The 72,089-nt window shown below is 37.6% G+C and overlaps 4 protein-coding genes across 4 annotated transcripts in view; 2 read left to right on the top strand and 2 right to left on the bottom strand.

Moving 5' to 3' along the window:
* LOC125231197 (trypsin-1) overlaps window positions 1-9,527 on the top strand; it is a 10,227-nt gene extending 700 nt beyond the window's left edge. Inside the window, exons 2-6 of the mRNA XM_048136570.1 lie at window positions 116-293; window positions 1,560-1,676; window positions 5,523-5,689; window positions 8,487-8,638; window positions 9,321-9,527. Of these exons, the coding sequence (XP_047992527.1) occupies window positions 116-293; window positions 1,560-1,676; window positions 5,523-5,689; window positions 8,487-8,638; window positions 9,321-9,527 (821 nt within the window). The remainder of the gene's footprint in view (window positions 1-115; window positions 294-1,559; window positions 1,677-5,522; window positions 5,690-8,486; window positions 8,639-9,320) is intronic.
* A 206-nt stretch (window positions 9,528-9,733) lies between these two features.
* On the bottom strand, window positions 9,734-31,010 carry LOC125231196 (SET domain-containing protein SmydA-8). The gene is made up of 5 exons (XM_048136569.1): window positions 30,975-31,010; window positions 27,835-28,019; window positions 11,438-11,563; window positions 10,985-11,107; window positions 9,734-10,836 (listed from the first exon to the last, which is right to left on the bottom strand). The coding sequence occupies exons 1-5, from the start codon at window positions 31,008-31,010 to the stop codon at window positions 9,744-9,746; spliced, it is 1,563 nt and encodes a 520-aa protein (XP_047992526.1). The 3' UTR covers window positions 9,734-9,743.
* A 2,705-nt stretch (window positions 31,011-33,715) lies between these two features.
* Window positions 33,716-41,524, top strand: LOC125231094 (SET domain-containing protein SmydA-8). Its single transcript, XM_048136439.1, has 4 exons — window positions 33,716-33,739; window positions 38,347-39,743; window positions 40,059-40,243; window positions 41,253-41,524. Exons 2-4 carry the CDS (start codon window positions 38,444-38,446, stop codon window positions 41,412-41,414), a joined length of 1,647 nt encoding a protein of 548 aa, XP_047992396.1. The 5' UTR covers window positions 33,716-33,739; window positions 38,347-38,443; the 3' UTR covers window positions 41,415-41,524.
* Window positions 41,525-41,638: 114 nt separating this feature from the next.
* On the bottom strand, window positions 41,639-46,898 carry LOC125231096 (red-sensitive opsin). The gene is made up of 7 exons (XM_048136440.1): window positions 46,709-46,898; window positions 44,997-45,300; window positions 44,561-44,739; window positions 44,121-44,243; window positions 43,263-43,451; window positions 42,627-42,800; window positions 41,639-42,256 (listed from the first exon to the last, which is right to left on the bottom strand). The coding sequence occupies exons 1-7, from the start codon at window positions 46,808-46,810 to the stop codon at window positions 42,044-42,046; spliced, it is 1,284 nt and encodes a 427-aa protein (XP_047992397.1). The 5' UTR covers window positions 46,811-46,898; the 3' UTR covers window positions 41,639-42,043.
* Between the last annotated feature and the right edge of the window lie 25,191 nt (window positions 46,899-72,089).

Genomic DNA, 72,089 nt, shown 5'->3' with positions numbered 1-72,089 from the left:
AGGTGTCATTCGTTTCTAAGACATCGCAGTAATGTACAAAAACCTTTACCGATAACCTCCTTCTCTAATCTAATCCAAAACAAATTACTTTTTTATGTGATCCTAATTTCCGCAGTGGCCGACGTGGAGTGTGGGGTCGATACGGCACGTCGTGGCCGTATCGTTGGGGGCACAGATAGTTTGCCAGCGGAGTTCCCGTGGGCAGCCAGTCTTTGGCGACAGGGGGCGCACCAGTGTGGCGCCACTGTGCTTAATGACCAATGGTTGTTGACTGCTGGACACTGCGTTTGCAGGTAAACATAATTATGATACCTAAGACTAACAAATGTTATGAGTATGGGGACAATTTTTTCCCCCGTGGTCGTAAAATTTGGGGCACGAATAGCTTGTCAGCGGAGTTTCCGTGGGCAGCCAGTCTTTGACGATAGGGGTGCATCAGTGTGGCGCCACTGTGTTTATTTACCAATGGTTGTTCACCGCTGGACACTGCGTTTTCAGGTAAATATTTATGATAAGAGTAACAACGCTTATGAGTGTGAGAACTATGTATTAGGCCCCCGTGGCCGTATCGTTGCGGGCACGGATAGTTTGCCAGCGGAGTTCCCGTGGGCCGCCAGTCTTTGGCGACAGGGGGCGCATCAGTGCGGCGCTACTGTGCTGAGTGACCGATGGTTGTGGACTGCTGGTCACTGCGTTTGCAGGTAAATATATGATAAGATTAACAAAGCCCACGATTGTAAGGACTATTTGGCCCCCGTGGTCGTATCGTTGGGAGCACGAATAACTTGCCAACGGAGTTCCCGTGGGCAGCCAGTCTTTGGCGCCAGGGGCGCTACTGTGCTTAATGACCAATGGTTGTTGACTGCTGGACATTGCGTCTGCAGATATAATTTGATAAGATTAACAAAGCCTAGGATTGTGAGGATTATTTGGCCCCCGTGGTCGTATAGTTTGGGGCACAGATAGTTTGCCAGCGGAGTTCCCGTGGGCCGCCAGTCTTTGGCGACAGGGGGCGCACCGGTGTGGCGTTACTGTGCTTAGCAAACGATGGTTGTTAACTGCTGAACATTGTATATGCAGGTAAATATAATAAATATGATAAGAGTAACAAAGTGTGGGGACTATTTTTGCCCCCGTGGCCGCATAGTTGGGGGCACAGATAATTTGCCAACGGAATTCCCGTGGGCAGCCAGTCTTTGGCGTCAGGGGGCGCATCAGTGCCAGTCTTTGGCCAGTAGGTAAATAAGAAAGCCTCGGATCACCATGTTTGTTGAATTTCCGTGGGCAGCCAGTTTGTACAGGCAAAGAGCACTGCTGGTATTTGAAAAACGTCCATAATCTAGTATAACCGAAAACAATGTTTTCTAAAAAATGCTTTTCCGAAAATGTTATTGATTTCAATATTTAAACGTTATTTCCAACGAAAATAACAAACATTTAAAGGAATATAATTATATTTTATACTGATTTGGCAAACATATTTTAAAGAGATTTGAAAGGGAATATCAGATTTTTTTGCCTTTTTTTAAGAAGGTAAAAGGTGTTTGCCTTAATTTCAGTGTATTCCACGAGTTCTACAAATCCAAACAGCTGACAGTGGTGGTCGGGTACACCGATATATCCAGCAGCGAAGACAACATGCCTCTATCCAGGATACTACCACACCCTGAATACAGGTAAGTATTGACACTTCTTTTATACACGGTGGAACATGAGAAAACCGAAAGATTTTACTACGCATTTCTGAGGGCAAAATAAAGATAAAATGGTATATGACATCAAGCAAATTCTATCTAACATTTTTTTTTGTATTTAAATCGGTTCATCCGTTCGGGTTCTACGATGCCACAGACAGACAGACAGCAAGACACGTCAAACTTATAACACCCCGTCGTTTTTGCGTCGGGGGTTAAAAATGATTTTGTTTTAAACGCCAATTAAATAGGCTCTATATTATTTAATTGTCGTTACGTTCGCCTTAAAGTATTTTTTTAAATAGGTACCTAAAAGTACAAAGTGTAGGTATTCGTAAATTTCCCTAATTCTCACTAGTTTCCAAACCAATGACTATTCAATAAACTCTATTTAATTAAACTCAAACACCAAATTAATTCCAGCTTTGTACCATCAGCATTATTAGTAACTTTTGATTTAGGTTCGAACTTGCCTAAGAAATTAATTGAGAACTGTACAATCGAATGATTAATTGTAGATTTAGTATAACGATTGGTAATTTGATTAATCGATAGTTTTTGTCGATATTGAGTGTTTACCTAAGGTGTTTGATTGAAAATAATTATGATCATTGAACAAATGAATACGAATTGTAGTAGGAAATACATACATTCATACATACATACAATCACGCCTGTGTCCCATGAAGGGGTAGGCAGAGCACATGAAACTACTCAAGTTTCAGTACCACTCTTGGCAAATAAGGGGTTGACTGAAAACGAAACTGTGACACTGCAGTGACAGGTTGCCAGCCTCTCGCCTACGCCACAATTTAACCCAATAGGAAATACTTGTTTTACCAAAAAGCGTGTTTTCCGTTACCAAAAAGCGACTGGCACCCTTTTCATGCAGCTTCTAAAAACTCGGCGAGAACTTACGAGCCAGGGCACAAATTAATAAATAGTTACTAGCTAGGGTTTAGTTCAGACCCGCAACGAATTGAAAGTGACGGTACCAGAAATTTCATAACTCCCTAGGGAGAACGATTTTTCTGTAACTCCCGCTCCGCCTGCATGGTGCACATTTACTATGGGAGAGTGATGAAAAATAAATAAAATATTGCAAATGTCCACAAAGCTTGTAACATAAACTCAACCGAACGATTCCGCCGCGTTCTTTTAGACAAAGTTTTAATGGATTGATCTTTCACCGGGTCTGTATTGGTTCCCGTAATTTTTTTAGTCCGATTTTTACAATCCATAACGTTGTTAGTCTTAATTTTTAATAGTCATATTATCATTTAGTCATAAAGTTGATTGTCAGAAATTGGAGGTCAGATTTTTGCAAGTCATCATTATTGTTAGTCATAAACATTGTTTGGCATAATAATCAAATTGCATTTTGTATTATGGACATAATGTTGAAAGCAATAAACATGTTTGTCATAATTGTCGTAAAGTATATTTTCGCAAGTAATAATGAGTACTGTCCACATTAACTTTAATCATAACATTCAATGGGATCTATATTATTTTTCATTATAAGGAACACAAGGTAACTAACGAACCTACCCGAGAAATGAAAATTTTCTCGTTGGGCTCACTGATTTTCCCGCCATTTCGTCTTTTACATGTTATGTGTTTAATTTTTTCATGTCGCTTTTAAGAATATTAGGCCCCGCCAGCGATTCGACGGAGCCCCGCTATGCGGGGCTCCTATTTCTGCTCTGAATGACACAAGGTAACTAACGAACCTACCCGAGAAATGAAAATTTTCTCGTTGGGCTCACTGATTTTCCCGCCATTTCGTCTTTTACATGTTATGTGTTTTATTTTTTCATGTTGCTTTTAAAAGTATTAGGCCCCGCCAGCGATTCGACGGAGCCTCGCTATGCGAGGCTCCTATTTTTGCTCTGAATGACACAAGGTAACTTAGGTAACTAGCGAACCTAGTTGAGAAATGAGGATTAAAATACTCAATGAGCTCACTGATTTTCCCGCCATTTCTTCCTTTGCATGCTGATTTTTGTAGTATTCGGCTTCGTCAACGAGTAGAAGGGGGGCAGGGGTCCTATTTCCGTTCTAATGGACGCGAGGTAAATGCGGACTACCAATAACGTCATAAGGTATAATGTATCGATTGTCCACATTTTCGTTAGTCATAATTTGGTTTTTCTCAAAAACGCGTAACTTTTCAGGATTGCCATAAAACAAACCTAACCTAACCTATCTATAGGTGACCCTAATGAAACCGTTTCAGAATTATGACTAATGATAATCTGGCTAACAAAGGGATCCGTTTTAAATGTTATATTCATCAACTTTCTTGATTCTAAGATTATAGTATTCTATAATTTGGGTTGTTAACGTTAGAACTATTAAACGTTATTCGTAACAAAGATTATGACTTATGAGGTTTATGCCTTAAAACTGTATGCAGAACAATCAGTAGGGCTTCAAAAAATATGCCTAGTAATATTTCTGGATAATTATTGTTATGCCTTTCAATTTTATACTCATCAACTTTATGACTTTTAAGGTTATGGCATCCAATATTATGGGTTGTTAATGTTAGTACCATTAAGCATTATTCGTAACAAAAATTATGACTAGTGATGTTTATGACCACAAAATATATGAATAACAACTTATGACTAACGAAATTCTGACCAAAAAGTTTTAAAGACCACCACAAAGGAAAGCTTTGCAAGTAAGACAATCGTTCGGGAAATGTTTTTTTTTTAGTCATTCAATACAATCTTTCTCCGTTGACTTTGTTGACAATTTGTTTCATTTTTAATTTCCTAGTAGTGTCTTATTTAATCATCATTAGGTGAATGCATTCAATTTGTTACAATATGAAACTATAATCTTTAATAAGTGAAAAACGTATTTGTTATATTACTCAAAACAATTTTTTTTGACGAAATTTGCTTGACGTCGTATAACAATTTATCTTTATTTTGCTCTCAGAAATGCGTAGTTAGAATCTTTCAGTTTCCTCATGTTACAACATATTATTATACACGGTGAAATTTAATCGATAATCAGTAACCAATTTTTCTTATTCAGTAATCGATGGCGATTACATTTATGTGGCACTTTAAGACGACTTTTAGACTGTGGCACGAATTTAAGTTATTTTATGATACCTAATTTAAAAAAAAAAAAATTATTTGAAGTGTGTAAGTTAAATGAGTTCAAAACCTCTTTCGCAAGTAAGTCATAGCAATACAATGTAAACATTAATGGCTGAAAACTGACAATTTGTCATTGTCGACTTCATAAATCACACACGTCTGGTCTGTCAAATTCCCCGCCATCGCGTAGTACGAGTAAATGTAGGATGTCCAACTGTTATGTATCCAGAGGCTATTACCTAATTTTAATGATATCATTAACTGTTATTAATTAGATAGTGAAGTAAAGTTGATGAGACCTCGCGTATTGAATTCCAATTATGTTAATAATTAATATTTTTCGACTCCTGATTACCGATTAAATTTCACCGTGTATAGTTAATTTATTTATTTATTTATTTAATCTTTATTGTACACAAAGAAAGAAAAACTTATAGTACAAAAGGCGGACTTAATGCCAGACAGCATTCTCTACCAGTCAACCTTTAGGCAAAGCAGAGATATTGTTATAAACATAAGAAACCGATCTAGCACAAGTCATCCTTTATCTGTTTTAGAGCAGACTAAGATCTCCCGAACATTGGCCAGCCAGCCAACTCTGTATATTGCTAGACGCAAAATTGGCGCAAATTTAGACGTTTTCCTTATCACTGACTGCACGTCGATGCTCAAAAGAGTCTAAAACTCACCCTTAATACAATCATTTCAGGTGCAACGCCAAATCCAACGACGTGGCACTGCTCAAAACAATCCAACAGCTTCAATGGTCCAGTGACTTACGGCCAGCCTGCCTTCCGCAGCCCGAAGCTCAGGACTTTAGTGGTGCTGTGGCTACAGTTGCTGGTTGGGGATTCACTAATGAAGATAGAGGGAAAGGTAATAATATAAACACAGTAGTCCAGAGAAACAAAGGTCGTCGTCAGTCTTCCATAACCACTGGACTTGTTACTAATGCTTTGGTTGACTGAAGATAGAGAACAGTTGAATAATCAAGCAGCTTCAATGGTCCAATAACTTACGGCCAGTCATCAGCCTTCCGCAGCCAGAAGCTCAGGACTGCAGCGGTGCTGTTGCTACAGTTGCTGGTCGGGAATTCACCAATGAAGATAGAGGGATAGGTAAATACTGAGATAGATACTATGCTCCTGCAAAATTTAGACCTGTGGATCTTAGGACCTTAGTAGCTACAGGTACTAAAGGTACTGATGAAGAAGAGGGTAAGGTAAACAATCCAACAGCTTCAATGGTCAAGTGACTCACGGCCTGCCTGCCTTCCGCAGCCTTCGGGTAGCCTTCGGCTCAGGACTTTAGTGGTGCTGTTGCTACAGTTGCTGGTTGGGGATTCACTAATGAAGATAGAGGAAAGGTAAATACTGCGATAGATACTATGCCCCTGCAAAATGAAAACCTGTCGATCTCAGGACCTTAGGTGTATCAGCAACTCAATAGTCCAGTGACTTTCTGTCCGACCCTGCCTGCCACAACATAACTTTGAGTATGTGGTAAAGAACACCATTCCCTACAACTATTCCAAAATTCACTTATACGTGAGTTATTTGCCCTGATCATAGTTAAAAGTGTTCGTTAGGCGAGCTACTAGCAGTAATAGTTCGAAGAAGTAGCGACGTAGTCAACAATAATATATGTATGTAATAGTTATTTGTTATACAAGGGGGCAAAGTTGTATTTTAACGCCGAGTGTGGAATTGAAAAACGAGCAAGTGAAAGGATTCTATAGTTGAACCACGAGCGAAGCGAGTGGTTCGAGTATACAATCCTGAACTTGCGAGTTTTTTAACACACGAGAAGTAAAATACATTTGCACCCGAGTGTAATACAAAACTTTTCCCCTCACTATAGCGAGGAAACTACAACGCAAAAAATGCGTTTATCACTGCTTCCAGTAGTTCCACAGGTGGTAAATCATCTTTATTACTAGTTACCTACTTTTATCAATTGTAAAGCAGTTAATTTGACTTTATTCAAGGTCAAATTACTTTACCCACTAGTGGATAAAATGCGTTTTTACCCGCTGGTATTAAAGGACAAAACACGTGTTTCCGAGCTAGTGAGGGGAAACACTTTGCTGTACAGACAAGTTAAGAAATAACAAAACAGTATTTAAATACAATACAATAAATATAATAAAATCTAAAACCGAAACTGTCTATAAAATCTGCCGCAGCCCAATAGCATTTGACCCTACTCATAGTGTTGTGTTCCTGCCGGTTAGTAAGGCTGCCAGAGCTCAATGAGGGTGCGGTGTGCTGGTGACGGAAGGACCTATGGAACTAATTTGTTCCGTCTATTGTCCTTTGAGTCGTCGGCAACCCGAACCCTCCTTGGAACTTGTACACTCCTTTTGCGGTGTACTTAACACAGCAAAAGGGAGTGTACAAGTTTCTAATGGTTTGGCAACGCGTACGTGACACTCTTTGAGTTACAGGCGTCCATAGGTAACGGTGACCGCTTTCCATCAGGCGGACCGTATGCTTGTTTGCCACCGATGTAGTATTAAAAAAACTTTTTCTATATATTTATAGTCAAGTACTAATAGTAAAAAATATTTAGTTTTGAAATCTAAATCAAAATGCCTAATTGGAAGTTCGAATCGGTCACTCTTGAGAACTATTACTACTTATTTTCTCAGAAAATATCCCAATAGAAATAATCCCTAAACCTATTTACCGTATGGCAGATTAGGCATATAAAATAAAATCCAATAAAACATTTGAAATGTCGAAAGGATTTGTTGAAATGATATCAAGGGTTGGATTTAGGTATTTACCTGATTCATGCATGATTTAATACAAATATTGGATAGAATTAATGATCTGCAAGTTGCGGAAACTTTCCAAAAAAATCTTAAATTCTTGAAAAATTCACGAAACTTTCACGAAAAATAAAGGGAATTTAAATTTATGAAATGGAAAGTTTCCATCCATACAATTGTCCATACAAACTATGGAAAGTTTCCGAAATTTTCCTATGTGAAAATTTCAGAATTTTGGAAACTTTCCGTTGGCATATCAGTAGATAGAATTATCGAAGTATGAAGACTAGGTGTCGTATTCGAACAATATTTTTAATATGTGTGTAATCTTACGATGATTCGCTTAATATTAGGGTTCCGTAGTCAAATAGGAACCCTTATAGTTTCACCATGTCTGTCAATGCGGCCGTCCATCCGTCCGCGGATAATCTCAGTGACCGTTAGTACGCTCTTGTCCGGTTTTTTATATTATACTAGCTTTTTCCCGCGGCTTCGTTCGCGTTGACGCTATCAAATTCGCGAAAACAATCACAAAAAATATTTTTTCTAAGGTAGGTAAATTTTATGATTTACCTACTCAGAACCACGAGCGCTTTCGATCTAGGATAGAAAACAAGAGACAAAAAAAGGTGCCAAAATTTTCATTTTTTTTGCATATTTTCCACCGCTGTACAAAGTCTTTGAAAAGTGGTAACGAAATGGAAAAATTAAATTTAGGACGCTTTTTTTACCTAGTAGAATCGAAAGGGCTCGTGATTTTAAGTAGGAAAAATATTTACCTATTTAAGAAAAAAGTTTTGGAATCTTTTTTCGCGAAAATGCACATACATATGTCTCACTAAGGTGGTGTATATCTTCTCTTTTAACATCATTACCTAAACTATTTTTCGGTCTTTTCAGGCTCTCGACCAAACATCCTCCAAAAGACCGACGTCGTAGTGGTTACAAATGAGGAATGTAACCAGTGGTACCAAAGCCAAGGGAAGAAAGTCAACGTCATCGCGAGTCAGATGTGCGCGGGCTATGAAGATGGAGGCAGGGACTCTTGCTGGGTAAATATTTACATGGACGAGACAGATAATAAATTATCATTAATAACATAACCACAAAATTAAAATTTTGAAAAACCCCCGCCCGCGACGTAGTGGACCGATTTTCATGAAACATGGCTAAGAACACTCCCGACTAACTCAGCTTTCAGACAAAAAAAAACTAAATCTAAATCGGTTCATATGTTCAGGAGCTACAATACCACAGACAGACACACACACACACAGACAGACAGACAAACAGACAGACACGTCAAACTTATAACACCCCGTCGTTTTTGCGTCGGATGATCATTAATAAATGAAATATAACTAATCCATTAAAGATGACTTACATAGTTTGAGTCGAAGCAGAGACCTCCGTTATTTCTTTTTCTATGACAGGAGATCGTATCACGGGATGCTCTATAGAAACCGAAAGCCTCAACCGGACTCGAACCGTCACACTTATAACTTACTACCTATATTCCCCAATCCTGAGGGCCTGCACCTAAAAGTGGGTCGTATTGAATATTAACAGATTCTACCAGTTTCCTCATTTGTGTGAATATCTTGATTACTTTTCTCAACTGAAACAGTAATTTGTCAAGTCGAAACTATCAGTAGAAAGTCGAAGATATTAAAACATGAAGTGTATTTTGTCTGTTTAAGTACCAGCCTCATTAATTTCTATTATCTTCTACAGGCCGACAGCGGCGGCCCTCTAATGGTCAAAGATCAAACCCACGCCATGGTTATCGGCGTCGTCTCCACCGGCAGCGGCTGCGCACGCGCAAAAATGCCCGGAATCTACACTAGAGTGTCGAGGTACACTGACTGGATAGTCAGCAGCATCGATAGTGATAAGGGAAGGAGTGGGTTTAGCTGGTTTAGGAACTTGGGCAGGAAGTAGCAAAAATTGTTGTAGAATGTTGAAACGATGCAAAAGGATACTTGTAAAAATAAAAGTACTTTATGTAGGCATAGAAATATTATTTAAGAATCTAGATAATGATTACAAACCGTAGATATAAGAAAATGTGAACAAAGAAACAACTGTGATATTTAACTGTAAGCTAACAATAAATTATAAAAATAAAACCATCGAGCAAATACCAATAAACAAAAATCAAACGTTGACCTTGTTTTTCTTACAATACTTATCAAAGTCCCTTTTACTCTCAGTTATAACTCCAAACAACTTCTTACCAGCTATTTCTTCCATGTCATCTTTCAATGAGTCTAAAGCTGCGTTAACAGCTGTTTTAGCGTCTAAGATTAGCGGTTTCAAATCATCTAGAGGTTTTCCTTCACCATTAGATTTTCTTACTATCATAACTAACGCCGAATGTAACTCATGTTGCAGGACAGCCATATACAGACTCAGTCTAGCGTTGCCTGGATCTAGTTTTGTAGTAATGTCAATAAGATCTTTGCACATTTTGATTTTCCTATTCAAAATTTCATCTGATGTATAACCCTGTTGTCGACCATACAGTTGTAATAAGGAGTGTTTTATGGAATACAAATGATAGTGATTCGGATGCAAAAACATTGACAGCCTGCAAAGCAAGTCTTCCAGCATCTGTATCGTTCCTCCCATCATTTCTACTGCCTCTATTTCTTCAGCCATCTGTGCTATTAGCATATGTACTTGTGCTCCATTCACTTTCACTGAACACTTATTACAAGCCCAATCAGTTTCATCATCTAACGGGTCTTCAGGCAAATGTATTCCGTCACAGACACTCTCTCCATCTCCTAGACATTTCATAGCACTGATGTAGGTTCCAAGTTCCGTGGGGTCAGCACATCTTTCACAACGACAGGCAAAATATTTAGTATCTTTCAAATGCTGCCTCCTTGCTTGCGTTCCCCACAAAGCGTGGCTGTACATTGTTGTTATATGATTTCCTTTCAATACTGGAACCACAACTTTGACTGTGATTTTAAAGAAATCATTCCTGTCTTTTGTCGCGTGACTGAAGGTGTGTTTTGTGTTTGGTATGCAACTATGTTCCATGATACAAGTGTTAGTGTATAGTGCAAGTAGCTCAGTGCCCTCCATAAGGCGAATTTCAAGTGCATTAGTGTCAATAATTCCACAGAATACGTGGAGGTGCTCTGCTGACATCTCTGGAAGATGTTTCTGCTTCGTCTCTGCATCAAGCTTGTTGATGAAGTTGTTCATGAGGTATTCTACGATGAACTCGTTGGCTTCACTGAAAAAAAAAAGAGATTTATAAGTATTTCAATACTAGCAATTGGATCCAACAAAAGTACTGGTTGAACAATAATGTCCCACAGAGAAAAACTTATCACAAGTAAGTATGAGTATTCATATTCCTTTTAATTTCATTAGTAACTTACTCATAAGCTTCCGTGCCCGGAGAACGGCATTCCATATGTGACTGCATTTCTGAGAGCTTCTTCCACAGTTCAGGTGCAGTCGACTGCAGTAGCGCGCAACGCAGAGGCAGAAGAGCATCATGCCTGGAAAATATTCTATTTAGACTGGTTTAGATAACCCTAAAAATAATGAACATGATTTCAAGAACGTTGAAATTTACGCAAAATAAGATTAGAGCGACTGCAAGAGACCAAATATGTCTGCAGATATTCATAAGAATAACCATGACAGCACATATTATATTGGTCGGCAAGTTCGTTCACTGCCGGCCAGGCATCGTAAATCTACCAATTTTGAGAATTGTCGCATTAAAGGCATGTGTATGTCCGAATTCAGCCGTAGATAGTTCATTAAGGTTAATAACAGTCTTATCAGCTTTCTCCTTATCTAATTAAATTTTCGAAAAGGCTTACCTATAATAGTCAGGCATATTCTCCAGCACACATTCGGGCCGCGCGCTCAGTATGACGCACTCTGCTCCGTGATGTCTCGGGTCCGTCAGTCCTGGACAGTTCCCACTGCAAACTGGCCAGCCGCATCTAAAAAATAAACAAAAAATATTGAACTTTGACGTCTAAAGTCGTTTTAAGTTTTTTTGGCACGAGCCACAAGAAAGGAAGACATAAGATGTCCTGGCAGGCAACTATGATCGCGCGATAAAAAATTAAACATCAGGCCGCGCGACCATGATTGCCCTGCTGACCAGATCAAAGCGTCTGAAATTTTTTAAGCATCATGTGTGATACCTGGCATTGAAAACAAATTGTCACCCTTAATATTTATAATGTTTTAATTGAGGTTACAATGAACAGCTTGTATTATGGGACCATTGTTAACATCGCGAAAGAAGATTTGGTTACATGTTCAATAGAAATTAGCGGCATCACGTCAGTCGTCGTGATTTCAGTATTGGTATGTCTGGAGCTGCAGTGTATTGTTTATGCAAAATTAATTATACAATGCATCACTTATAATGGATCACATCAGATATTAAATCACACTGCATCTAGTTTAATAATAAACAGAAAGCATTGGTGACAGTTCCATTCAGACGTTATTAGAGACGGTCGACAACACTCGTTATGCAGATACTGTTAATCACTATAATTATCTTTGTAAATTATAATCAATATGTGGAGTGTGCCTCAGTTTTCGATTTACTGCGTAAGAACATGAGTGGGATGAAACATTTTCTTCATGCGATGTATAGAACTATACGAGGACATCTAAACTCTTTTTTTCGTATAACGGTAGTCAGTGATTTAATATCTAATGACACGAAAAGTCAGTGTACAAAAAAGAACCATCTCACATCGATTGTAACCACATTGAAACCTGCAGTGCAACGTGAATCTACGAGTTCAACTAGAGGAAATGTTGAAGACACCACTCCCAAAATGGCGCAAATTTCGACAATGCCACAACCCGATGTTTTTGAAGACTTTGAAGAGTAATAAGAACTTATCTATTTTAAGTAGTATGATAATAATGATGATAACAAGGTGATAAAAATTAAGGTCGTACAGGTTTTATAATGTGGTCAACTGGTTATATCTCTTCTGTAAATATGACAAAATTTGTGGAAAAAATGCATCGTTCGGTTCGGCTAAAAAACACAACGTTTACAACTATACGAGCACATCTAACAAACACTTTTTCGTGTAAAGGTAGTTAGTGGTTTAATATCTAACGACACGAAGCATGTACAAAAAATAACCATCCCACATCGATTGTACCCGCTGTCCAATGTGAATCTACGAGTTCAACTAGAGGAAATATTGAAGACATCGCTCCCAAAATGGCGCGAATCTCGACAATGCCACAACCCGATGTTTTTGAAGATTTTGAAGAGTAATAATTACTTATCCATTTTTGTATGATAATAATTATGATAATGATGATCTGGTCATGCAGATTTTATAGTATGGTCAATTGGTTAAATATCTCTCCTCTGGATATTATAAAACGTATGAAAAATTTTCAGGCTTCATTCTTACAGACGGATTTTATTTTGTTTTTGAGAGTTTAATAAGAAAAACGGGATACATATCAGTCGTCAAAGTTTATAATACTGACCATAGAAGTAATGTTTTTACTAAATGTATTTGACTCAACAGTGTAAATTCTTTGATCTCCATTATTATTAACCTACCCCTCTACTCGTAGCACAACTTGCCTTGTCGCGCGCGAGTCCTTACTTGAAGTCACGCTTGATGTATGGACTCGCGCGCGACAAGGCAAGTTGTGCTTAATGGTCTGAACTTATTTGAAAAACAAAAGAAATCTAGAAACAAAAAACAGTAAACAATCAGAAAATGAAGTTTATTATGTAAAATTGCTAAATCCAATTATTGGAACTTCTCTTTCAAATCCGACTTGAAAGATTTTAAATATAAATGTTTTATGTATTGGAATTCTTGGAAACAATAAGTGAACAAGGATTACTGTGAGTTTTCGTAGTAAGTAGGCTAATAGTTATGGAGTGCTTTTCAAGCTTATAGGCACTTGACTGTGGAATATTAGTAAATACACGGTGTTTCCGGTATCACTCAAAACCTCAGACACCCCAACTGATTTTTATTTTTTTAAACTCATCTAGAGTATTCATCTTTTAATCTGATCGTTACTTTTTTTTTAATTGAATTTTTAATTTTCTGTACAGCTCTACTTGACTTTTAGCTCTACACTTAATAAAATAATTGCTAACTACCATCATAAACCATAAGACTATTTATTTGTGTACGTTACTGCAACGACATAAGGTTTACCAATAGACAGCTAAGATGTCACTGTAAAACACTTTAAATCTTTGTCACAGTAAACTTCAAATTGGACAGGTAATCGCAGTAAGCAAATGAACTCAATATTCAAAATGACAAGGTTGTAATTAGGTACGAGTTCAATTTGTTATGACTTATGATAAACATTAAGATTAAACTGACAAACAACGTCAAACTAGTAGCGGAAAAAATAATCGTCCAAGTAACCGGCCAGTATTAATACCCCTAAATACTGAAAAAAGGCAAACAACCTCTAGCAGTGCGATATACACAATGTTGTATTACGAGTACAATAGAATGGGCACGTAAAAAATAACTAATAATACTAATTTAAATAAAAATATTACCCCCATCAAGATATAGCTCAATCGATTCTACTCTCGATTCTGAACAAACTGTTTTCAGGTTTTTAGTGTTAAGTGAAACACGGTGTATATTTGCAAAAAATTATTTCATATTTTGGTTTGATTGACTTTATGTAGTAAGTAGCATTTGTTTTAGCCTTTTAGATATTTAAGTGAATATTGTATACAAACCATTTATCGAAATATCCGTATTCTAGCACTATTCTATTAAAAGTTTAGGATCATAATACTAGTATGATAGTTATAATTTGATTGTAACACATGGATTTAGCCAGTATTTGATGTTATACGTTTTGAATACAAATTTTGTTTACAGTGACAATGCAAGAGTGCAACGCATAAATAAAACGCAGAATAAACGTTTGTAATAGGTAACTACACAGATACTTGCTTATGACAGTTATGAATTGTACTACGTTCTGTCACACATACAAATAAAAACACACGCACGCACGCACGCACGCACGCACGCACGCACGCACGCACGCACGCACGCACGCACGCACGCACGCACTTATACACACACTAACACGCACCCACATTTTTTTTAGTTTCCTACTTTACTACTAGGGTCCGACTGAAAATCCGCGGTGCAACCCGTAGTTTACTGTAACATTATGTAACGTTATTTTTATATACCACGTCGGTGGCAAACAGGCATACGGCCGCCTGATGGAAAGCGGTCACCGTAACCTATGGACGTCAGTAACTCATGTCCCTTTTAACATGACGCTGTTTGGATTGTTAACTTTTTGATATATTTTTTTATTAGTTTTTAAGATTGTATGTTTCAAATCTAAATGTAAATGTGATGTTAAATAAAAAATAACTGTTTATACCTATCTATGTTTACTTTTTTCGCATATTCTCTCGTGTTGATCCCGCTGTTAAAAACTCGACTCAGAGTTTTGCGGGGGTATACTATAGCTATAACCATTTGCCATTGTATTTTAATAACAATGAAAATAGCATTAATATCGAATAAAATGAAATTCATTGTATGGAGAAAATGGACAGCGCCCCCAGACGACTGCGTACTAGAACCAAAAATTTCATTTTCCGTCACTTTTACGATATCAATTAATGAAGAGCTCATAGTAGTTACTATCCGTTTCACTACATGTACGATAATTAATAGTGAATGCTATAAAATATTATTAAATATCAACAGTTTTAGCATGAAATAACATACAGTAATTTGGTTTTATGAATTTCTACACAGCATACTCGTATTTTAAAACCATTGCAAGTATACGCTGGTCAACGCAGCATCCGCCACTGTTGTTTAATTGGGTTCTCAAAAATGAGCACTAAACAAACTTAAAAAAAAGTAAAAAACTAGTCGTCGCTGGAAAAATGTGTACATTAAATAAAAGTCAAGTCCAGCACTTGACCTGGCTGTTATTGCAAAAGCCAAGCAAAGCAAGAGATATCAACCGACCAATAGTGTAAATAAATTATAAATATAACTTATAGAACACAGGGTGTAATTTTTGGACCACAGGAAAATCTCTTATATTATTTTGTTTATGGTTTTTTTTATTATGACATTTATGTAAGTAATTTGTTTTCCGAGTGGATTGTTTTTAGATATCAGAGATATTTGCTGACAAAAGTGGGTTATTTGGTTTTCTCCCAAAAGTTTTAGACATTCCTGTCGATGTTCTCGCACAAAATAGTATATTTTTGAAAACTCATATTGGTATATATTATGTAAAACTCATATTTAATAAACAGTGAAAAAAAAACGACCCTTCACCAACGATCATTCATTTAAGGCAGAGAAGGCAGTGGTGTCGCCTAAATAGACTCCGAACGGGCCACGCACGGTCGATGCAACTACCTTCTGCACAAATGGGGATGGAGGGTTTCAGCCCTGTGCGATTGCGGCGGAAGACCAGACCATGGAACACATAGTCCAGCGCTGCCCCCTTCGTTCATATCGAGGGCTGCCAGAAGACCTGCTACATCTCACACCCGATGCAGCTGACTGGCTAAGCTCCCTGAATATTGACATTTAAAATGTACAAACAATTTGCCTATTTTTAAATTGATGCCATACGACTAAAGAAATTCATTTAAGAGTACTCTTGTCGGTGGAGCAAATTCCATGTGTGTCGGTCTTCTGCCTTCCTTTGGAATTCCTGATACGACACGACGTTACCTAATTCAATTCTTTCGTAAGTAGAACGGCTTGTCAGTAAGGGACCATTTACACGATGCCAGAATTCGCATACGGGTTTATACGGGTTCCAGTACTGCCGTAGACTATGTAGTTTTTATTTGATTATACTTTTTTTACTTTGTTTATGGTATTATACTAAATATTAGATAGATATATAGATAGATAGAATACTCTTTATTGGCACACCTCAGCAAAAGATACAAAAAAAGATACAGTGGAGACAAAAGAAATGATTATTAGAGGCAGACAACAGGCGGAATATTTGACATTTATTGTAAATAACTTTGTTTTCACCACACCAAGTTACTTACTAAAGGCTTACTTTGCTATTCGAAAACAGATAGCAAAATTGCATTTTATCCACAAGAGTGCAAAGTAATTTCATACAAATTTTAACTTGATGTCATAAGCTGGCTGGTAGAATTTACCAATAAATGATGATTTTGAATCATAAATATTGATTTAGTCTCATTTTGTAACCGGGTTTCTTTTTCCCGTTTCGAAGCCGGTTACCAAACGTGGTTACAAACCGGTAATGAGAAAGTCCCAATTTTAAGTCAGTTACGAATTGTTTTTTTTTTCCTTTTCGAAGCTCGGGTTACCAATTTTTAGTTAAGAAATGGTACTAAACTATTTATAATAATAAAAAACAAAAAACATGTATACATTCATAACTTGTAAATATTGAATTTATAAAGTGAGGTAAGGTTGGGGAAGACATTTATACTCCTTACCTTACCTCACTTTATTATTAACATCTTTTTTTTTTTTATTATTATAAATGGGCTTACTCTTGACCACAGACTAGCCAAAGGCGAAGACGTGGCCTACGATGGAGTGAGCTCGCCCAGAAGATGCCTGTTCACTCTTGATTTGAAGGTTGCCGGGTTACATGAGCTCGGAACACAGACCAACCCATATATACATCCATTACAAGACGACTCGCGGTCACCAGACTTACTTGTATTTGCCATGATATAAGCGCGGGCGCTCGCCGTGCCCGATCAGTAACGACCAAGTAACCGACCCAAAAGCAGCTCGTGTTTTTCGCAATAAAAAAATTGAAAAAGGGTATTTTGATGCCTTAAAGTAATTGTCCACCTGTAGTGTGAAATGGTGTGGAAAGGTAACAAGAAGATCAAATTTAAAAACAGACGGTATTACATTCCACAAAATATAAGTCATATTTATAATTTATTCAGAGCCGGCATAGGTCAACTTACACTGGCTATTTACGTGACTCCCTTTTCATCTGGCGCGACTGCCTGCTGTCTTTGAATCGACCAATCGCAGCGCGCTAAACACATTCCCCTCCCGCTCCTCGCGCCCCAAGCACTGGTGATTTGTAGCGCGCACAAAATTTACAATAAATATTGGCACTCTATAGGAGGTTCTCTGTGGCTCGGAAATATAGCCGCCGGCAAGGAATTCCACTCCTTGGCATCTGTCAAAATTGTGCTAATTCGTAAATGGTGCCATTCGCTACGTGCAGGACTGGTGATGCCCTCATTTTGTGGGCTTTTCCATATTTTTTTAGGCAGCAAACGAGCAGACGAGTCCCTTGACGGGAAGCAGTCATTGCTGCCCATGGACATAATTATGCAACATTAGAAGAGCCACTTATGCGTTGCCGACCATTGAGAGTACAAAAATAATATTTGCTTCTTGAAGAACCTTCTCTAGTTTTGCTCTATGAGATTTAGTTTAATAACCTGCTAACCTGTCCGCAAAAAAAGTCACAATTCTAGACATTCAAAGGGCTTTCTGAAAGCCATTTCAGCCAATTACCTTTTGCAAAAAAGAACGACCGAAGACGAATAAATAAAGCTATTGTGGATGTAAATATTACAATTCGTATTATCTGCATGATAGGGATAATATAATTAAATATCTACATTGTGATATGTCAACAAAACGTAATATTAATGATAGTCCTATGAACCCCTGTCAACCCCGATTTAATCTAAGCGTTTATTGTGTTCGAAAACAATATAATGAAGTGAATAAAATCTCACATTCACGCTCGAAAACATTTCGTTCTTGAAAGGAGTTTTGATAAGCTGTGTTTCCAAAATATTCCGCTTGGAGCGCTGTTTGCCAAAGATGATTAATATCGGGTGTTATAGAAAAACAGCTTTTTAAGAAATAAAAACGTATATTTCGTTTTAAGTAAAAATTTACATGGTTAATTTCTCAATTGTTATGAAAAGACAGATGACTTTTGGTGTTGTCACATTAAAAATAAAAAAGTATTCTAGCCAGTTTGAGACGTACTTTTTCCTATACAAACTATGAAAATATAAAACCTTCATGTTAAAATATATTATTTAACATAGTTGGCCAGGGCAGAATGCACTAACAACCATATAGGAGCATAAATCAAACACACTTCAGTTATAAAAACACAACATAAAAAATGTAAACCTTCTTTTACATTATAACAATGAAAGATTGCTCCTTTATAAAAATAATATTTTACTTTATGTTTAGCCCTACGACAGAGTGAGTCTTGGGATCGGATATTAAGCCACATAAACATAAGTAAAACAGCCTTAGATAGGTAATGGGCAGATCTTCTTAAGAGATCTAGTATAGATTTTATTGTTCATTTTCACCTCAACAACTCTGACTCTACCGTCAGGTCCAGGGATTGTCTTAACGATTCTTGCCATGGGCCACGTTAGAGGTGATGTATTATCTGTACGCACAATGACAAGATCTCCTTCTTTTAAATTAGGATGGGACTGTTTCCATTTAGGTCTATTTTGTAATTGTGTAAGATAGTCCCTTGACCAAATACGCCAGAAATCTTGTTTTATTTTAGTTAACATGTTCCAAAATCTTAATCGGTCAATATATTTATTTGACAAGTCTATCTCAGGGTAACTTATCATAGCTTTACCTATGATAAAGTGTCCAGGCGTCAAGTACTCATAGCTTGAGCTATCTGAATTTAGAGGCAACAAAGGCCTAGAATTTAAAATTGCCTCAATTTCAGTCATCACTGTGTACAGACCTTCATATGTTAACGCAACATCACCGACAACTCGTTTAAAATGATGTTTAAAACTTTTTACTCCAGCCTCCCATAAACCACCGAACTCTGGTGAATAACTTGGAATAAACTTGAACTGAATGTAATTTGGTAGACAATAGTTCTCTACAGCATCTATGTGAGACTGAGATGTAAATATTTCATGAAGTCTTTTTAATTCATTGGAGGCACCTTTAAATGTCTTCGCATTATCACAAAAAATCTTACTAGGCATACCCCGCCTGGAAATGAATCTTTTGAGGCATGCCAAAAATGCCTCTGTTGTGAGGTCGCTTACTAATTCTAAATGGATTGCTTTGGTAGCAAAACAAACAAAGACAGCAATGTATCCTTTGGTAATTATTGGGTTTCTAATTCGAGCCACCTTGACATTGAATGGGCCACAAAAATCCACGCCTGATATATGAAAAGGCCTAACTGCATCTAATCTTTCCTTTGGCAGTGAACCCATCAATTGTTGAGCAGCTTTAAACTTCATTTTAGCACAAGGAATGCATTTCATCACAATATTTTTAACTTGACATATACCACTTATTATCCAAAACCTTTCTGAAAGTGAGCCTAGCACTGCCCTTGCGCCTGCATGCTTAAGTCGCAAATGCTCTTTTTGAATGATTATAGTGGTCAAGTGACAGTGTTTGGGTAATATGGCAGGATGCATTTGACTATATGGAATGTCCTCTGCGTTTTGTAACCTACCTCCCACTCTCATAACACCATTTTTGTCTAGAAAGGGATGTAAACTAGTTAAACCAGATTTAACAGGTAGATCATTTTTGAGTGCATTGACCTCTGAAGCAAGGTAAGTACTTTGAGTGCAAGATATGATGGCCATTAGAGCATTATTAAGTTCTATGGGCATTAAAGAGTCTAATAATTTGTCATCATTATTATGTATCCTGCAATTATGACAGAATCTCAAAATATATGCAATAACTCTTTGGAGCTTGTTAATATCAGAGTAATTATTTATAGTATTTAATATACTATTATTAGGGTCCTTAGCAGGTTGAGTGATATTAGTATTACATACCTGCGTTCCTATGTCATTATTATGTATGTCAGAAATAGGAAATTTTATTTCTGAAGACACATCAAATTGAAAATCAGCCTTGGACAGATCACTAGGACCATGCCACCAAAGCTTGTTTATCTTAAGTTTCTGTGGATCACATCCCCTAGATAGCAGATCCGCAGGATTATTGGATGTGCTAACATAGAGCCACTGAAAGTCTTTGGTTAAAGTTTTAATTTGTGAAATCCTATTTGCCACATATGTATTTGATTTTGCAGCACCAGTACTTCCTTTGATCCATGCTAAGGTTATCTGGGAGTCACTGTGCAATAGTACCTTTAAATCATATCTATATTTCAAAATGTTGTATACTCTATCTACTAGTTTTGCTAGCAACAGCGCACTATTTAATTCTAATTTAGGTATTGTAATAGACTTGTTCATGGGTGAAATTCTTGACTTAGAACAGAGTAGATTTGTGACTACTGTCCCATCAGAATTTATAATTCTCAAGTATACACAACATCCAAATGCTTTCATAGATGCATCTGCATATCCAATCAATTGAGCATGAAGTTTGTTACATGTGTTTACACATCTGAGTATAGTAAGGGTTCCCATGCTCTTCAGATTATCTATAAAAGCATTCCATCGTCGAAGCTCTTCTTCTGGTAATATAGTATCCCAGTTTAAGTTTTTAATTGACCACAACCTCTGCATCAATAATTTAGCAATTACTATTATAGGCCCTATCAGACCCAAAGGGTCAAACATTTGGCCAATATAGCTCAACACCTTCCTTTTGGTATTGATTTCAGAGTCATCAGATGCAGGGCATGTAAATGTAAGCTCATCATTGAGCACATCACATTTCAAACCTAAAGTTTTGACAATATTGTTTTGATTTATGTCTAGTTTTTCTAAACATTTATGTTCACTGGGGATTCCATCAAGAGCCTGCGGGAGGTTAGAACACCATTTGTGAAGTTTAAATCCCCCTTTTTTCAACATCTCTATAAGCTGATCTTTTAGCTCAATCAATTGAGGTTGTTCATCTGAACCTGTAATAACATCATCAACATAGGTGCTTTTGAACATTGCCTCAGCAGCCAAAGGATATGTTTCCCTATACCTATGACCTAACTCAATAAGGCACCTAGTTGCTAAATAATTTGATGGCTTCAAACCATAAGTCACTGTTTGAAGCTGCAAACATTTGATGGGTTCTTGAGGGGTATCACGCCAAAGTATATTTTGAAGAGAGGCTTGCTCCGGATTGATGTGAATGGCCCTAAACATTTTTGTAACGTCACAACTAAGGGTGTATATAAAGGTTCTCCATAGAAGCAAGATGTCAAAGAGCTCGCTCTGAACCATTGGTCCATTTAAAAGGACATCATTTAAAGAGACTCCAGACTTTGATTTCATACTTCCATTAAAAACAACACGAAGCTTGGTTGTCAAGCTTTCCAAATTAATAACAGCATGGTGGCTTAAGAAGTATACAGGGCCATTTTGAATATCATATTCACCAATATCCACAATTTTGGCATGCCCCAGAGAAAGATATTCCTTTATGAACTCCTTATATTTATCATAGTAGGCTGGACACCTTTCAAACTTTTTCTCTAGTGCCAAAAATCTTTGCAAGGCCACTGAGAAAGAATCCCCGAGCTGTAGGTTATCCATGTCATCAGTAATAGGCAAGTTGACTTGGAACTTAGAATCAACCAAAGTGGTTGTTTCTTGAAAATATTTTTCAGCCCTTTGAAATTCACTGTCACAGCTTTGTTTTTGTGGAATACTTTCAGTAAGCCAAAATTGTTCCATTACATTTTCCAATTTGGAATGGTCACAAATTGCAAAATTATTTATTAAGTATTGACTTTTCTCGGGAATACTTTCATCAGACATACCTCCACCTATTATATATCCAAACAATGTGTTTAACAATACAGTCCCACACGGAAGTTCGATTTTTCCATCTAACATTGTTTTAAACAAAACCTCAGCTCCCAGGAGCAGCAATATCTGACCCGGGATATGGAATTCATCATCAGCCATAACAACGTTATCAGGTATTTCTAATTTGCTCAAATCTATTGGCTCGAGAGGTAAATCAGGTGTGATGGTATTGACCACATGGCATTTGACTCGCACCTCAACATCATTCAGTAAGGAGTGCGCACCAATATTAACATATTTATTCATCCTGCTGTTTTGTTTACAAACACCTATCAAGTTAGAATCTTCCCAAGTTGGTTTTAAATTTAACCTTTTAATTAGTGATTCTGATATAAGAGAGCCCATTGCCCCACAATCAAGCAGTGCCCTGATAATTACCTCTTGGCCCCTATTATCATACAATTTAACTTTTACCGTGGGGAGCAAAACATCATCTGCTGATGTTTGCAAGTGATTGTTAATAATATCATTTTTCGTATCTTTGTGCAATAAAGTGTTGTGCTTCTCCTTGCAGGTCAGACATGAAAAGTTAAATCTACACTTACCTTCATGCTTCCTCAAACAATTATTACATAGTTTATTACTGTTTACAAAGTCTAGACGGTCTTCTATAGGAGCCATCTTAAATTTAGGACAAGCATATATGGCATGAGTTGACTGCTTGCAGTATAAACAACTGTTAGATGTAATGGTGGCAATATTGGCCACCTTTGGTGGGTTAGATACAAATTTTTTATATTCTTTAAATTCAGATGAATTGCTAGGGTTGCTATCTTCTAACGCAATTGCACGCTTTTCAAGGAATTCGATTAATTCAGCAATTGTTGGCAATTCTCCTGAATTTCTATCAAGCATATAAGCCCTATTGGTGTATGCATCTAATTTTTTCGTTAAAATGGATATCAGCAGCATATCCCATTTATCTACAGGTTGCTGTAAATTTTTTAATGCATGTAATTGCTGTTGCACGCCTGAGATAAATGTTCTAATACAGGCTGCTGTACCCTTTTGCATTGCGGGCATATCTAAAATGACATTTATATGGCTTGTAATTAATCTAGCCTTATTATCAAACCGTTTTTTCAACAAATCAATTGCCTCGTTATAGGAATTATTAGTAAGAGGCAGATTAACAATGACTGACAACGCTTCATCTGTTAAAAACTTCCTTAAATAGAACAGTTTTTGCACTTGTGACAGTGATGGATTCTTGTCTACAACTGCCATAAACAAATCCATGAATGGAGTATATTTCGTAAAATCCTTGCCATTAAACACTGGAATGTCTATCGAGGGTAACTTTGGGCTATTCTTATCGTTGTTACTAACTGAAGGTTTATCCTCCGACGGTCTTAACGTGTTTAATTGGGCATTCAGTTTTGACAGGATTGAAAAATATCGGGATTCAATAAGACCCATATCTTCACTGTCATTCTCATCAATTGCTAATATGTCAACTTGGAGTGTTTCATATTCCTTAAATGTGTTAATGAGTTTTTCCTTACGGGATTCAATCATTTCGCAAGATGAGGATGTCAGGTTATGACTGTCATTGGTAAATGTTTCCATTCTCGTAATCGTACCTTTGAGTATACCGCGGGCCAGCCGCAGCCTTTTTAGCTCGTCATCCGGAGGCATTGCTACGAATTTTAACTCACCAAACACGACCGCGATAAATATAAATGAAAGGAAATTGCACTTCACTTATCACTTCAAACAAATGCAGAACTATAGAACGAACTGCTTTTGATCACTTTCACCGGCCGCACTGTATTACATATTTATACTATATTTATTAACGAAGGACCACAAAAGCTGTATGTTATAGAAAAACAGCTTTTTAAGAAATAAAAACGTATATTTCGTTTTAAGTAAAAATTTACATGGTTAATTTCTCAATTGTTATGAAAAGACAGATGACTTTTGGTGTTGTCACATTAAAAATAAAAAAGTATTCTAGCCAGTTTGAGACGTACTTTTTCCTATACAAACTATGAAAATATAAAACCTTCATGTTAAAATATATTATTTAACATCGGGACTGTCAATCTCATACAAAAAAATAACTTCATGCAATGGGTAGAACTAGATGGCGCCACCAATATTTGAGCAGATTGGTCAAAATATGATTTGATGATTTATTAAAGAACAATATGTCGTTTGTTCATAAAATAAACACGATAAAATATTTAGTCATAATCACTTCAATATACATTAAAATATTTTATAGGTCTCATCAATGTAGGTTATAATAGGTATATGTATATTAGAAAATGTATATAATTATTTGAGTCTAGTAAATAACTGTTTGGAGGCGCTCTTGGATTGGATTCTCAATACTACCAACATACATACAATCAAGTCTGTATTCCATGAAGGGGTAGGCAGAGCACATGAAACTACTCAAGTTTCAGTGCCACTCTTGGCAAATAAGGGGTTGAAAGAAAACGAAACTGTGACACTGCAGTGACAGGTTGCCAGCCTCTCGCCTACGCCACAATTTAACCCATGTCCCACAGTCGCCTTCTACGACACCCACGGGAAGAAAGGGGGTGAAATTCTTAACGCGTCACCACACCATACTCCATACATCAGTAAATGAGTAATAGTAATAAGTGTAACAGTACCACCACTCGACACTAGGTGTCAACAGTGTCTCGTCTGCCAAAAATTTAATATTACTTAGTACCTACAGTTAACAACTTATATTACAAGCAGAAGGAATTCAAAACATAATTACTGATTAATATTATTGTAAAGTTAATGTAAAAATTGTTGAGCTTTAGTGCGTTTTCACATTATCCGATCCGATATCGGATGTCGGACCGATATCCCATACATAATGTGAAAACGGTCTTAGGCTTTTCGTTCGTCGCGACATTTATTGATAAGTAGCAATACTGATAATTTACGCAATTTGATGCCACTATAAATAACTCGCATTTACTGATGTATTGAGTTACAACTCTTTCTTTTTTTATTCCTTTATGATACTACGCTAATAATATAACCACAAAATTAAAATTTTGAAAAAACTCCCGTTCGCGACATTCATGAAACATGGCTAAGAACACTCCCGACTAACTCAGCTTTCAGACAAAAAAAAATCTAAATCGGTTCGTCCGTTCGGGAGCTACGATGCCACAGACAGACACACACACAGACAGACAGACAAACAGACAGACAGATAGACACGTCAAACTTATAACACCCCGTCGTTTTTGCGTCGGGGGTTAAAAACAACTTACTTTATTACAAAATGTGAAACTCATGGTAGGTATATTTATTATATTTACAACTTAAACAACAGTTGATTGACACTAGCATTGACAATGTCTGCATAGTTTTGTATTCAATTTATTATTCAGATAACTTCGTTTGCATTCAAATCTGCTATTCATATTTCCTTGGAGTTCACCAGACGGAGGATTTAATTAAAATTCACGATATGTACGCAGAATTTGTAATAGTACATTGTGCAACAAGGGGAGGAAGTTGAATATTACTAACGAGAGTAAGTTAAATCGCGACGGCTTGCCGGAGCGATTTAAAGACTCGAGTTAGTAATATTCATACTCCCCGAGTTACACACAATGGTTTTCATCACACTCGCAATGTAAAAAATATGTAAATAGATGTCAAAAAGTTAAGTACGGCACAAGAAATTTCATTATTCCCTTGGGAGAACGATTTTTCTATAACTCACGCCCCGCCTGCGCGCAATAATACATTTAAAGTGCGGGTGTGATGAAAAAGATATTATACATTGTAAATAAAATAGTGGAGATTTTTTTTGGAGTACTTTTCTGATTATAATAATAATTATAGAGGAATACAATTGATGCGAAGAATTTGAGGCGATCTGCCCTGCCGCATAAAATTAAAGAAGTCTTAAAATATTTTTTCTTTCACTTTTCCTATAGTTTGAAGCCCGGGAAGACGTATAGTAGTTTTCATCTACTTATCATAATTTCATCCCACGAAAAATAAACTAAGATTAACGCCAATTTTATGATTATAAAAGATTTTTTAGGAGTTTAAGACGGAAGCGTACATCTATCTTAAAGGCCGGCAACGCACCTCCAACACCTCTGGTGTTTCGGGTGTCCATGGGCGGCGGTGATCGCTTACCATCAGTCGACCTATCTGCTCGTTTGCCTCCTATCCCATAAAAAAAAAAGAATTTCGCCATAGACACACCTCAGACAATAGCGATCAAATATATGAAAATTCGGCGTTAGTACACACACAGCTAATCTAAGCTCTCATGTAGGTGAACGCGTACCATGCTTGTATGAGTGAGATATGTTGACTGTTCGCGTTTTTGACAGGCGGTAACTGTGAGATAACCGAGAGCGGGTGGGCGGTACTTTCAGCGGGGAGCGGGAGTGGCCATACTGTAGAGTACTAAAACTAAATTATACTGTGCAAGAGATAGCGTGACGAGCTTGACGTTTTCAACAGGGGCTGGTGGGAGACTTCTGGGAATAGGGACACGAGGAGGAATTTCATGAATATGATTGATCATTAATCTATTTTTTTTTGTTTACCAATAGAAGATGTTCTTATTACGGCCAGCCCTAAAGTAATAATCAATTTTCCTTATTTACAAACGCCGTAAACTAAGTTACCATGCAGCGGTATTGGAAACCTTCAGGGAATACATGGAACTGGGTTACTTTGTAGGAAATATGAACTTAACCAACTGTTTATTTTGTTATTTGGCCGATAACTTTAGCTGGGAGTTTTTTATTAACTGGCCAAGGTGTGTCTATAGGTACTATCTTTCTGTTCGACGGAGCCGAGTAGCGGTAACTTCGTTTAGCCTAGCGGTCTGAAAGTTGCTTTCCAACCGGAGGACGGTGGGTGGTGAAATTCTTAACCCGTCACCATACGGGCTAATTTGTATACATAATGAAAAAATGCATCTTTGGAAAGCTATCAAATAATGAAAAAGAGATGAACTTACCGCATCACTCCCAGCAACAGTAGTAGATGGGTTTTTTCAGTCAGGACCAGATCTCTTGGTCATCAAGCAGTTATGAGGTAGAAAGACATTTACTTAGAACATCTCTCCCCAATATCAGTAGGTTGTAGTACCCCACATAAGGCATGGTGGCCTCAGGGACAGCTGTGGCCTTGGGTCCAAAGACCGACGTTCAGTCAGGACAAGATCTCCTGACAGGTAGAAAGAGACTTACTTAGCGCATCTTTCTCCAACGTCAGTACGTACCAGCTTGTAGCAGCTCACACAAAGCATGGTGGCTTCAGGAACAGCTGTGGCCTTGAGGCCAAAGACCAGGGGTCATTCCGTGAGAACCATGTAACACCCCACAAAAGGCATAGTCGTTTCTGGGACAGTAGTAGCTTTAGTGTCAAAGACCAGGGGTCGTTCAGTCAGGACCAGGTCTCCTGGAGTCAAAAATGGGGTAGAACAAGACTTACTTAGCGCATCTCTCTCCAACATCAGTAGGTACGGGCGTGTAGCACCCTACACAAGGCATGGTGGCTTCAGGGACAGCTGTGGCCTTGGGTCCAAAGACCAGGGGTCGTTCAGTGAGTACAAGATCTCCTGGAGCTAAATCGCGAGCCGCAATGAGGTAGCGCCCGAGCTCTTCTGAGGTGTGAGCCTGAAACATCAAAAAAGGAGACGAGTGAAACAAAATTTCACATCTTCCGCTTTACGATACCACTTGATTGAATAGTGTGTCCACCGGTGTAGAAAGAATAGTTCTTGCCACCGTATATATTTCCCAGCTTATATGGGTTATAGTAACCATTCAAATCAAGGGTAGGCACCTTCTGGGCGAGCTCCATCGTAGGCGTCTTCGCCTCGGCTAGTCTGTGGCCATGAGAAAGCCCATTTATAATAATAAAAAATTATGTTACAGATTTGATTTGGAATTGTTCGCTCGTTGTTATGGGTAGTTTAAATCCTGTGGGCTAATTCAGAACCTTTTCACAGTAAATATCAAAGTGTTTTATATAGTAAATAAAGCAAGGTTAATATAATATAACAGGGTTCTAGAGTAACCGAGGATTCTAATTCGTTGAATATGCCTAACCTTAGATTGTTAATAAAATTATAAGCAAGCATAAATCAGCTGATATAAGTAAGTATGATTATGAAGTTACAGCTCTTTCCTTAGCTATATTTCTCTATGGCCTAACTAAATTATTTAAAGTTTGTAGGCCGAATTACAATTTTAGAACCATTCGAGCCTAATACATATTTCGTTCTCTTTTATAGCGCCATCACAAAATGATCTATGTTTATGGAATAAATATTGGCATCTGGTACAAAAGGTTAGTTTGGGATCGTAAAATTGAGCACCTTGACCTAAGTTTTTGACCTTAACAACCTACATTACTTATTCTGTGACAGTACTAAATAATTTAGCCATAAATAGTCTGTTTCGAACTTCGCTAGTCCATAGTACCCACCTCTTTAAAAACAGAACAGTCGGACTCAAAATTCATAAATAACCTAAAAACTATGTTAATAGATAATTGCTATTACACAATAGCTGAATTTATGGAGGATGACCTTTATGACTTGTAATTAGTATTTTAACTTAACTATTTTAGTAATTTACTTGCATCATAACAGTATATTGTATTTAGATCCTAAGTATAGTGATAAATAAATAATAAGTATAAGGCAAGTATAAGGTAACTAGCTATTAAGTACTTGTGATACAAGATATTGTAAAGTACCAACTCTTGATATACCCTTTTCAGGGTATATAATTATAATATGTGCTAAATATGTGCCTATTGTAAAATTATATGGTATGCAAATAAAGAACTATTGAACTATAATACCCCTGCCAGCTTAGCAGAAGTGACAACGTTATAAACACTACTATGGCACTGACGTAGTCTGGCTCTGTCACGCCACCACAGAAAAGCGATAGGGAGAGATAACTTTACTACGACAAGCCCTGTATCCGAATGGCACTTCTGCGAGCGAAACGCCGCAGAAATGTAGTTTGGCTTTGTTGCGCTAATACGCAAGAGCGATAGAGATAGATAGCTACGAAAGAGATATTATCGTGAGCGTTTGGTGAACGTTTGTGCATTCGGCTACGCACACAGGTACTCTTGGGCATTTTCAGAATTTAGTACCCCCAAATAGCGTAAGTTGTTACCAAAAATTAACTCACTGTCAGTTTTGTGACGATAATTAAGCATGAAATTTCAATAAAAATATTGTTTTTGTATTAGTTACATACACTTTAAGCTATAATCTACGTTTAGAATGTGAAAAAAGTAAATTTTATACAGATGTTATGCTTAACCGTCGTCATAAACTGACAGTGAGTTAATTTTTGTTAACGACTTACGCTAATTGGGGACCCAATTTCTGAAAATGCCCTCTTATGAAGCGTCAAGCGAGTGTAAAGTTGGCTAGGTACCCTGTTCAGTTGTATTGCGGTTAAAAGGTCGAAAGGTCAAACGTAAGGCATTGTCCGATAAAAAATGGCGCTTTAAGCGCTAAAAGGAAGGTTATTTTGTAATTAAAAAAGCTCATCGGGTTACTAAACTCACAGCTATAATATTCAGGTAATTTAATTTACAAAATTTTCGCTCAACTACACAATCAAAAGTGCACATATTTTTAAATATGTATATGCCGTATCGTAATTATTTCTATTGACCTGAATTTTACAGACACTAGGTACTGTAATTTCATTATTTATCTACTTATTAATTGGCATTTCGTCACTACTTTGAAAAAATCTCGTATCTCACGCTGCTCCTCAAAGTTAAAACGCAGTCAGTCTATATGCATTCCATACATACTTACTACAATTTTCTTTTCATTGACAGACGAAGATACAAGTTTTTTTAAAAGTAGTGACGATTTGTTTTAGGATATTTAGGTTACAACTAATCAATTAATGCCTACGTAAACATAATATGTAAGGTACATAATATTAGGGTAATTCCGATTGACAAAAATGCTCTGGTCATTTCGAAAGGGGAATCTTGATATGATGGAAATAATGGTGATTTTTATGCGACTTTCGTAATTAAGACGACTTTCGGAATTACCCTAATGCACCATACCTACATTTTAATCTTAGTCAAAGTGGGTGAATATTTACAATTTATTTAGTTCATTTAAATGGGTAATAACACCTAAAACGTTACAATATTTAATCTTGGAATGAAACCTATGTTTATGTAATCTACATCTAAAAAAAAAAATCAAATTACATACATGTTCGTAGCAAACGTTCCTCTCTTCTATCAACCGTAACATTTCTATTGCACTACTGATCATCGACACATGTTATTTAATTGCATCCCGATCGAATTAGTATTTATAGGTTTTCAACTTATCATTTTATTTTTCAAACTCTTAGCGCCATCTAGTAGCGCGTAGCCGAAAACTTGAAAATCGCGCCACCTTTTGACCAAATATCAGACTACTAAGCGCCTTAGTTTAGTGCACTCAGTCCGTGTTTTCGATGTCCCTATGGTAAGCAGTTAGTGTCACTGTAATGGTATAGATGGCGTGAAAATTGTATTTTTAAGTTGATATTTAAGTTGCAATATTATATGCTGTGTTTGCTTACCTCATAGACGTCGCTGGTGCCGCTTTCTAGCCCCATTTTGCTGAAATAGAAAACAAAGGATACATTTATTTTCATGCTATGATCGAATTATAAGGGCCAACTGCATCAACCACATTTGACAGACACATCATCGTCACGCAGCAGACGTTTATGGAACTTCCCATACAATAAAATTTAACGATCGTTTTAACGATGACAGATAACCATCTGTCTGTTTGATGCAACCGGCCCTTAGTCGAAGCAAGTCGAAGTCAAGTTTAGTAGCCTTCGACTTTTATAAAACTGATTAGATACATAGGTACCCACAACGTGACAACAACGTTACCTTCTCTGCTTAAAAACGTATTCTGCATTAATAAATTATCTAGCCTTACCTACCTACTCAAATCGGTAGAAAATAAGAATACACGAACTGTAGGAAACATATTATTTTTGCGACAAAGTTAATTTTCGTTTTCATTTTATACCTATAAAGCGTATAGTAGTAGCAACTGTATCTAATTTATAATTTTTATATTCTCGTTCAATTTCACCGCAATCTCTAACTATCAAGGATTATTTTAAATAGGATTTACGTACATACTTCATAGTAAGGATCGTACCTCGATTTTTTAGCGCCACCTATTAAATACTATCATAACTACAGTGATGATGCCTACAATTTTTTTTTTTTTTTTTCAAAATGTGTATTGACACTATTGACGTGATAATATCATGATTTATTATGTCATTTGTTCTTATAAAAAATAAAAACACGCAAAAATATTTGGGGAAAATATGATTTTGGCCACTTCCAGGCTGCGAAACAGCATCATCTAGTTTAAAGCCTAAAAGGTCCATACATTTCAGGGGTACGCTGTTTTGCATGGGCTTTGTCAGTCCAGTATTTAAATCGTTCTTGCTAACTATTAAAACCATTGACTAGAGTGTAGTCACTTTTTCATGTCAACAGACCAAAGCCAAGCCAACATTGTAAACCAATCGTGAAAAGGTTGAGGCAGCCGTTCCCCGCGCGTGCCAATGGGGGCCAAGTTTACCGCTAATAAGCAGTCATTCAAATGTTTCAATCAGTTAAACGCTAAAGTGATGTATCGTGTTGGCATCGCCTCTTCGCAAATATGTCAAGGTTTATTGGTGCAGTCCAAAATATTCCACCGCGAGCACTCCTGTATGTCTGAAGACGGGCCTCCTAATGGCCCGAAACATGTCGCAACAGTAGTAGCGATATAATAACGTGAGTTTTTTCTTTGTATATGACATTTAATGTTTGTGAGTAACCATTCATTCATTACAGTTGCAGTGCGAAAAGGTTTACCTTCGTATTGTTACGGAAACGTACGAACATGTCATGCTATTTCAGTCAGTACAATGACATTGACTGAAATAGCATGACAAATACGTACGTTCCCGGAAAAATACGAAGGAAACCCTTTTCGCACTGCATCTGTAAATATCAGTTCAATTATATTAATGAAAATATCATTTTAATAAACAAACTATGAATGAGATGTACTTAGGTCATTTTAGACTGAGTAGTATTCCATTGAAAAGTAATTTGCGCTTACATGACAGTTGGAAAATAAACTAAATCAAAAATGCACATGTAAATTTCATTATAGAATTCAACTTGTAATAAAATAAGCAACTTAATTTTGTGCTGAAAATGAATTTCTTGTACATATAGGAATAAGGTTTACTTCAGAATGAAGTTTAAAATTCGAAAATACTCCTAAATAGCGTGACGGCATTTTGGCATGCGCAATATGCGCGTGCACAGGATTCAATGCCGGTCATTCAATGTGGGCTGTCAAAACGTTGGCAGACTTTTTGGCAGACTTGAGTGATAAAATTATAACATATGGCTAAACTGTATAAATTATTAAAATACGTGGGTGCGATTTACGTTTACTATGGATTTTGAGTCTTTTTGACGAATTTATCAAGTTTAAAAAGCTTGTGTGGTCTGTGGCCTGTGGCCTCACCTTATTACCAGCTAAATAATGCAATGACATTCACAATTTAAGACAAAATAATTGCATTTCTATTTCCGATTTGATTTGATCACTTCAATACACATTAAAAAAAATTGTAGGCCTCATCAGTGTAGTGCGCTAATAAATCGAGGTATCTACGATTCGTAGTGTGAATGTTAGATTGTCAATCCTTTATAAATCATCCTTGTCATGATATTAAAATAAAAAAATAAAAATAAAGAAATACTTCATTTGTTCTTATAATAAATTAAAAACACGAGGGAAAAATGTGATTTTTGCCACTTCTAGGCTACGAAACAGCGCTATCTAGTTTATATGGGCCGTACATTTCAGGGTTAGGTACCTATAACTTTTTTGTATGAGATTATCAGTCCCAGTATATATCGTCCTTGGTATATTCATATATATTCATATTCATCTTTATTAGTATTAAGCATACTGGGTATACAGTCAATAACTGCAGGCAGACGTTTGTTTACCTCCAGTATTAGAATAAAAATATAGGTCAGTATCGTGACGACATAATATTTAAGTACCAACTATGTATTATGTACATTATATTCTCCTACATCCATCATGTCCTTGGGAGCCTGTGCCAAGTAATAAAACATACGCACTGAATGACCTAATCTCACAAATTGCAACTCATAGCAAATCCAAACAGCTGGAATGTGAGAACGTTTCACAAAATACTACAGAAATAGATGCGCTAAATCATTTTTAAACTGTTCCATAATAAAATAGTACGCGACTACGCTTACGAGAAATGAGGTGAGTAAAGTTTACGCCACAGCATAGAGGAATAAGAGAAAGAGTTGTAACTATCATACATCAATAAATGCGAGTTATTTGTATAGGCACAGTTAAGCGACATCTATCGACAATCACGCTTCAAATAGCGTGAATTATCAGTAGGTACCACTACTCAATATTAGGTGGCTGTGGTGTGGTGTCTCTTCTGCCAAAAAATTAAATTGATATATAAGATCAGTTTACAACTTATATTAAAAGCAGAAGGAATTGAAAACAGAATACTGATTAATACTATTGTTATATTAGCTAATAATTTGGTGAGCATTAGACTCTTCGTTCGTGATGACATCTATTGACAAGTAGCAGTACTGATAATTTACGCTAGTTGACGCGTGATTGTCGCTAGATGTCACTAAACTATGCCTATACAAATAACTCGCATTTACTGATGTATGGAGTTACAACTCTTCCCTTTCTGATTCCGCTATGGCGACAGGTAGCTTTCCATCAGGTGTAATGTGCTTTAGCGTCTATTATTATGTTTTTTTTTCACTTTAGAATAGGTACAGTGAGCTACAAAATTGCATGGCGAATTAATAATAATTTCATTCATTAATATTGTCTTCGGTTACCGCGATAGTTACTCATGAAATAAAACTATGTAAACGGATTAAATCGCGTATAATGAATTTAACACTTTCGCTACCAAGAACCCGACTGTCGGTACACCGCTCGTAGAAGCGTAGCCGATTACATGGGTTTCCCCGTATGTAGCGAAAATGTCGTAGCGCCGCGTAGAGCCCGGTTTCGAAAGTGTTAAAATACATCCCGACGTACGAACGCTGTAAAGAGTTCGAAACGTCGGGATGTATTTTTAACCCCCGACGCAAAAACAAAGGGGTGTTATAAGTTTGACGTGTCTGTCTGTCTGTCCGTCTGTCTGTCTGTCTGTCTGTCTGTCTGTCTGTCTGTCTGTCTGTTTGTCTGTCTGTGTGTGTGTGTCTGTCTGTGGAATCGTAGCTCCCGAACGGGTAAACCGATTTAGATTTAGTTTTTTTTGTCTGAAAGCTGAGTTAGTCGGGAGTGTTCTTAACCATGTTTCATGAAAATCGGTCTACTATGTCGCAGTCGGGGGATTTTTCAAAATTTTAATTATAAATTCATTATACGCGATTTAATCCGTTTACATAGTTTTATTTCATGATTTCATTCATTATTTCTCCATGCAATTTCGCAGCTCACTGTACGTATAACGTTGCGATATTGCGATAGAGTTATTGTCATGTCACATGTCCAATTACATTACAACATAGATTAAATATAAGAAGATTACATCCCATACAACATTACATATAACCTAACCACAAAATTAAAATTTTGAAAAAACCCCCGACCGCGATATAGTAGACTGATTTTCATGAAACAGCTAAGAACACCCCCGACTAACTCAGCTTTCAGACAAAAGAAACTAAATCTAAATCGGTTCATCTGTTCGGGAGCTACGATGCCACAGACAGACACACAAACAGACAGACAGACAAACAGATAGACAGACAGACAGACAGACACGTCAAACTTATAACACCCCGTCGTTTTTGCGTCGGGGGTTAAAAATGCGACCGTTTGATTATACTTGTAGATGGCGTTGTACTTTTGACATAGATTTATGGCTCGAAAGTGACACTTAGCGCCAATCTACAAATAATCGATGCCAACGGGGCATTTTTTTGTGGCGCCATCTATGTGTGGTGTAGTGTATGCGTGTTCTTAGACGGTAGCATTTTAATGTATGGGATGGTATGATCTTCCTATATTTAATCTATGATTTCAAGGAGAAAATTAGTAGCGCTCCCAAAGAGTTACTTATTTACTTAGAACCTTACTTTTTTTCATTTTATTATTTTTGCCATATCTTTCACGTAATTCTTTCATATGTCAATGTAACCTACTGACGGCTTTCCTATAAATTCCTTAACCAATCAACGGTAGCTGATATTCACGAGGGTCCGATCACTCGATATACTTCATCGCCCGTAATGACATTCGTTTTCAGGATGCCATCTGTGACGGATATTGAATCTAGCCCGCGCCGCGTCTGTTTTGTGCCTAATAGTAGTAGTGCCGTAGAAAATTTTAAAAAATCGCCATTTTCGCAGATTGTAAAAATTGTTAGATTTTCTGAATTTTCTTATGAAGATACTTAAGGTACAGCGAGACATATTTCGACTGGGGGCTATTGTAACTGGTCCATTTTTTCCATTATTAATCTATGATGTTGAGTTCTACATGTATCCACTGATCACGCCTACCATAATAAATATTACCGGTGGACACACTATTTAATAATACAAAAATTAAAAAAAAAATTAAAAAAAATTAAAAAATGGACCAGTTAAATTTCCCCCCTAGTCGAGATTTGTCCCGCTGTACCTTAATACTTTTATGAAAATGTTCCACATGCATATTTAGAGCCACTACCTTCGTCGGTAGGATCACCTACTATTTAATAGTTATCAGCGTTGGATTCGTCTATGTAACTTAATCCTTACCGGCTTTCCAAAGATGCTGTGCAACTTACTTATTATGATTATTATTATTCAGAGCCTACTGTGTCCCACTGCTGGGCAAAGGCCTCCCCCCTCTTTTTCCAATCTTCTCTGTCTAGTGCTATTTCTGGCCAGTCAATCAAAAATGAGTCCAGGTTATCCCGCCATCGCCGGTGTGGTCTGCCGGATCTCCGGTTTGACTCGTGGGGCTCCCACTCCGTGGTTATCTTGGCCCACAAGTTGTCCGGCATTCGGCAGACATGGCCAGCCCAGTCCCACTTCAACTTAGCCGCTTTTCGAGCTACGTCTATTATTTGAGTCTTAGAGCGCAGCGTGGTGTTCCGGATCCGATCCCTTAATTTTACACCTAATATGCTGCGCTCCATAGCTCTCTGGCAAACCCCGAGTTTGGACTTCTGAGCTTTCGTCAAAGACCAGGTTTGAGCACCGTAGGTGAGAACTGGAAGTACGCACATGTCCATGAGCCTACGTTTGAGTGACAGAACTTACTTATAATATAAAAAAAAAACAATAGGCGGCTTGCTTAAAATAACAGACATAACTTATTTGACATGACCTTACTAACAACTGACCCATATTTTATATCACTTATGAAGACATTTTCATCATTAACCTAATACCATATTTATTTTTATAACGATTCGCCGCCACTTTCCACAAATATAACAACGATTAAATTCCACATTTTGTAATCACAAGATTAAAATAAGCCTATCACGTTTCACATCCATTTAACTGCTAAACTTACATTTTTTAACTCAATTTCAAATTTAGAACGTTCAGTTTTCCACGATCCGTTTTTTCATGGAATCGAGCGGCGCGCGCGCCGGCCTCTTTCTGACTACAACTAATTTTCCAAGCTCGGTCTGAAAGAATTTTTGTTATGTAATAGAGTGAACGACTTTTCTATGATGACGGATTTTATTGTTAACGGAATTCTTATTTCGTTAGAAATTGGCTGGTATTTTTAAAATATTTTTAGGTCGGATCACGTTTTGATTTTACGAGTAGTAGTTCTCGTATATAGCTGTAACTAACTGGCCATAACACATGCTTTATTGTGTATTAGCCAATCAAAATCTATCTTGTGTATTGGCAACATCACATTGAGATTATGCGCGACAGGGATTCTCTCAGAACTCTAAAGGGTTAAAGTATTAGCAAAATCAAGCTAGAAGAGTTTGTAGACCTTTCAATAGATAAATAGTAGCTACTATATACCTGGGCGACCGAGCTTTGACCCCGAAATCCCCCTCATAAAAAAATTCTGCGAAATCGTTAGAGCCGTTTCTGAGATCGCCACAACAACTCAAGTATCTTATTAACTGTAAAAACATGAAGCTAAATCAAAATCAATTTTTTTTTACATTTATGTATGCTTCAAACTCATCATTTACACGTAAATTTTACCAGCCGAATTAAAATTTGTATTATATTACTTTACTTTACACTCTTATGCATAAAAATGCAACTTCGTCATTTGTTTTTGAAAGATCCAGAGATCCTTTACGTGTGTGAAACTACGAGTAAATCATCGTTAAATCTAACGTCAACTACCATTTATGTCCAAGCGATAAACTGGTTTAGTGAATTGAGACTGCTAAAGTAACCACCTGTCCACATTTTAGCGCCAGTTGGTTAATTACCAAGTTCTTTATAGACATTTATTTTAAAACATCGCGTTTGCAATTCGTCTTGATACCTATGTGGTGACACGTTACACACTTTTTGCTTTTTTGTGCAAATTAGAAGTTCATATGAGTATAATCGAATTATCTACTTTTCATTTGTCATGTTTGATTAAAATCATGTAGATATAGCCGAATATATAGCCACATAGTAGATGTACTTAAACATAGTAAGTTACTGCCTAATTTTAAAATCAAACTAAATTTGGTTTTCATTGAATCATTGTTTTAAAATTCTTATACAATTTAATATCGTCGATGTGATGTTGTAATCGAAAATAAATTCACTTTCCGATTCATTAACCTCATCAAACAGCGCATAACCTTCTATCGCTAGATAACAGGGCTTTATGTTTCATTTTGTTGGCAGGCGGCCCAAGATTCAGCCAGTGATAATTATGTGATCTATTTAAAACGAGTATTGTAGTCGAGCTCTGACAAGCCGGCCGTGTCGGTTCAACCAAGCCATGGAGCATAAGCGCGAAATCCCGCAGTGCGAGGTCTGCCAGAAACCTGCCAATCAGACCTGCGGAGGGTGCAAACTCGTCTACTACTGCTCAAGGGCCCACCAAAAACTCGGATGGAGGGAAGGCCACAAGTTCAGATGCTGCGCCTTCAAGGTCCAATACTCTGACACCGTCGGAAGACACATGGTTGCGACTAGAGACATACAACCGGGAGAAATGATTTTAAAAGAAAAACCAGCCCTCATCGGCCCGAAGATGTCCTCACCGGCACACTGCTTGGCATGCGGAAAGAAGCTAGAACCAATGAAAATCGGTGACAAACTCGACTTCTATAAATGTTCTTCCTGCTTATGGCCTATGTGTAACCAGAAGTGCGAGAAAGCTGAAGTACATAAAGCAGAATGTAAAACCATGTCTGAAAAGAAATATAAGTGCACTATTAAATATGAACAGCCGGACAAAAGTGAAGCAGCATACTGTGTTATTGCACCGATGAGAGTCTTACTAATGAAGCAGTCAAATCCTCAGCAGTTTGAGAATATTATCAATCTCGAGTCACATTTAGACGAGAGAATAGGTACACCATTGTACTCAATTCTCAAAGCTAATCTCAGTACATTTATAATACAAGTTCTCGGACTCGATTTCGATGAGGAAACTATTCTGAAAGTGGCTTCAATCATTGATACAAACGCATTCGATGTTAGATCTCCTGACGGATCGAAAAGGTTACGCGCTATTTATGTCACAGCCTCAATGATGAACCATAGCTGCAAACCGAACACCCGTCACATTTATTTGGGCGACGATTATAATATGGCCCTGATTGCAACTGTGCCAATTTCTAAAGGTGAACCTATAACTGCAACGTACACTCAGTCGTTATGGGGTACCTTGGATAGACGGAGACATCTAAAAATAAACAAATGTTTTGATTGTGACTGCGACAGGTGTAAAGATCCGACTGAATTTGGTACTAATCTAGGGAACATATACTGTTCAGTTTGCAACTCAGGGGGAGCAGGGAACGGGGCTATGTTGATGTCAACAAATCCTTTGGACGAAACGGCAGATTGGAAATGCGAGAAGTGTGACCATTTTATATTGAGCAAGCAGATGTTTTGGGGAAACAATGCTCTAAAACAAGATTTAAACAAACTCGATAGAAATGGGCCCAAACAGTTTGAAGAATTTATTATGAAATACAGTCAGACGCTTCATCCATCAAATCATTTAGTGGTGCAAGCAAAATTAGCGTTGATTCAGATTTATGGAAATTACAAAGGATACACCTTATCAGGTAAAAATTCCTGCTTATATCGATATAGTACGCCCCGCGCGCCATTTTTAAGTATCCGCATATTTATACCTTATTTAAATGAAGCCTAATATAATTATTACATTTACTCAATCCACCTCTTAATACTTCATCTTTAAGCTCAACTTTAAATGCTGCAGTATGTTTCATCTTAAATTAAAACGTCTTTAAATAGTAATTGTAGACCTTACCTGATTTAGTAGTAATTAACTCATTCGCACGCCTCAGTTTATTTTGCCCAACTATTTTGTTGTTTTAACCTAATATCCTGTTTGACCTGTTTAACTTTTTTTACAGAATTATCAGACAACCTCCTCCAACGCAAAATAGACCTTTGCAATGAACTTCTGGAAATAGCCGACAAGATTGAACCCGGATGGACACGGTTCAGAGGCACTCTACTTCTGGACCTGCAGTCAGCTATGACCATACAGACGAAGAGGGAATTTGATACTGAGAAGCTGACTAAAGCTGCTGCTCAGGTAATTAAGCTACTTACTTGGCTAATCTAAAATAATTTTTGGCCTTCAAGTGAGGACAAGGAGCCGCCACTTTGCTCGGTCTTGAGCGGTATCGCACCAGCCTTTACCAACGCCGAGCTGTAGGTCTACCTCTACTAATATCCACCCGACAATTTTTGAGTGTCCAACACAATGGAATTCCAAGTAGGCCTTTCTGCGTGCCCGGCTACCCAATTACCCATCCTTTCGAAGTGGCCAAACCAAAGGAGCTTCGGTTTCATCTAATTTGGCTATTAGTAGAGAAATTTAAATAACAGAGACCATAACAATGTGTAAAATTGATACAATCAAATGTAGAAATAGTTGGTAAAAGATAACACACGCTATCGTAGCCGGGATACGCGTACGACCCTGTGTTGGTCACTGCAGCGTGGGTTAGCCTCGGTCAGGTTTTTTTTCCGGCCATTCAACCTACTTAAGACTCGTAACGTAAATTTTATTGATACTTTTCCTTGCAATTCTCATGAAATATTGCATCACACGTCATAAACATTCTTATTCTCTTTCTTATTTTCATTAATGCTTACATTTGTGAATGCGACGAGCACGTGAGTTTCTACAAAACATAAATCCAAACATTGGAATTCAGCCAAATAGAATAAACGTTAACCGACTTTGTGTGCGGCGTTAATATGTCTAAAATTATATTGTGTTTGAGTTCTCTTGACGGTACTTCACGTGATGTATCGTTCAGCTGTTAATTTTAACATAGCTTTAGCATTATTTGAAAGACTTTAGTTTACACTGTGGCAAATCTGTCTCAGTATATTTAATGGGAGATCTTACGTCTACTTTTAACTTGTCACCCGTTTTGATCGACTTAAAAAATGTTCTCAGTGCTATGTTGGTCCGCGACTATCTGACATTTGGTTGGGCTGATTTCAATATTTTTTTCTGAAAAATGTTTTTTTCATATTCACAAGACATTTATGTGTTTAATAATGGCTCTAATAAATTCTTCAATTCACAGGATCGTTTAATGGAATGCATGGTTCTACTTCAAGAAGCTGCCAATATTCTAAGAGTCGAGCCGCATATGAAAGACGCCCTTGAAGCAAAGATACAAGAGCTGGCTGGTCAATTAGAAGTCACCGACACTGAAAATGGATCTGAGTGTCTATCTGTAGACTAAGGAAACGTACATGATAAGCTTTAATTATTTAATCAATTACATTGAAAACATAGACATTACTGTATTTATGTTAATATTAATGCAACGGAATAAAGACATTTATAACAATATTATGCGTAACATATTTCATTTATAATCTTAGTTAAATCAAATTAAATAAACTCAAGCTTAAGCCTAAGTGATAATACTGATACTTGAATTTTAAAGTCCTAGATATTTTGGTATATCAAGAATAATAAATACCTAATTAAATATTGGGGACATTAACATAGACGCTAAACTAAGTATATTATATTGTACTAGGTATGGGTTCTAGAAGACGATACACAATAATACACATACTTAAATAAATAAATTTATCCGTAAGTATGTACATGTAAAACATCCAGGATAACTCCAGGAGGAGATATATATGTGTTCTTCGCACAAATAAATACCCTTACCGGGATTCAAACCACGGGCATTGTCTTAAGCAAGCACAGTAGCCAACTAGGCCAGACAGGTCGTCAATATACAAAAAAAGAAAAAATCTATAGCGTTAAAGCTCCTACTTCTTCAGCGTTTTTTTCTAATATTTTACCTTTATTGTTGGTACAACTTGAAATATCAAAATTGTTGCCAACTTCAGTTCAGTTATCAGGTCTTAGCGGAGTGACCTTAGTAGGTTTCCCAGTAATATCATCAGCGTTAGGTATACTAAGCTCTAAAGTATCCTTATTTATCCTCAGCACATTCTTGATAGCTTTCGTCAACTTGCGGTTTGGTTTCGGCGAATTCTCGATAACGAAGATCTTCTCGGAGTTCTTGTCTCCTACTGAAGGGGGCGGTTGTTTCTTTTTTAACTGTAAAAACATGAAACATGACTTCATTATTATTATTATTGGATTTTTTTTAAGTTGTCCGGCGTATAGAACTTTATAATCATACAATTTTAAAAGTACGAAAATAAATTAACTTAACTAACGTAAAATTAACTTAAAAATAAAAAAAAATACTATTGTAGAAATGTTTTCTGTTTTAACATTTGATAAGCGAATTAAGAAAGATATATTCAGATTTGAAAGTCTGAATTTTAACTTTGTATGGTACTCCGGTTTGAAGTCACGCACATACTACCAAATATATAATTATGTACGTAATGACTTCGAGATTCAGAAATTGTCACCACCGCAAACTGCAAGATGGTTAAAAAACTACTCATTGTATGCTTACCATAGAACAAACGCAGCACCAACTTCCAAATCTACAGCAGGCTATACCAGGAGTCCTGTCCATAGCCCTGCGGAACCTGAGGTTAGTGAACCCGTAGATGAGAGGGTTGATAGCGCTGTTGAAGTACATCAAGAGGTTGCCCACAAACCAGATGATAGAGAAGATACCGTCCACCTAGAAAAGAAATATGTTTTGTAAAAAAGCTTTCCAGCTTATAAAATAGAAACAGGAAATGATAAAATAAATGTTGATTTCTGAAATCTTTAGTGCAACTAATAATTTATAAATAAATGTAAATCATGTACCTAATTAAATATTACTGGCACAAGTTGAAACTCCCACAACATTTTATAGATCACAGCATTAATGGCAAAGTACGATTATATTGTTATACATGTATGTAAAACGTGCTGAAAACAGCGAGTTAAAATTTATACGGGCCCTATAGTTTACTCGTAGCACGATGTCTATTTGAGCAATACCATTTAATGAAACATTTTAAATTGAAAAGCTGTACTCTTATCGGTGTAGTTTGATTAACACCTTCTTCGATCCCAAATCAAGCTTAGAGTTCTCGTATGATACGGCTCCTATATGCTTCTCTATAGGGATAGTTTCATATCTATATTAACTTACAGAGTTTATAGTCATGCTGTTATTGTTCCTCCAATAGATCAGAAATGTGTAGGGGAGCCTGCAGAAGACAGCTGCAAGTAGTACGCAGGCGGTGATCCTCATAGCTCGACGTCGGGCCCTGGCGGCTGTTTGACCGTTCCCTCGGAGTCTCCTTGCACTGCGTTCTAACTTCCACATTATTGTGCCGTACTGAAAGATGAGATTTTAGATAGGTATTAAGGTCTCCAGCAGGAATTTCTACATAATCAACGATATGTTCATCATCATCATCATAATTTAAGAGTTTGCCTTAGTTATGACGCCAGTTTTCGCGGTCTTCAATTAAATTGTTTACATCCCGAAAAATCATAAATTTCATTTTTTAATTGTATATCTTGTTCATGGTTATATTCTTCCTCGTCTTGCTTAGATTTTGCCCTCTAGCATAGTTTATAAGCATCTGTACTATCTAGTAGTATTGTATGAATAGTTTACTGTTTTAATAATATTATGTGAAATAGGTAATTAAGTACTTATTAATTTTCATAGTGCTTGACATTATGAAAGACTTTTATATAGTGAATTTCAATGGGTTGGCAATGTGTACATGTAAGGCTAGCACATGAGAGCCGAGAGATGACACGTCTTTGTCTTATTGTATTAATGACATAAGGACGAGCAGTCTATCTCGATGCGACATATTCTCGCGACAATCATGTGGTAGCCCTACTAGATAACAAGTTTCACAACACAGGTTGGAGTTGCATTTTTTCATAGGCCACGAAAACTTCTTAGCATCAGGCGGGTCGTATGCTTGTCAGGATAGAATATAATCAGTTTCAAAAGACGCAATGATGGTAAATATAAATAGGTACTGACTGTTAAAACCATGACTCCTAAAGGGATCCACACTAGCATGCTGAGGGTGAAGTGCCAATAGATACCAAGGAACTGGACATCTTCTACGCAATACGTCTCAAGGTGATCCAGCCACTGGCGCTCCTTAAACATTTAATTTAATATAAATTCTGCAATATGTTCAAATCCTAAGGCTGATAGAACGATATCTATGATTTGTGTTTCTGAGTTAAAATAATTTTACAGGTAATTTTATAAACCCAAAATATCAAAAGCCTATTTGGTCAATTTGTTGTTCCATTAGTATTTAATAATAATATACAAGAGGCTCTGAATAATAAAAATCTCAAGTATGTAGTGCCTCAAAAATGTTGCGCAGATGTTCTGCTGAGTTTGCTCTTTGCAATGTAAAACCCATTTTTTTCGATTTTTGGCTTTTACATTTTCAATAGCTAGCTTACCACATATTCCCTCTTTATGATCCAAGGTAGTGACAACAAGATAGCTGCAACCCAGCTGATGATGATCAGTTTCGGCGCAGCTGCCTTCGTGACCCTCGCATCTGCTGTTAACGCTGCTGCAGCCATTCTGTCGTAGCAGACAAGCATCACAGCTCCTACTGCAGCTAACAACATTGTTGCTTAAACAGAAGAAATTTAGGGAATATTTAGTAAAGTAACTTTAAATATTACATTGGCTACTTTTGAAGTGCAATCACTTCAATAGATATTTATTTACATTTTTAAATGTCTCAATTAAAACATTGACACGATCTGCAGTTGAATACCGAAAATCTTGTAAAACACATAACGTTATGTGTTTTACAAGATTTAAATTTGTAGACTGAGTTTCAAATTACATCACTATTGTATAATATGAGTAAGGTGAAAAAAGTACCTTGCATAAACCCCTCAAAACGGCAGCCGAAGTTTTTCAAAACATAGTTCTGGTAAAAGTCCCTGACCAACATGAACCAAGGACAAAACAACAGTGTCAGCAGATCAGTCATAGCCAAGTTTCCAATGAGATAGTTGCTCGCTGTCCATAACCAACGGTTCTTGGCTAGAGTGATCAGTATCACGGAGTTGAGAAAGATTCCATGTATGCCGATGGCTAGCATCAGAGTTGTCTTTAACGCTATTTCTTTTGGGGGTTTTACGTGCCATAGTGTGTTCGGGAACGGGAACTGTGATGTGTCTATCTGTAAATAAACAAAAAAAAAATGGTGAATGTATGTCTAAAGTGCGATGTGTATTGTCCGAACATTTTTACTTAAAAACATTGGCCTGGAAATATGTGTAAACTTTAATAATAACTCACACAAAACGTTGCAATTTGCATCGTAATATTGTGTAGAAATTATAGCGACTTTAGCGCTTTACAAATAAATTAGATAGATTTTAATACTTAATGACTTAGATTCTCATCCACCACATCTGTTGTGAAGAATTGGAATTCCACAGAAAATATACTGTGCGCTTTTTAACCGACTTCAAAAAAGGAGGAGGTTCTCAATTCGACTGAATGTTTTTTTTTTTATTATTTTTTTGTATGTATGTTACTCGATATCTCCGAGAATCGTGGACCGATTTTCAAAATTTTTTTTTTGATCGAACCGGTATAACCCCGAGATGGTCCCATTGGCACCAAGTCAGGGTCTGATGATGGGATCCTGGAGAAATCGAGGGAACTCTTCAAATGTTATAGGCACATGTAATGTTTTTAGTATATTTTTCAAAGGTACACCAGTATTTACGTCTGATGGTAATAATTTTATGTGGCTGAGCTGATGATGGAAGGTCAACTCCTCAATGGTTAGGAGTTTAAGGATAATTATTTCACTACTGTACATGTATTCGGACTGATACATATAATATCACTAGGAACCACTAAAAATCAACTGAGCTGATGATGGAAGGTCAACTCCTCAATGGTTAGGAGTTAAAGGATAATTCTTTCACTACTGTACATGTATTCGGACTGATACATATAATATCACTAGGAACCACTAAAAATCAACAAATAAATAAACTTTTTAACAAAAAATAAAACCGCCTTCAAAAATAAGCGCGTTACAAAACACGGAGAAACTAAAAAGCCAAAAATAATAAACCTTTCAATTCAGATTTCTTATCGTATTGCAATAAGCTAAACATCCAAATTATAAACAATTCAATTATTTTTGGAGTCGGTACCAGCCTGTGTATGGTTGGGTGGGTCAAACAGGCAATAGCAAGGCGACGAACAGGTCTGGTACCGACTACAAAAATAATTGATTTGTTTATAATTTGGATGTTTAGCTTATTGCAATACGATAAGAAATCTGAATTGAAAGGTTTATTATTTTTGGCTTTTTAGTTTCTCCGTGTTTTGTAACGCGCTTATTTTTGAAGGCGGTTTTATTTTTTGTTATTCTACTTACAAAGTGATTTTTTAGGTTTAGGTTTTTTAGGCAGTCACTTTAGTCACTTATATTGTAAAATGTAAGTTGCTATTTTTGGAAATACCTAGTTACTTACGTAGCTTGAAAATTACGCTGTCTCAATACCAGCTACGTATACAACCTTACTAACAAGACCAATATTTAAATTTTAAAACAAGCTACTTACTTCTAAAAGGTAGTCATAGCTCCAATTAGTTTTAGCCGCTAATTCGTCATAATCCAGCATCTTTTCAGACAAACTTAAGTTATTTTCCATTCCACACATCATTATTGACTTTCATTATTCAGTTTTAAACAAAACACTAAAATGTATAGGTACCTTTATTTTTATTTTTAACTGAACTTTCCTGATTTTTAATTTCTCTAAAAACACATTTTCTTTAAATCTGCAAAAGCCACAAAACATCGAATAGAAAACAGAATGGATTTGCCACTTTTTAAGCACAGAATAAATATATATATATATATTATTACAACATGCTCAAAAAGTCCTAATAGAAATTGATAATGAAGATTAATTTAATTACAAAAGAGACATAAAAATCTACACCAGTCACCACGGAAGTAATGTCATGTCCGAAACGTCGGGTTAATATAAACGGCTTCGCACGTGTCAGAAAGAGACAAAAAGTAGCCTTTGTCATAGTTTCTCCATCCCTTCAACTATCTCCACTTAAAAAATCACGTCAATTTGTCGCTCCCTTACAAGATTAAGTTTAATTTAATAATAAAAGCGGAGATCGTGTTCGTTTACTCGTAAATTGGAAAGAGCCATACTAAATAAATATAATTTAATATTAAATTGACTGAAAGCACTAAACCAATGCACTATACTCAGCTTTCTGTACTGCCTATCATTTCAGGCACTTCAGATTAATACAGCATATCCATTATTATTTTGCACTTCTATATGACCTTAATTCTATTGAAATAAAGTCTAATTTTTCATGGTTAAATAATGTTATCAAAAAGGTGATACGTCAGCAATCAAAATATAGATACGTCTGAAGTGCCAAATAGATGTATACAAGACTTTATTACATTTAATGGTGAGGCATTACCACAGACCAATACAACAAGACGGCCCTTACAGGGCGACTCGCGGTCACCAAGCATACGACATACGGCATACGACAAATCAGGTTTATAAAAGTTTGAACGCGTGCGACACCGATCAGTAGCGCCCAAGTATACGACCCGCTAACAGTGTTCGTGTCCGCTCGGGAAAAAATCTTAAATAATCAAATTTGGTTGCAAACAATGGTCTTTTGCAGCATAAAGTGGTGTGGCAAGTCTTCTAACACTTCTACATATAAAAAAGATGGAATAACATTCGACAGTTAAGTCAAATTAATTATTTTGTTGAATATTGTTTATTATCCGCGGAGTTCATTTATACTGGTCAATATGGTTGTACTGAGCGGCGCCGAGGCGCGTCCATCCCTTTTTATTTATTTATTTATTTATTTAAAGGTTTACCAACAGTTATTACAATGAATCTTATGTAGTTTATACTAAAATTAAATACATGCTTAATGTATAACTTATTACAGGTAAACACAACATGCAAATATTTAAACTAATTAAGTCTATAAATAGCTGACACATTTGATCACCTTATTTCTATTGAAAAAGGAGCAAAGCGCAACCTTGAAGTTATCTGCTTAAATCTAGGCATCTAAATATGGAATTAAAACTAAAGAACTAAATAAACTATAAAATAAAATTAACTAGTGAACAAATTTCGAATTTTGGTCGGGGAATCAAAGTGAATATCAAACATGTTACTGTATTTATTTAGTAAATTACTCAAACGGGATACTGGAGAATTTGAACCTAAGACAGTACGACGCTGGGGGCGAGACATCGGTTTAATAGCAAAACGCGGGATTCTTCTAGGCACTGAGAATCGGAAACTGCTCAAGAGTTGTGGACAGTCAATACTATTTTTTATTAGCTTAGAAAGAAACTTCAAATCCAGAAAATCTCTGCGGTTTTCAAGAGATAACATTTTAAAATGTTTTAACCTATCCTTATAGGAGAAAGATCTTTTCGCCCGACCTATTGATTTAGCCAAGTGCCACATGAATCTTTTTTGCAATCTTTCAATCCGAAGACAATGCGTTGCATAATGTGGTCGCCAGATGACACTGCCATACTCAATGTGACTGCGTACGAGACTATAATATAGTAGCTTTTTGGTTTGTGTCCTTCGAAATACCTTGCCGTTTCTTATAATAAATCCTAACATACCTGAGGCTTTTTTTATCATTGCATCAATGTGAGGAACAAATGTCAATTTTGTGTCAAAAACGATTCCAAGATCACGCATGGTGTGCACTTTGGGAAGAAATTCGCCAGCAATCTGGTAAGATGAGGAAACGGTATTGATCTTACGAGTAAAACTAATAGAAGAGCACTTTTTGGCGTTAAGAGACATATCATATCATAGACGGTCAATGTCGTCCTGGAGAAGAGCTACATCTGAGGGACACGTAACAACTCTGGCGAATTTGAGGTCGTCTGCATACATAAAAGGAGTGGAGTGATGAAGATGATCGGGCAAGTCATTTATAAATATATTAAACAATATTGGACCAAGGTGGGAGCCCTGTGGGACACCTGAGGGGATATTATAAGTCTGAGAGGAAAAACCATTAATAACTACGTAAAATGAACGATTGTCGAGATATGAGTCAATCCATTTTAGGAGGGGATCGGCGATACCGTAAGAAGAAAGCTTTTTAATCAAGACTGAATGAGAAACTCGGTCAAAAGCTTTACTAAAGTCGGTGTAAATAACATCGATCTGCTTGTTAATATCAACAGTTTTAGTGATGAACTCGGTAAATGATGCCAGATTGGTGGTAGTTGACCGTGCTGGGACGAAACCATGTTGATGTTGGGTTAAATATTGTTTAAAGTGACATTGTAGAAAAGGACAGATAAGCGATTCGAAAATTTTGGCAAAAGTGCTAAGTATGGATATCGGTCTATAATTGTTTACTACGCTAACATTATCAGCCTTATATATTGGGATCACTTTAGCCCTTTTCCATATATCAGGAAAAATGCCAGCAAGAAGCGATGCACGAAAGATTATGTATAGCGGATAGGATAATGTTTGTGCACAATTAGATATGAAGAATGGAGGGATACCGTCTGGACCTGCTCCTTTGGCTGTATCAAGATATTTCAGTTTTTTATTAATCGTGTCGATGTTCAAGGATATATTATTAAGACATTCTGATGATCTTACGACAAGATTAAGTTTAATTTAATAATAAAAGCGGAGATCGTGTTCGTTTACTCGTAAATTGGAAAGAGCCATACTAAATAAATATAATTTAATATTAAATTGACTGAAAGCACTAAACCAATGCACTATACTCAGCTTTCTGTACTGCCTATCATTTCAGGCACTTCAGATTAATACAGCATATCCATTATTATTTTGCACTTCTATATGACCTTAATTCTATTGAAATAAAGTCTAATTTTTCATGGTTAAATAATGTTATCAAAAAGGTGATACGTCAGCAATCAAAATATAGATACGTCTGAAGTGCCAAATAGATGTATACAAGACTTTATTACATTTAATGGTGAGGCATTACCACAGACCAATACAACAAGACGGCCCTTACAGGGCGACTCGCGGTCACCAAGCATACGACATACGGCATACGACAAATCAGGTTTATAAAAGTTTGAACGCGTGCGACACCGATCAGTAGCGCCCAAGTATACGACCCGCTAACAGTGTTCGTGTCCGCTCGGGAAAAAATCTTAAATAATCAAATTTGGTTGCAAACAATGGTCTTTTGCAGCATAAAGTGGTGTGGCAAGTCTTCTAACACTTCTACATATAAAAAAGATGGAATAACATTCGACAGTTAAGTCAAATTAATTATTTTGTTGAATATTGTTTATTATCCGCGGAGTTCATTTATACTGGTCAATATGGTTGTACTGAGCGGCGCCGAGGCGCGTCCATCCCTTTTTGCCTAGTTAACAATGCGATATGCTATCCCTTTCACGTAAACGACTAGGGATGGGGCCATGTTAGTTTATGTCTGTTGCGGGAACTTCGTACTACCGTTCGTACCATGTGCTACCATTTTATGAAATATAAAAGAAAGCAGATTTGTAATTGTGAATAATTATCTAGAATCTGTAGAGTCTGTAGTGTTATTTAGTTGATTGATTAGTTTAGAATATTTAGTTGGTAATTTAACTTAGTAAACGTAAGTAAAAATGCACAGTTTAGTTATTAGTTACTAGAATGATTTTTATTGAGGTGCTATCACAATCATCATCCTCCTTGCGTTATCCCGGCATCGGCATTCGCCACGGCTCATGGGAGCCTGGGGTCCGCTTTGGAAACTAATCCCAAGATTTGGCGTAGGCACTAGTTTTATGAAAGCGACTGCCATTTGACCTTCCAACCCGAAGGGTAACTAGGCCTTATTATAATTTAATTATAATATTATAATTTGTTGCAAAACAAATTCACCACAGTACTAGTACCGGTACCATTGTTTATAATAGACATGTCCCATTCCCATCACTACTGCTAATCGTAAAGGCGCGCCATTATTTGAAACGACCAATGGCAGCACCGTGCGCGCCCGCCTCACCCCGCAAGGATTGGTGATTTGCGTCTCGAACAATATCGCTTGCAGTAGGCTTCTAGTGGGGTGTTCTGTGGGCATTACATATAGATGCGAACAAAGTGTCAAAAATATAATACACTTCCGTATTCCTTACTATCGACCCACCCCGGCTACGTACGGGGATTATCATAAAAATGTTTATAGTAAGTTATCCGTAAAAGATAGACATAATGCCATCGTGGACTTTTTTGTAGAACTATTAGAGAGATACAATTTTGCTATACATTGTTTTGATATAGCTCAAACGGTTTGGGCAGCGTTTTCGATTAAAGCAGCCAGCAGTGGGATTTTGTCCGACTCGATTAGGAAATATCGTCATATTTCAACCAATTGAAACAAAATCTCTACAAATTATATACCTAAATCTTCCTCAAGAATCAGTCTATTCATAGGTGAAAACCGCATGAAAATCCGTTCAGTACTTTTTGAGTTTATATCGCGATCACACACCTGTGTGTCACCGTACCATACAGACAGACGCGGCGGGGAATGGGGTGTCATAAGTTTGACGTATCTGTCTGTCTGTGTGTGTGTCTATCTGTGGCATCGTAGCTCCCGAACGGATGAACCGATTTAGATTTCTTTTTTTTGTATGAAAGCTAAGCTAGTCGGGAGTGTTCTTAGCCATGTTTCATGAAAATCAGTCCATTATGTCGGGGTTTTTTTTTTTTATTTTAATTTAATTCTGGTTAGGTTGTAATATATAAGGTGTAGAGATAGGTACGGTATGGTTGTGGATACATATTTTTGGCACTTTGTCGGTATCTATATTTAAGACCTTGGCAGTACAGGCAAGTATTGTACTTTAAAGTTGTGTATAAAATATTTTGCCACTTTGGCTGTATTCATATATTTGATGTTGGCGGTACTATATTATCACGTAGGCAGTAGCTGCTCCATTAACATAAAAGCTTTGCTATCTATGAATCAGAAAGGCCTTTTATTGATAATGGTCGTGTCAAAATATGCGGCGAAGCTCAAGGGCGTTGGTAAAGGTTAGAACTAGGTATAGAAGGTATTTCATCATTATAAATTTAAGAGCTGGGCTCTTGTTGGTGAAGCAATCTCCATCTATGTCTTTCCTGGTTTTTTTTGACAGCCTGATTGATACGATAGGACAATCACCTTTTCTTTCACTTGGCCCATGTATGCACTCCTTGGCTTTCTCCTCTTTCGTCTTCCTTCTATGATGATAGTGATGAATTCGTCATGTCGTAATAGGTGTCTCTTCTGCATTCAACAGTTTTAAAAATACATCTCTTTTCTTTTACTCTGTTTAAGACTTCCTCGTTTGTGACATTCTCTGTGCTACTTATTTTTCCCACCCGCCGACAGCATGCCCCACTTTTCAAAAGCAGGTATTATTATGTTAAAAAATAAAAGTACAATACAATCGTGATACTATACTAATATATAAATATGTTAGGACCGGAATGTTCCTTTCCTACCCACTTGTGATTTGATCCTTACAAAAAATAACTTCAAAAATTATAATATGAAGAAAACTCTTCCTTTTCTGCCCAAACAATGACTGGTAGAGAATGCCTCATACCATTAAGTTCGCCGTTCGCATCTCAAGTTTTTTTCTTTTATGCAATAAGGTTAAATAAATAAGAAAAAAAATTAAATACAGATTGCTACAAAAAGTTTCGTCATTCAATGAAATAATTCATTTAAAAGAATAATTATAGTACGGCTGTGTATGTATAACTTGGTATAATGTAGTTACATTACAGAGGATGCATTAGCCAAACCAGGGCCATTGTTTTTTTATAACAATTCTATCAGAAAATAAAACACCCCTAACAATGATTAGCAACACTGGTGAACACTTTTATTTAAACGACATCTATGAGGGAACACAGGAACTATCAATCATACTTTACATGCTACTTGGAAGCTTGTAGGAGCAAACTCCACGTTTGCTAAGCTTTCCCCACGCGTTACGTCTTGTTAGTTCCCGCTTTAGTCGCTAGATGGGCTCTTTATCAAAATTAAACAGGCGCTTTTTGGCAAAATGTTTAATTTTATCATAGATTAAATATAAGAAGATCATACCATCCTATACATTAAAATGCGACCGCCTAAGAACGCGCATACACTACACCACACATAGATGGCGCCACAAAAAAATGTCTTGTAGCTTATTTATACGAGTGTCAAGTACGATCGAGTGACTTCTGAATAAACGATTCCGATTAAAACGGTTTTAGGGCTTAACAAAATTTTCGTACTCAATACCAAAAATTGTAGGGATCGTATCAATAAAAACGTGTTTAAATAAATATCATTCGCGGGCGGAACTCAAATCATTAAGAGCGTTATAACATTTCGGCGTCGGGCGAAATTAGGTATTTTACCCGCCGCGCGAGCCCCATATGCCGACCCTTTCTAGCACGTCTTATCACTCGCTCGCACTACAATAATGGACAAAACAATCTTGATCCTTTCTATGGAATTTTGATAACAACCACAATCTACTATCTCGATATAAACTTTTGGTTTCTAATAAACATTATTTTGTACGAAAATACGAGAATATAGCGCGAAATAATATCAATTATGTTAAAATTTATTTAAAAAATTAAAGTAATAATTATAAAAGTAGACCCCATCCCAAATATTTGCTTTTGTTATATGATAAGTATTAGAGTAAAGTATATATTAATATGATGATAAAATAAGACAAATACAATTCTAATTACTTCAAGGTGGTGCTCAGGGTCTGATGATGGAGCCAGATGGTGGTCACCAATACTAATGAACAATATGACTATACAACTTCGTGGTTTACATGTCATTCTAGCATTTTCACTTTCACATTTCAAGTGCATATACCACGAGTATAGGTTTTCGGGTGTGCTGATTTAAAAATTAATGACCGATTTGGAATCTGACATTGCTGACTGTCACTTTGATACAAAAGTCGTCATGGGTGTCGTAAAATAGGTTTTAGGGGGTGCTGATTCCAAAATTAATGACCAATGTGGAATCTGACATTGCTGACTGTCACTTTGACGCAAAAGTCGTCATGGGTGTCGTCAAATAGGTTTGCGGGGTGCTGATTCCAAAATTAATGAACAATGTGGAATCTGACATTGCTGACTGTCACTTTGACACAAAAGTCGTCATGGGTGTCGTAAAATTGGTTTTAGGGGGTGCTTATTCCAAAATTAATGACCAATGTGGAATCTAACATTGCTGACTGTCACTTTGACACAAAAGTCGTCATGGGTGTCGTCAAATAGGTTTCCGGAGGTGCTGATTTGAAAATTAATGACCGATTTGGAATCTTGACATTGCTGACTGTCACTTTGACACAAAAGTCGTCATGGGTGTCGTCAAAAAGGTTTCCGGGGTGCTGATTCCAAAATTAACGACTATTTTGGAATCTCACAGTGCTAATTGTCATTTTGACACAAAAGGAATCATGGGTGTAGTCAAATAGTTTTTAGGGGGTACTGATTCCAAAATTAATGAAATGATTTAAAAAGTAATGACCGATTTGGAACCTGACATTGCACAGTACCCCTGGAAACCTATTAGATGACACCCATAACGACTTTTATGTCAAAGTGACAGTCAGCAATGTCAGATTCCAAATTGATCATTAATATTGAGATCAGTACCCATGAAAACCTATTTGAAGACACCCATGATCACTTTTGTGTCAAAGTGACAGTCAACAGTGTCAGATTCCAAATTGGTCATTAGTTTTCAAACACCTCCGGATACCTATTTGACGACACCCATGACGACTTTTGTGTCAAAGTGACAGTCAGCAATGTCAGATTCCAAATTGGTCACTAATTTTGGAATCAGCACCCCTAAAACCTATTTTACGACACCCATGACGACTTTTGTGTCAAAGTGACAGTCAGCAATGTCAGATTGAACATTGGTCATTAATTTTGGAATCAGCACCCCCTAAAACCTATTTTACGACACCCATGACGACTTTTGTGTCAGAGTGACAGTCAGCAATGTCAGATTGAACATTGGTCATTAATTTTGGAATCAGCACCCCCTAAAACCTATTTTATGACACCCATGACGACTTTTGTGTCAAAGTGACAGTCAGCAATGTCAGATTCCATATTGGTCATTAATTTTGGAATCAGCACCCCCTAAAACCTATTTTACGACACCCATGACGACTTTTGTGTCAAAGTGACAGTCAGCAATGTCAGATTCCAAATTGGTCATTAATTTTGGAATCAGCACCCCCTAAAACCTATTTTACGACACCCATGACGACTTTTGTGTCAGAGTGACAGTCAGCAATGTCAGATTGAACATTGGTCATTAATTTTGGAATCAGCACCTCCTAAAACCTATTTTACGACACCCATGACGACTTTTGTGTCAAAGTGACAGTCAGCAATGTCAGATTCCACATTGGTCATTAATTTTGAAATCAGCACCCCCTAAAACCTATTTTACGACACCCATGACGACTTTTGTGTCAAAGTGACAGTCAGCAATGTCAGATTCCAAATTGGTCATTCATTTTGTAATCAGCACCCCCTAAAACCTATTTTACGACACCCATGACGACTTTTGTGTCAGAGTGACAATCAGCAATGTCAGATTGAACATTGGTCATTAATTTTGGAATCAGCACCCCCTAAAACCTATTTTACGACACCCATGACGACTTTTGTGTCAAAGTGACAGTCAGCAATGTCAGATTCCACATTGGTCATTAATTTTGGAATCAGCACCCCCTAAAACCTATTTTAGAATAGAATAGAATAGAATAGAAATCATTTATTCGTGACAAGTGAAAACAGAAATTATTTACACAACACAAAAATATAGGTACATACATAATAATTGCCACGAAATGGTCCCGACTCAGCATGGTGTTAGCCTGGGAGGGCCAACGCTGATCTTCCGTCGGGGCCATTGCGAGTGAAAACACGGAAAGCACACACACATCACAAACAGGATAAAAAGTTGCAAAAAAGTACACAATTTAAAATAAGATAATTCCAGAGTTTATAAATTATACATTAAAATAAAGGGAACAAAACAATGACAAACATTTTTAAGTGTGAACGCGACCATAATTTAACGTCAACAGCTAACAGCATCTGTGGCAACACACTAATGACGTATAGCTGTCAGCTGAAGAAGCAAAAATAACAAATATGGCCGCAGTTCACGCATAGCAATCTTTTATGGCAGAAAAGTCGAAAAATATTAACAAAGACAACATTTATTGGGACTACACTTAAATAATTTTATGTGAAAGGGCGTTTGCTAACTGGGACAAAAACTATGGTAAGTAACGCAGCGTGTGGAGTGTTTTAAATGAAGCTCGTCTCGAGTCTTAGGCATTCCTCGTTCATTTGGTGTTCAAGCATGGATTTTTTTAAAGTTAACTTGAAACTATGAATGCTTTGCAGGTTCCTGATCGGAGGAGGTATATTATTCCAGCAACGGCTCGCTGAATAGGAATAACTGCCCCGGAAGGCTGCCGATGCGTGCCTAGGAGTAAGAAGTCGAGTCTCAGACCGCCGGCCCCCTCGTGGCCTGCGTATGGACAGCTTCTCGTATAGATATATGGGAGACTGATACTTTATCACTCCAAAGAGTAAAGAGGCAAGGTGAAGCTTACGGCGGTGGTGCATTTTCAGCATGTAGTGCTGATTAAGGAAAAGGTGACACATGGGCCCGCAGTGGTATAGAAAAACAAAAACGGGCACAAGCGTTTTGGACACGCTGTATAAGTCGCTTGGTTTTATAAAGGAGACGTGGTCCAAATACAACATCCATGTAATTTAATTTCGACAATACAAGTGACTCTACTAACCTAATACGCAGTGTTTCATTAATGAATGGTCTAATCTTATATAGAACTCTGAGTTTATAAAAGCAATTCCTGACTACATCAGCGATATGTTTCTCAAAGCGAAGACTATTATCCATTATAAGGCCCAAATTCCTGGTTTCATAAACTTGTTCTATGGGCTCTCCCAGCAGTGTGACTGTTATGGAAGGTGTGATATGAGCCAACTGGTATTTGCTTCCAAAGACTAGATACTTCGTCTTGTTTGGATTTAGCAGCAGGCAGTTATCTGATGCCCAAGAGGCTATGTTACTGAGATCAGTATTAAGTTTGAAAATGGCATCATCAATATCTGATGGCTTACATGAGATATAAACCTGAACATCATCTGCATAAATGTGGTACTTACAATGAGTGATGCAAGATCCGATGTCCGCGGAGTACAAGATAAATAAAATTGGCCCGAGGATCGAGCCCTGGGGAACGCCCCTGGTTAAGCTAATTGGGTCAGAGGTTAAGGTGGAGCCGTTACAGTTAATTTTCACGAATTGGTTGCGCTTACTAAGGTAACTTTCAAACCATCTTACAGATTTGTTCCCAAAACCATAAAAACTTAACTTTGACAGTAGTAGGTCTATATTCAAACAGTCGAAAGCCCTGGAAAAGTCAAGTAGGACTAACAGAGTACACATTCCCTTATCTTGAGAGCACAATATATCATCAGTGACATTCAGTAAAGCTGTGGTTGTACTTCGACCCTTTCTGAAACCCGACTGCACATCCGGTAGAATATTGTTGCTCTCAAGATACTTTGTGAGCTGAAAACACACAGCCTTTTCCAATATTTTGGAAATACAGGGTAATATGCTAATTGGTCTAAGGTCTCTAGGTTCTGATGGGTTAGCCGTTTTAGGCAGCGGCTGCACGACGGCCATCTTCCAGGCACTGGGAAATGTGGAAGTCATTATGGAGGTATTAATTATTTTTGTTATTAAATCAGTAGTATGTGGCAGTGTCATAAGTAGCATATTTAGAGTTATCCCATCTGACCCCTCCGCATTTGACTTTAAACTCTTAATAATCTTTAACATATTTTCTGAGGTGATAGACTCTAATTCAAAAATTGAGTCACAATACCTATGGTACTCAAAATGTGTCAATACAGATATGGGTAATACAGGATTATCCGGTAAAGCCAAAAAGTGTTTATTTATGATGGTGGGGTCATTAAAGTAAGATGGTAATTCTATGTTTTTATTTGGTAAAATAGTTGATTTAAGGGATTTCCAGAGTAATTTAGAATTGTGAATTTTATTATTTATATTTTGATTTATATATGCTTGTTTTTCAGTAAATAAAGCTTTGTTTACAAGTGACTTCAGGTCCTTATAATACTTTTTTTTGCTCTCAGTTTGATCCCTGTGGTAATCAGCCGCTGCACTATCTCTCAAACGCATCATGAGCCTGACTGTGTCAGTAATCCAGGGGTATGAAGGCCCCTTAACAGTAATGGATTTAAGTGGAGCATGGAAGTCAAAAATGAAAAGAACTAATTGATTAAAAGCTACAACCATAGCATCCACATCATCCAGCTCCGACACCAGGTCCCACCTCACACACCGTAAGACAACATCTAGCTTTTGTAAGTCTATGTTTTTAAAAGACCTACAGGTTATGTTATATGGTCTAGGTTTTTCAAGTTTAATGGAGAACTCACAGGCCACTAGGCAGTGCCCATACAAGGATCCCACATGTTCTATAGTTATATGCTTAGCTTTCAAATCAGTGCAGACCACATCGATCAACGTCTGGCTGGACTCGGTAAAGTGTGTAGCTTGTGTAACTAACTGGGATAGATTAAAACTGTTTAAAAATGTATTAAATTTAGAAATTTTAATGTCAAGGTAATTAAGTAAATCTATATTGAAATCACCTACTAATACTAAATGATCAAAGTCGGGTATAGAGCTAATAGAGTCAGAAATAGCGTCGAAAAACAAATCAATGTCTGTCCATGGTGGGCGGTAAGCCGTACCGATGACCAATTTCTTACCATTAAGGGTCAGAGTGATCCACATCTGTTCAATCATTCTGTGTAACGGATCAACGGGGTGTGGCCAAGTGCGAGCATTAACATTACGCTTTATATAGAAACCTACGCCGCCCCCGCGCGATCGAGTGCCTTGTGGCCTCGGTATATGGCGCAGTCTGTACCCAGGAATAACCGGCGCTCGTCCATCCTCATGATCCCTAAGCCACGTCTCATTTATAGCCAGCACATCAGCATCCAACCGGGTGACAGCCACAGCGATATCGTCATGGTTAGTACCTAGGGAGCCTGCATTGAACAAACCTATTTTTAAAGTCTTGCTACACATTAATTAAACTTGAGTTGACTACAGAGGAGGAAAATGCTGCATACAAGTGTATCGAGCCACAGTCAAGACAATACATAAATGACAAAATGTAGTAATAATACTTTAAAGTGAAATTCACAACGCCATTCCATCCGTACAATAAAGGCAGTTGGAAAAATGTTACTGCGTAATATCCTAGCAACCAGTACCATTGCAAAAAACCTTGGCGAGATCAGACTCTGCCCGGATACGGTGAGCAGGTGTATCTTTACCACGGCGCACATACACCCGTCCGTCCTTTGTCCAGTGGTACCGCCATTCCAACCGCCTACATTCCTGCCGAGCAAGATAAAAGAGCGTTCTATTTTGCCTAGTTAAACGCTCGTTTACGTAGAACCTGCTCGGGGCACCCGGCAGGCCGAAGTCCGATGTGTCAGCCCCTCGACGCACGCGGGCAGCACGCAGCATGTCGGCGCGCGGTCCGCGCCTGGCCAGCCGCACGACGAGCGGGCGCGGGCGCACGTCAGCAGCAGCGCCGCCCTCCGCCGCGCCACCTAGCGGGCTCGGAGCGTCAACTGAGTTTGCCTGATGCCGGCGCGCTCCCATGCGTTCAGCGAATACTATGTCCCGCTCATCGATACTAACACCGAGCCTCGTCGCCACCAGGCAGACCAGATGAGATGTAGACTCGTTGGGTTGCTCCGGTATGCCCGTGATTTCGACGTCACCGAGGAGAAGGTCTTGCTCTCTGTCGCAGAGCTCCTGTTTTAAGCTGGCGACTGTCTCAGCTAACTCGCTATCGACGGTGACTGCTGGCTGCACCTCCGCCCGCTCCTCTAATCGTTTGACCTTCTCCTCGATGATGTCCAGACGACTACTGAAAAGCCGGTTAAGCTCCTCCACCTCGCGGCGCAGGCCCGCAACCTGGTCGTGCACGGAGCCAAAATCCGCACGAAGCAAGCGGAGCTCCTCGGCTATGTCAAGCTGCTGGTCAGGCTGCATGTCATCATCAGCGGCGATGCTGGACTTTATGGGCGTGTTATCAGAGTTGTCACGCTTCGCCGCCTTACACGCCGGACATACCCAGGTGGCAGGTACCCGAGCATTTATGCCCATGCCCACACATGCTTTGTGGTAAATAAGGCCGCAGCCACATTTCGCATTGCCTGTCGTCGCGATGGGTTTGCCGCAAGCCGCTCCGCAGTTAACCATTGTGCTCGCTCGATTTAGTTTGTTATCAGTCCCAAGAAGTTCCTACGGCGGCCGATAGATGGCACTGACAAATGAATGTCTGTACGTATAGAAATATATTGCTTAGATTTTAATTAGGTTTATAATGTTTATTTATTTATAGCCTTATATAATTTGTAATATTGTTTATTAAAAGATAAACACGAAAGTCTAAAACAATCAGCTGCTTTTATTGTTTATCTACGTCTACCCACCACACCCATGATGACTTTTGTATCAAAGTGACAGTCAGCAATCTGAGGTACTACATATTCGTAATCTGAAAGTAATCAAGTCAATAATTTCAGTTATTTTGAATCGACTATGATTCCGAATTATTGGTAATAGTAATGATTGTATAGATGATTAGTGATTCCTTTACATGTAATGGTAATTTACCGTTTCACTTGATTACATTACAAGTAATCTGACACCCAGTAGTGTCAGATTACAAAGTAAAATCAAGTAATCGTGTAATCCGGAATCGATTACGATTTCCCCATCTCTGGGTTTAGTTATATGGTTCATTGGTACTGGTGACCACCATCTGGCTCCATCATCAGACCCTGAGTACCACCTCTTGTCAAAGGTCTTGTTGAGACGAACCCAACGAGCCTAAACACGAAGTCGTTTACTTACATGGTTCACTGGTACTGGTGACCACCTTCTGGCTCCATCATCAGATCCCGAGTACCATCTTGATGTGTCTTATCATCTTGACCGTATTGTAATTCTCACATTTTTATCATCACAATGTTGTAATACTTTAACATTCAAACATAACAAAGTATTACAAAAGCAAATATTTACGGATCTAGGATCAAATTCGTTGGTCGCTGTTTACACACACACAATGCGAGGATAGCCCGTGTATAAACAAGGCGTCCGACCCACACAACGATAAATATTCTCGACGTTTGCGATGAAAACTCGGAGACCAAAGCGACATACGTCTTACCTCCTCGAGCTCCGGCGCGGCACTGAAATCGCAGGCGTCCGTCGCCGGTAAAATAGCGACAGGAAGGCTAGTTTTCAAAAAATTGGCAAAAAATCATGATAAAATATTATAACGACAAATGGATAACAGCAGTTTAAGCACATTGTGCAGATTATTTATATACTAAAATAACTTCGATAACATGTAGATTTTCGGAGAAATGATCACTTGTTTCGATGTATTTTCAAGACAAAATTGAGTTCGTTTTACTTTCAATTTCTCAATTTCAAAGGATTAAATGATAAATATTGTTTAATGGGCCTAAAGTACAAGATATTAGGAATTTAAATTTACCGCATTTATGAGAGTGAGCTTATCAAATTGTACATAATAAGAGCTCCGAAATCAGTGCTTCGCGCGGTTTTTCCTAAACGAGCATCAGAAAAAAAATCATTACTAATTGAAAACGCTTTTTCATCCATATGTTTTTTAATGAACCGACAGTTAATTAGATTTTCTAACTGAAACAAGTACTTTAACTGTCTTTTAGTATGAGTAAAGTGTACAATTTTGCCGATAAATATTGTACATTTTACAATATATCGCCTTTTTTTGTCATAGCGCTCTTAAAGGTTTGACACATTATTATCAATTTATCAGTTCATTTAAACTGGGTAGCGATTCAACAAAACTCCTAGACATTTCCTAAATGATGCATAATGAGTTTGGTTGTGATGTTCCAATTTTGTAGTATCATAATCTATCGTGACGTGGAAAACATGTGTATTAAACATCAAAGTATACACGTAATTTGCTCCATCATATCGCAGTTACCCAAATGCATCTGTAAGTACATTTTAATGAAGTTTTATATCGTATTGTTCTTATATTTCACATGCCAAATGACGATTTGATGTGTGACATTGAGATCAGCTAGTGGATAACGTTTGGTTAAACAATTGAAGAAATTGTGCAAGAACACTTTTGAGCGCTTATTTATGTGTACTATCAGCTGCAACAGTGCATGGCGAATTTATCAATGACTTCATTCACAATTTCTCCATGCACTTTTGCTGCTGATAGTACATTGACTTATAAGTATGGGAAAGTGCGTCTGGTGTTCGAATTTGACCTATTTCAACGATGATAAGTGTTTATTAAGAGTTCATATATTATTATTCATCACTAGACTTCTTTCCTAATGCTTCTAAGGAATGGAACATGCTCCCCTCATCCTGTACTCCCGGTCGAATACAATCTGGGTGTATTTAAGTCAAGACGGGAGCGGCTCACTCCGCGATTCTATCCCCGCGCTACAAGTACATGCTGGCGGCCGCGAGTTCGCGGCCTACTCAGGGGCGCGCGTTCTCACGGAACGCACGTTCGCACTTTCTATTGTTACTTTACGTAGCGAGTTTTTATTAAGGTTTATATGCGATGTCCGCATGTGCAATGGCTAATAATGCTTAGTTAAATGACATCATGAATAAATAGGACAATTTTACACATCTACTAATGAATAATGATTAAGTCCCACGGAAAAGTTCAATCAAGTCTTGTGATGTTAGGGATTAAACAAAAACATATAAATACTGTATATATACCTAAGACTTAAATATGATATAGTATAACATTTTATCTGAGTATTAATTCGTTTTAATCTATAGGCAACCCTATTGTCCGACGCTGCGCACGTGCGGCTCGTTTCTTTGTTAGAATTTAGTAGGTATTTATAAAGGCGGCATTTCGTGAACATCAAAGCAGTGGGCCTTCTGTACTTGTACTATTATAATATATATTCTGTGGTCAAGAGCGAATAGGCTATTACTGAACCAGTAGGCCTAGCACATGATGGCCGCGAGAGTATGTCGCCGCGAGATAGATGACACGTCTTCTTCTAACTGTATTAATGACATAAGGACGGGTAGTCTATCTCGCGGCGACATACTCTCGCGACAATCATGTGCTAACCCTACAGTGAGCTACAACTTCGGCGTTGTCATCACTTTCCATCAGGTGCGACTAAGGTCAATCACTGGCCAGTTTATAATAGGCTACTTGCCTCCTAGTCAAATCAGCTTCTTTTTAAGAACTGTCAAAACGAATTGGAACGACTTGCTAACATAGAATTTATATGAAATCGAATTGAGTGACGTCACGGCCAACTCAGTTACTTTATATGTTTCTACCTGATTTGTTAAATAGAAATTAGGTTTAAATATAACTTCTGTCCATGTTTTTCTTATAATATCTGATTCTTTATTTCGTGCATGGTATAAAATAGTTTATTTTAACTACAGTCAAGTTCTCTATACCAATAAAAACCGGCCAAGAGCGTGTCGGGCCACGCTCAGTGTATGGTTCCGTAGTTTTCCATATTTTTCTCAAAAACTACTGAACCTATCAAGTTCAAAATAATTTTCCTAGAAAGTCTTTATAAAGTTCTACTTTTGTGATTTTTTCATATTTTTTAAACATATGGTTCAAAAGTTAGAGGGGGGGGGGGACGCACTTTTTTTACGCAAAATACATATCCAACAATATATCATACGTTGGGGTTGGAATGAAAAAAAATATCAGCCCCCACTTTACATGTAGGGGGGGTACCCTAATAAAACATTTTTTTCCATTTTTTTTGCACGTTGTTGGCGTGATTGATATACATATTGGTACCAAATTTCAGCTTTCTAGTGCTAACGGTTACTGAGATTATCCGCGGACGGACGGACGGACGGACAGACAGACATGGCGAAACTATAAGGGTTCCTCGTTGACTACGGAACCCTAAAAAGATGGGAGTAGCAAGTACCAAATGTTTTAACTAGCAAAAACAGTATGACAATGAGTAAAAGGTCAGACACACTTACTTTACCAGTATTGACATTAGTAAATTTCGGTGTAAGGCTCTGGGGCCCGTTTCTCGAAAGGTACAAGCCTTGTATTACAAGTGCGCGAACTGTCAAATCGTATGGGTTGTCATGGAAACAGACTTGTAATACAAGGCTTGTACCTTTCGAGAAACGGGCCACTGGTCCCATCGCCAGCTAGTAAGCTGTCGTAATGAGCTGTCGGCGAGATAGCTCACCGCTGGGCGAGTAACTAAAATCGCCTTGTCTATTTTATTTACACAAGAGTGATTATCTTTTGTTCGTTTTTATAGCCGATAGCTCATAGTTTACTAGCTCGCGGTGGGACCAGTGGTTAATTTTGTAGTTGAGTCGGGTCCATAACGTCGTTTGGCATGGCCTGCAGTTCCCATACAAAACAAGAAGAATTGAACCCTTTATTGCGCTAAATTATTCAACTAGGTACACCTCTTCCCTTTACTTAATCCTCTATGGTTATACTAAGAACAGTTTACATAAGTAGTCTCGCAGACCCACCACACAGCTAGACAAAGAGATTTGTGTAAAATTCATTAAAACGGAGATGAGTGTGACCATAATTGTTCACTATTTCAGCAAATTGCAGGAAATGTGAGGAAAGAATACGAACGTCAACTGTGTTCGCAATTACAGACGGCTACCGTCGAGCTCCGAAATGTGGAATCGTGTGGATAAACTACAGGGTACCAAGCCTACGTAACAATCGAATGCGCTTCTTTAGCGTTTCGTAGCTAGGTCTTCGTGTAAGCGCGTTTTCACATTATCCGATCCGATATCGGAAGTAAGATATCAAAGTTGATGATGATTTCAAAGGAAAATATCAAAGATGGCGGCTTAAATGGGGATATTGGTCCGACATCCGATATTTGACCGGATAATATGAGTGCATGGTCATATTGGGTGTCCAGCGTGGTAGGGCGTGCAACATGTACGTCAAACAATAGGCAAGACGACTAAAAGAAACTATTTAGTTCGTCACTTATGTAGATTATCAAAAAATGTTGGACAGGTATTTTTTCTTTTTCTCTCGTAAACGTAAAATGACGACGGTACAGTGCGTTGAAGTTTCACGTGACGTCACAAGCCCCCACTCCGGAACTTTGATGCTCTGTATCTTTTGATTTTTTCATTAATTTGATAAAACGAAAAATATGTATTCAGTATTTTTGGACGATCTAACTGGCGGACTAAACAGAATGCCATTATTTTTGTGGTGTCGTCATCCCTATTCACAGACCACTCCCTATTGAAGCACATACACGTGTCCTGAGTCGACGCTGTATACTGCACAGGCCCCGTAGGCAAATGGCATTTCTCCGACGCGAAACGAAAACGAAACGTAGTCTGGCTCTGTCGCGCCAATACGCAAGAGCGATAGTGATAGATATCTACTAGCGTTTCGTTTCGTGAGCGTTTCGTGACCGTTTGTGCCATTCGGCTACGCACCCAGGGTACATTGACAATTTGTCACTCTTCTAGATTTGGCTTATCGAAATGTTAAGTCAGGACAGTACAAGTTCTGATGTGTGTGTACAGTCGACTACAAAGAGATGTATCCATTTTTAGGGTTCCATAGTCAACTAGGAACCCTTATAGTTTCGCCATGTCTGTCTGTCCGTCCGTCCGTCCGTCCGTCCGTCCGTCCGTCCGTCCGTCCGTCCGTCCGTCCGTCCGTCCGCGGATAATCTCAGTAACCGTTAGCACTAGAAAGCTGAAATTTGGTACCAATATGTATATCAATCACGCCAACAAAGTGCAAAAATAAAAAAAGGCAAATATTGTTTTATTAGGGTACCCCCCCTACATGTAAAGTGGGGGCTGATATTTTTTTTCATTCCAACCCCAACATGTGATATATTGTTGGATAGGTATTTAAAAATGAATAAGGGTTTCCTAAATTAGTTTTTTGATAATATTAATATTTTCGGAAATAATCGCTCCTAAAGGAAAAAAAAGTGCGTCCCCCCCCTCTAACTTTTTAACCATATGTTTAAAAAATATGAAAAAAATCACAAAAGTAGAACTTTATAAAGAATTTCTAGGAAAATTGTTTTGAACTTGATAGGTTTAGTAGTTTTTGAGAAAAATACGGAAAACTACGGAACCCTACACTGAGCGTGGCCCGACACGCTCTTGGCCGGTTTTTTTTTCACCTTATTACAATTCAATAAGGTGAAAAAGTGTATACATCTATTTGTAGTCGACCGTACGTTCTGGTATCTGATGGTCTGATTGAACTTTTGTTAATAATCCGGGTGGTAAACTTTTTCGTACAGATTTTTTGTACAGATGGTGCTGTTTGCCCGCGCTAGGACGCAAAATGGTTCATTTTTCATCCATCTGTACTGAAAAACGTCGTATCGTACGGAAAGGAATGCTGTAAAAAGGAAAATTATTACCCCCAAATTATCTATACCGATTTCTTGACTGGTCACAGATTAACACGTGCGAAATGGAAAGTAACTCGTTTTCGAATTTCCTCTTTTCCGCACTTGTATCGTAATGTAGGTACTATTTGCAAAGATGCCCGATCCAGCAATTCGCAGCTTCCCGCCCCCGTGCGGTAATTCGCGACAGACAGACAGACGTGCAATCTCACACGACCGCCGTCTCATTTGTTCAACGGTGTTAATATTCTGTGTGCTTATTAATTTTTTCCCTGTGTTACACTGAAAGGTGGAAGGGGTATTCTGAAACTTAAGTACAAAAGATAAGAAAAGATAAGGAGTGTACAAGTTTCTAATGGGACGGCAACGCGCATGTGACACCTCTTGAGTTGCAGGCGTCCATAGGTTACGGTAATCGCTTTCCATCAGGCGGACCTGTTTGCCACCGACGTGGTATAAAAAAAAGAATATAATTTGTTTATTACAAACCTTTCTTATAGTCTGTCAACCGGACAGTAGCAATGTACAGCAAACTAAAGCATGGTATTCCTATTAAACGAACAAAAAGCAGCAATGTACGTCGAACAGGCACAATTGGTTGACCACCTATAGTTCAAATAAGGAAACCGCTACGAATTTTTAGCATGTTGTTGGGCAGTAGGTATATGGTCTCCTTTTAGATATGAACGTCACAATTATAATTTTATGATTTTAATCATCTAGGCCATGTTTTCATTCATCAATTTCGCACTCGTTGCGAATTCATTACTTTTCGCACATGCAATTAACTTCTAGACTTAAACTTCTAAAAGATTCCAGAATAAGTCTTTCCTCAACCGCAGATGTCTACTGTAATTTTGTACGAATGAGGTTAGCCTACACGTCTTAATGATTTAATTGCACCCGATCCTCTACATTTTGCACCCTACGTTGATACAAATAAGGATTATTAAGAAGGTAAAGGTAAGGTTGTTGGTGTTTAATAGAAAACGTGAGGGCGACATGTCGACGCCATGTTTAAAAGTTTTGCAAGATTTTCGAGGTTGTGACATCTTTCGTTAAAACAATGTAAATTGTACTTTTTTTATACTACGTCGGTGGCAAACAAGCATACAGTTCTCCTGATGGAAAGCTGTCACCGTAACCTATGGACGCCTGCAGCTGAAGGAGTGTCAAATGTGCGTTGCCAACCCATTAGAAACTTGTACAAGTTCCTAGGAGGGTTCGGGTTGCCGACGACTCAAACACAGTATAATAAAGAGTACTATCGTACAGTATGGCCACTCCTGCTCCCCGCTGAAAGTGCCGCCCACCCCCTCTCAGTTACCTGACAGTTACCGCCTGTCAAAAACGCGAACAGTCGACCTGTCATATCTCACTCATACAAGCATGGTGCGCGTTCACCTACACGAGCTTAGAATGTGTGATCGGAACGCGCCTCTTTCATATATTTGATCGCCAGTGTCCGAGATGTGACTCAAAGGACGATAGACCGAACAAATTAGTGCCATAGGTTCTTCCGCTGCTTTTAGCAGTAGGGATCAAACCTCGAATATAGTCATTTGTTTTACATGCAAGGGGGCAAAAATGTGGAAGATTCCAATATTGATCCGCGAACGTAGCGAAGTCGTTCAAAAAGTGGAATCTTGACGCTACGAGGGTTTCAAGGCACGAAAGTTAAACAAAGTATGAAATTACTTTGCACTCTTGTGAACAAAACGCAATTTTGCTATCTGTTTTCGAATAGCAAAGTAAGCCTTTATTAGTTGGTGTGGTGAAAAAAAGATTTTAAATACGTTTGAGCACCTTGAAAGTTTTTTTATCTAAAAATGGAAGTTTAAATTCATTCAGATAAGAGTATACATCTCGTAAGTACTTGATTACTAGACTAGACTCCTGCTTAAATAAAAATCAATCTTTAAAACCGATTTCCTTCATATCAACGGCTCCAATATAAATCTCAGACGATTCCTCGGGTATTTTTAAAAACCTCACAATTTACTTCTACTTCGTTCTTATTATAAACCTTATTGAATGAAAATAAAGTATGGTTTAGATTACTAATCAGTTACATATGAGGGTTTGAAAGTGATTGTTTCCAGACTGGGTAAATCTAATAATGATGAGACATACCGTATGAAGAATTAGATATATTATTTGATTAAAAAACAGTGGAACATAAATCGTAGAATTTTGCACCTGTTTTGAGTAAACGAGTATATTTGTACTAGTATTGGTGCTTTTACCCCAAGAGCTATCCGGTCTTGCTACTCCTGAGAAATAAGAAGAAATGCCTTGTCCCTCATTTTGGTTGAAATTGTGATGTCAAACAATTTCAATTTATTTAACTGTTATAATTGATAATGTATGTAGGGAACAAATCGAATTATTTTATTAAATATGTTTGATTTGTTTTTTTAAGTAGTAGCAGTACTATATATAAATTAGAAACCGAAATAGATACCATACACTAAAGAAAAAGCAATAAAGACAACTGGTGGCGAAGCCGGAAATCGAACCCGGGTCTCCAGCTAACGCGGCTGACGTGATAAACCGCTACACCTCCTTGACCGCCGAGGTACCCGTCGTAATTTCTCTAGTGTATGTTATCTGTGAAGGCATAAATTAAATATAACAAGATCATACCATCCCATACATTAAAATGCGACTGCCTAAGATCGCGCTTACACTCCACCACACATAGATGGCGCCACAAAAAAAATGTCTTGTAGCCTTCGACTATACTTGTAGATGGCGTTAAGTGTCACTTTTGACAGAGATTTACGGCTCGGAATTGACACTTAATGCCAATCTACAAATAATCGGTGGCAACAAGGCATTTTTTGTGGCGCCAGCTATGTGTGGTGGAGTGTAAGCGCGTTCGTAGGCGGTCGCATTTTAATGTATGGGATGGTATGATCTTGTTATATTTAATTTATGGTGAAGGTTAGGCGCCTGTGATCGTCAGCCGTATTAGCTGGAGACCCGGGCGGGGTTCCATTCCCGGCTTTGCCACTAGTGGGCTTGAGGTTCGTGTATGGTATCTATTTCGGTTTATAATTGATAAGTAGGTAAAAATCGAAATAAGATGTCATATATTAAAGAAAAAACGACGAGCACCACCAGTGGTGAAGGCCGGATTCGAACCGGCGTCTTTTAGCAATCCGGGCCAAACGCCATCACCCCTAGGCCACCTCGCCACAGCGGAAGCCGTCGAAATTTCTCTTCTATGTATATGTCATCTTTGTAAGACTAGGCGTCTTTGACCAACTCTAAGGGTAGGTGCTTGCTCCTCCTATACGAAACCTTTACAGGTTTGCGATATAGCTAGAAAGACTGGTGCTGCCATCTATAGGAGGAGCAAGCACCTACTGCTTGCCCTTAGAGTTGGTCAAAGACGCGTAGTCTTACAAAGATGACATATAAAAGAGAAATTTCGACGGCTTCCGCTGTGGCGAGGTGGCCTAGGGGTGATGGCGTTTGGCCCGGATTGCTTAAAGACGCCAGTTCGAATCCGGCCTTCACCACTGGTGGTGCTCGTCGTTTTTTCTTTAATATATGACATCTCATTTCGATTTATAATTTATATATAGTAGTGTGACTAAATATTTGTTAAAATAATTTGATTTGTTCCCATAGTTGTGATAAGTAGGTACTTAATTAATACGTATGAACAATTGAACACTAGAGGTACTTATTAACAGTAAAAAGTAAACAAAGTATGTACATCTGATTTCAATTTTATCAGCTAAGCCAACTTAACTATAAACGCGATTAAGTCCCGTTTTAGTGGAGTTTTATGAGGAACAGGCTGTAAATCTTTTGGTATAGGTGTTATAATCTCACCTGATGGAAAGCGCCGATGCAGGCTAGTTTGAAGAATGTTTACCAAAAATGTCTATGATTCACTCTTGAGTTTAAAAAATATGAGTGGAATGCGTGCTAAGTTAAACGAATTAGTATAATAGAGATGAACAATAATGAAAAACAATTTCAAAACATTAATTATTTATTGTCTTACATAAAGTTCCTACTCTTGTTGTAAGATGACATGCGTGAAGACAAAACAACGCTTTAAGAGGTTATCCATTTCTTAATGAGCGAGACCACTTTTTAGGGTTCCGTAGTCAACTACGAACCCTTATAGTTTCGCCATGTCTGTCTGTCCGTCCGTCCGTCCGTCCGTCCGTCCGTCCGTCCGTCCGTCCGTCCGTCCGTCCGTCCGTCCGCGGATAATCTCAGTAACCGTTAGCACTAGAAAGCTGAAATTTGGTACCAATATGTATATCAATTACGCCAACAAAGTGCAAAAATAAAAAGTGGAAAAAAAAATTTCATTAGGGCACCCCCCCTACATGTAAAGTGGGGGCTGATATTTTTTTTCATTCCAACCCCAACGTGTGATATATCGTTGGATAGGTATTAAAAAATGAATAAGGGTTTACTAAGATCGTTTTTTGATAATATTAATATTTTTGGAAATTATCGCTCCTAAAGGAAAAAAAAGTGCGTCCCCCCCTCTAACTTTTGAACCATATGTTTAAAAAATATATGGTAAATATATGGTATGGTATCAAAAAATACTCAACAAAATAATTTGATTTGTTCCCTAGTCGTATATCGTCACTACTTTAAAAAAATCTCGTGACGATATACGACTAGGGAACAAATCAAATTATTTTGTTTTCTTTTTTTCAAGTAGTCACACTACTATATATAAATTATAAATTGAAATAGATATCATACACGAAAGAAAAAACGACAAGGCCCACTGGTGGCCGAGCCGGGAAACGAACCCGGGTCTTCAGCTTACGCGGCTAACGTCTTCACCACTAGACCACCCGCCCGCCGTGGTACCCGACGAAATTTCTCTAGTGTATGTTATCTCTGATAAGGCTAGGCGCCTTTTGACCGACTCTAAGGGCGAGCAATTAGTGCTTGCACCTCCTATACGAATCCTTTGCAGGCCTTGTCGTTTTTTCTTTCGTGTATGATATCTATTTCAATTTGTAGTGACGATATGTTTACGTGCACGGATTCTAAATATTCTAATTCTTCAGACTTAATCACAATACATTCTTCGGTCACTAAGTTTAGTGTTATCAGAACATTCATGTTCAACTAATATATCCCTATCATTTTTTAGATTATACACTTAGTCTAGATTTTTGCAAGGCTTTTACACATGTATATTCGTAGATAACGGAAATACTTTGAATTTTGAATTTGCAAGGACAAAGTGTGAAAATGTCATCATAAAAAGAAAATATAAGCTAAAACT

Source organism: Leguminivora glycinivorella, chromosome 11 (assembly GCF_023078275.1).
Source record: "Leguminivora glycinivorella isolate SPB_JAAS2020 chromosome 11, LegGlyc_1.1, whole genome shotgun sequence".
NCBI classification, from domain to species: domain Eukaryota; kingdom Metazoa; phylum Arthropoda; class Insecta; order Lepidoptera; family Tortricidae; genus Leguminivora; species Leguminivora glycinivorella.
Note: the sequence above shows the minus strand (reverse complement) of the source record. Positions and strands in the feature narration are given on the sequence as shown.

Excerpts from the sequence above, each read along its gene's own strand:
- LOC125231196 (XM_048136569.1), bottom strand. The coding sequence starts at position 31,010 with ATGGGGCTAGAAAGCGGCACCAGCGACGTCTATGAG. Across the intron at positions 11,564-27,834 it reads GTTGGAGAGAGATGCGCTAA|ATGCGGCTGGCCAGTTTGCA; the intron begins GTAAGTCTTGTT and ends TTTATTTTTTAG. Across the intron at positions 11,108-11,437 it reads AATATGCCTGACTATTATAG|GCATGATGCTCTTCTGCCTC; the intron begins GTAAGCCTTTTC and ends AATATTTTCCAG.
- LOC125231094 (XM_048136439.1), top strand. The coding sequence starts at position 38,444 with ATGGAGCATAAGCGCGAAATCCCGCAGTGCGAGGTCTGCCAGAAACCT. Across the intron at positions 39,744-40,058 it reads CAAAGGATACACCTTATCAG|AATTATCAGACAACCTCCTC; the intron begins GTAAAAATTCCT and ends CTTTTTTTACAG. Across the intron at positions 40,244-41,252 it reads TGACTAAAGCTGCTGCTCAG|GATCGTTTAATGGAATGCAT; the intron begins GTAATTAAGCTA and ends TTCAATTCACAG.
- LOC125231096 (XM_048136440.1), bottom strand. The coding sequence starts at position 46,810 with ATGATGTGTGGAATGGAAAATAACTTAAGTTTGTCTGAAAAGATGCTG. Across the intron at positions 42,801-43,262 it reads ACAGCATGACTATAAACTCT|GTGGACGGTATCTTCTCTAT; the intron begins GTAAGTTAATAT and ends TTTCTTTTCTAG. Across the intron at positions 42,257-42,626 it reads GGTGCTGCGTTTGTTCTATG|TTAAAAAAGAAACAACCGCC; the intron begins GTAAGCATACAA and ends ATGTTTTTACAG.